Genomic DNA, 72,089 nt, shown 5'->3' with positions numbered 1-72,089 from the left:
AGATAGAAACCAGTCAAGACTGCAAGATCAGTATGGTGATTAGATCATTCATCTCAGTTCTAAGAAGTTTCCTAGGGGTCTCATTACCTTGGAGAGTGTCTTTAGTCCTGATGATCAAAAAAGAGGCAAAGGAATGAATCTAGCTGCAGAAAAGGATGATTATGCCCCAGTTACAATAGCTGATGGAAAATCTCTGAATATGGGGAAGATATGTTCTGAAACTGAGCAAGAAAACTTCATTCATTTATGTCAATAATTTAATGATGTATTTGCTTGGACATATGATGACTTAAAAGGGTTTGACCCTAGTTTGTTTCAGCATACCATAGATTTAATTGATAAGACCAAACCAATAAGGAAAAAATAGAGGCCAGTGAATCCTAAGATTGAGCCCCTAATGAGAAAAGAGCTATCCAAGTTGATAGAAGCTAATATAATATTTCCTATCAAACACTCATCATGGGTAGCTAACCTTGTCCTTGTAAGGAAGAAAAATGGAGAAATCAGACTGTGTGTGGATTTAGAGACCTCAACCAGGCTTCTCTTAAAGATCACCATCCTCTCCCTTCCATGGAGAAAATTCTGTCCAAGATCAGTGGTTCAAGGAGATTCTCTTTTCTTGATGGATTCTCTGGTTATAATCAAGTGTTGGTTAAAGAATCTAACAGATATAAGACTGCATTTACTACTAAGTGGGGCACCTATGCTTATTGCAAGATGCCATTTGGACTAACAAATGCATGTGCCACATTTCAGAAGGCAATGGAGATGGCCTTCAAAAAATTAATTGACAAGTTTGTCTTGGTATACCTTGATGATATAACTGTATATTCAAAAAATGTAGAAGATCATTTTAATCATCTAAGGTAGGTATTTCTAAGATGTAGAGAGTTTGGGGTTTCCCTTAACCTTGCCAAGTGTGTCTTTGCTACAAGCCAAGGAAAATTATTGGGACACATTGTATCTAAGGATGGGTTGACCATTGATCCAGAAAGGACAAAGGCAATACTTGCCCTTACTCTTCCTAAACACAAGAAGGGGCTGCAAAGTTTCCTTGGTAGGATAAATTTTGTAAGAAGGTTTATTCCTAACCTTGCTACCATGGTGAAACCTCTTACAGCTATGCTTAAGAAAGGTATGGTCTTCTCATGGACCAAGGAAGGGAAGGAGAGTTTTGAAGAGATCAAGGAAGCCATAGTCTCGGCCCCTACTCTCATGAACCCAAATTTTGAGAAAGATTTCATCCTCTACACTCTAGGTGGTGAGTCAAGTATCTCTGTTGTCTTGACTCAAACAAATGACAAGGATGAGGAGTAGCCCATAGCCTTCTTTAGTGAAGGGCTCAAGGAATATGAGGATAAGTATAGCTTTGTAGAGAAGCAAGCCCTTGCAGTCATCAGAGCCTTGAAGAAATTCAAGCACCTCTTATCCCACAATAGGATCCATTTGTTGGTGCCCCATGCCAGTGTAAAAGACTTCCTGTTAAGCAAGGATATCAGTGAAAAGAGAGCTAGATGAATCACTAAGGTAATGGAGTATGATGTTGATATTTAGATTACCAAGCTGGTAAGAGGGAGAGGATTGTGCAAAGAAATGTTATCAAGCCAGGATTCAGATGAAAAGGCTGCTATGGTAATAATAGAGCAGCAGGGGGAAGGGAGTGCTAATGGTCCAAGGAGCTGGATAAATGATATCAAGAGCTTCTTATCAGGGGATGGATACCCTCAGGGATTAGACAGAACCAAAAGGAGACAATATAGACTCCAATCCATTCCCTATGTTGTAATTGATGGTATCCTATTCAGGAGGGATTTTAATGGGATCCTATTGAGATGCATTGAGGAGGATCAGGCTGAGAGGATGATTAAGGAACTTCATTATGGCCCTGATGGTGGCCATTTCTCTGCAAGAACAACTGCATGAAGATCATGAGGGCTGGTTATTATTGGCCATCTCTATTCCATGATTTTTATAGATATGTGAGAAAATGTGATAAATGTGCTTTCTTTTTAGGCAAACAAAGGCTTGCAGCTCTCCCCCTTCATCCTATTCAAGTGGATCAACCCTTTACCCAATGGGGGTTGGATTTTATAGGCCCCATTAATCCTCCATCTAGTGCAGTTTATAAATGGATTTTGGCTGCTATGGATTATTTCACTAGATGGACAGAGGCAGTTGCCTTGAAGGATGCCACAGAACCATCAGTTGTTGAATTCCTTGATGGAATTGTATCTAGATTTGGTGTTTCTTCGAGTATCATTTCGAACAATGCCAAGTCTTTTGTTGGAACCTAGATTTGTGCATGGGAAATGAATCACAATATCTACCTAAGCACATCATCAAATTACTATCCCCAGGGTAATGGTTTGGCTGAGTCTTCCAACAAGAATCGGATCAGAATCATGAAGAGGACAATAGAAGACAATTAGAGGGTCTGGCATAAGAAATTAAGAACTACTCTGTGGGCTAATAGGATAACAACCAAGAGATCTATTGGGAATTCACCTTTTGTGCTGGTATATGGTAGGGAGGCCAGACTCCCAATTTCATTGGAATTCCCATCCTTGGAGTTGGCTCATCAGCTAGAATTGATTGAAGATAATGCCATGTTAGTAAGAATGGCAGAGCTGATTGAACTAGAAGAAAAGAGAAATAAGGCTATGAAAACCCTAGAGATACATCAGTAGCAGACAAAGAGGAGTTTTGAAAAGAAGGCTAGGGTTAGGACCTTCAGAGAAGGAGATTTAGTTCTAAAGTGGGATTCTAACAGAGCAAAACTAGGAAGACATTCCAAGTTTGACCCACTATGGAGTGGCCCCTATCTGATTACCAGTTGCAAACAGGCCAATCCATTTCAATTGAGCAGGCCCAATGGAGAGATTTTTCCCATTCTAGTCAATGGGATCTATCTGAAGCTCTGTTTCTAAAGATTTGAGAATCCATGTACACAAGTAGTTTAGTTCTTTCTGTTGTTTCCTTCTTTTCAATAAGTGTGCGTGCACATGGTTCTCTCTTTGAGTTGCCAGCTTTTGAAGGTTTGACAGTTTTGAGGTTATAAAGGCAGAGCTAGGGTTTTTCAATGTTTTGTTTTCCTCACAAAAGGTTAGGGTTTTTTGCAGTTCTCAGATTTGTACCTTCCAAATCCATTTTTTGACTCCATAGCCCAATGGATTTTTTCACAGGCACTGGTCTGATGCATAGCAGGCTTGCATCCCCTGTGAGTCACCAGAATGTTACCACATTTTGTTTGCCCCGCCAAATTTCAAAATTCAAATGTTACCCCACCCAATGGTCACCTCCCCAATTAGTAATATTTTAATGCCCATGGAAATATTGAAAAATACCAAGTTCCAAACCTTATAACATATTTTTTGCAACCTGTAAGCTCTCTTCCGTCAGATCAAAGGAGATCAACAGATGGTGCCATCGCGCTATGGAAAAGATGCATGATATTTATGATAGCAAGATGGCGCCCTGATGACATATTGCCATGGTGGGTCCACATTCAGCGAATAGGTTACAATGAAGGGCGGGTCAAAAAAGTTATACAGCACCATAGGCACTATGTCGCTATCATGTGTTGGCTGGGAAATCTTCATAACGACATAGCACTCGATGGAAAGTCCAAACGGTGGGCAGGTTACGTCATCGAAAAAGTTTTGCGATAGGTGGTTAGTTTTATGGTGGGCTGGAAAGTCCAAACGATGGGTAGGTCACGTTGTCGAAAAAGTTTTGCAGCAGGTAGTTAGTTTTATGGTGGGCCGAAAAGTCCAAAAGGAAGCAAGGCACCATGTTGCCATCGGAAAAATCACAAGTTTTTTGATAGTGACATAGCACCCGGTCGGCCAGAGGTTATTTCTACGGTGAGTCCTAGTGTTGGCTGCAACGGAAGAGATCAACAGTGAGAGCTTCAGGCAAGTGGTTGGGTCCCATTTCATACCTCATCTGCCTAATTGGCAGAGTTCGGTGCCATGGTGGTGAATCAGAGGGAGCCACATGCAATAGAGAGGACATGTCATCAGTTGGGCGCTATGGTGCTATGGGAATTTGACCTTGATTTTCTCATAGCGACATGGCACCTAGTCGACACGTGGCCGCTTCGTGGGGTCAAGTCTTGAGTCTACCAAGGTGGTGCTTCATTGGACCAATGAGGAACCACCACCTATGCCAAGTCAAAACACAGATGTGTCATGGGATCAGATCTTCAACGCGGCCAGCATAGTCAAGGGTTAAGTCCTTCACTGTCAGATCTACAGAGATCAAGGGTAGGCGCCATCGCGCTATGAGAAACTGCTCGAGAGATAACATTGGCGACATAGTGCTCGAGTGGCACATGTCTTGATGGGACCATATTTTCATGCATCCAGTGCAGTAAAGAGGGGCAGATCATTCATGGCCATCAGATCAAGTCAGATCGATGGCAGGCACCATTGCGCTATGGAGAAGTTGCACGAGATTTACAATAGTGAGTTGGCACCTGTGGACACGTGTCCTCGTGGGACCAGGTCTTGCCAAAGAATGTACGCTAAAGATGGCTAGGTGTCATTTGAGCATGGTGCAGTTGCTAAGGTGGCGCCAGGTATGAGGGGCCCAGGGTAAGAAGCAAGTATGACACATGACGAGTCTTCATGATTGTCAGATCTGCAGAGATCAACGGACGGCACTGTATCACTATGAAGAAGCTACATGATGTATATGTTGGTGACATAGTGCCTTGATGACACATGTCTCACTAGCCTAGTCAAGATTGACGATCGACAACTGGCAGTTAGTGTAACCGTCACAGTTAGTATTAATATTTGAAGGGTGGCACTGTTAGTTCAATAACGGTGGTCAACCGTCGGAGGACTTCTAGGGTGACAAAAAAAAAAAAAAGAGTATCATTGGCCTGCATGGCCCAGCTGGCTTGTATAGCCTAGTTGACTATTTAACTTCGATGGATTCATGAGACTAGGAATGATAAGAGATCAAAGTTTTTCCGTAAATCTGATCATGTGATTAATTGCCACCAACTCAGAATGAATACCAGGTGTAGAAAGACACTCCATCCATCCAATTGATCTATTTACTATGTCAGGAATGTTGGGGCATCGTTTCTGTCTTCTCCAGGCTCTTTCTCAGAGAAATATCAAATTTTTTGGTACGCAAACCATTTTTCAAATCAGATCTTTGATTGGATTCCCAGGGTGAGAAGTTAATGCTAGTAGGTGAGAAGTAAATGTAATGCAAAAATCCTCAGTTATGCCTGAACTATAAAGGCAATTTTGTGATCTTTTTCTAGGGTCGACTCCTTTCCTGATTTCTCTGCTACTACTCGCAGGTTTGTAGTGTAAAATTCCCTTTGTCTCTGAGCTGTATAACATTCTGTATCATCTCCTTCAGCCATTAATGTGTATGTGCATTCATCTTGCCTCTCATTGGTGTATTGTCCAGATTTGTGACTGGCATAGTGTATCTATTTTTGGCCTACTGGATAATATATAAGTGAAATCCTTTCCTTGTGTTATTCAGTGTGGTTTCCTGATCTGTATGTGGTTACTGATTGATATAAGTCTGGGTGTGTATGTCTTTTGAATGTTATCTTGGTTCAGTAGTGCATATATGGGCAGAAATAAGTCTGAACACTCTATTTTGGTGCATCACCTCCTTAGATTAGACTAGGTAGATTTTCTTTCATGCTCTTCTTCTCCCTTTTCCTCTCCAAGAATAGATAGGTGCACCCTAATAGTAAGAGGAAGCCGACCTTCTTTGGAGACTCAACCTCGCAGTTCAAGTCCCACAGCTTGGAGGTTGTTTCCATGTTTCACTAGGTTATCCTTGTGCATAGGCCTTGGACAAGGGTGCAAACCTAAGTGACAACAGAAACAAGAAATTTCACTTAGATCTAAGTAGAATAGATTACCTTTTGTTTAATTGCTAGATGCAATTAGATTTCATTTTCCTTTCGATAGCTTGGCCTTCCCATTCATGAATTCTACTTTGAAATCAATGTTATTCAACTAAGCCACACTTAGTAGATTATCCTTTAGTCCTTCATCCCAATAGGATTTGTCACATCTGAGTTCAATGTTTAGTGCAATACAACCTTTTCCTTCTTTACAACATGGTTCATTATTTCTAAATCTGACATTCCCACCATTATAGTGTTCCATGGGTTCAAACTTTTTTTTTTATCACCAGTCATATGGTGAGACCAACCATTATCAACAATCCATGTATCTTTTCTACTAACATGATAAATAAGTGTCATTTTATCATCTTATTATCTTCACCATCTTTAATAGTAATATAAATCATTTCATCATTATCACTACTATCTAAATCTCAAGCCATGTAACATGACTTCTTGCATTTATTCTTGTAGTCCTTGTAGTTTTTGAAATCCTTCTTGTGTTTGTACTTGATGTTATTTTCTTCTTCTTTTCCTTCTTTGTTTGGACACCTTGTAGTAATGTGACCAACTTCTTCACAAGAAAAATAGATTAGAGGAATTTTACCTATTTATTTTCCTTTTCCTTAAGGGTATTTTTTGTAAGAAGGGCTTCAATGACTTCAAGATCACTATCAAAACTACTATCTTCCATTTCAAATTGTTTTCCTTTATATATTCCATCTTTCTTTTTGAGTCAAATATTGGCTTGAAATGTAGATGCAATTCTTGTGGAATTAGGAATATAGTTGTCATAGTTATCTTACTCAAAGGTTGTCAACCTTCTCACTAGTGCATCCAAATTTATATCATTCTTGGGATGACATCTCATTTATTGAATAGATGAAACTTTAATTCAATAGATAGGAAGAAGAGTTTTGAGTACCTTGCTGACCACTATTACATCATCAATTTTTCCTCTAGAGGCTGTGATTGCACTAACACTTGCTTTGATTCTTTCATGGTAGTTTGGTATGTTTTCATCATCTCTCTTCTTCGTCTAATCAAAATGACCTCTAAGACTTTCTACCTTGGCTCTCCTCATATTGTCATCTCCTCCATATATATCCTTCCACTTGACCCACATTTCATGAGAAGTTCCACAATTTTTGACTTCATCAAATTTAGCAGAATTAAGAGTAGAAGAAATGTCAATCATCATTATGTTATGATTCTTCTTTTTAGCTATTTCTTCCACAAAAAAATTTCTAGAAGGTGCCTTATACTGGTTGTTCAAATATTTTAGGCTTGAGTCACTTATAGTTACCGAATACAATTTCATAAGTTCCTTCCATGCCTCGAAGTTATCTTTCTTCAATTTGAGAATCTCGCTTCTATAAGACATCTTGATCTTTAGCTCAGGTCCTTGAAACCTTCTCTACAAGTACCAAAAGCTCTGATACCAATTGTTGGAAATATAAGAGTAGTAACAAAGAGGGGAGGAGTTAATTAGTTACTATAAAGATAAATCATAGATCCCTTCGATGTTAATACAAATCAAAATCAAAACACTCCTAAAATTAAAATACTATTGAAACTCAATTAACACAAACTAACTTAGTTAATACTAATAATTTATTCTCACTCGGCAAGTACTAAAATATCAACTTTTACTTGGTTAATACTAAACATATAGATCTTAAGATATTAATTATTATTAACCTTAAATATCTTAGTTGCATACACATAAAGAAAATAACATGAACACAAGAGACACCAAGATTTACCATGCAAACCCAATTTGGGAAAACCACCAATTGCAACTAGTTACTGTTTTTCACTCTTTTGAAGTGAGCACTATTATGAGAAAATCCTATTAAAGGTTACAAAATATACTCTTAGGTGTGACCTTGTCAAAGGATTTAATCACCCTGTTTGGAGTGGCATTGTTAGAGGCCTTTAGATACTTCAATCCAAAAATTCCACTTTGTTAGAGGTTTTACAAAATAGCTATTAGGCTAATTTTGTTAAGATATTTGATTCACTACTACAATGGTTAAAGAGTAACAGTGACTTGACCTAATTACTAATACAACTCTTTGTTGATTTAGATCTCAATTCTGGCTTGAATACTCTATCCTTATAATTGATCAATTATTATCAACACATTTCTTAACTCAACATTGAGTATGATAAAAAAGTGATCATTTGTTTGTATTTGTTATAATCATGATTAAAATTTAATCAATAAATTACTAGTGTAAAATAGTGTAAAGGTTCGCATTGGATTTCAATATAAATATGTAGTTTTTTGTGCAACCTTAATTGTTTATTCATAAAATTTTGATTTATCAAGTGATTGATTAGTTTGCTTCATATGTTTCTTAATAAACTAATTTGTTCAATTTTTACATTTGGCTAGGGAGAAAAGTGAAAATGGTGTTTCAATTATTTGGTTATTGATTTAAGTTATTTCTAAACTAAGAAAACTTAATATGTATGAAAGATGTTATTTCAGATATTTGAGGCAAAATGATGGACAATTTAAGTCTATTTCACTTTGCAGTAAAAAGTCAAAATAAAAATATTGTGTTAACTATGAATGTTTGTTTATTTTGTCTAGTATTAGCATCTATATTTAGTTTAAATTTTAAAGGAATGTCCCCTTCTAATTTAAATATTTTTTTATAGCACATCAAGTTACATTTTGTGGCCTCTTGCAAGAGACTGATTAAAATAATTCTTAGTTTTTGGCACCCATCATTGGGTAGGTGAAGAGAATTAAGTAGTTTCTCAAATACAACCATAGATCATTGTGGTCCTTATTATATTTTACTACAACTTAACTCAAAATTAATTGCATGAGATTAGAATGATATACTTCTTTTAAATGTATAATAATAAGTTATTTAATAGAAAAGTAAAGAAATTAAAATTACAACAAGAAAGTCAAGTTTTACTTCCATTGTGTCAAAGTTAGCCTAGCAAGAGAAACTTACACACTTTCTTTGGAAGCATGAATGCTGATGATATTCCTAAGGGGGACTATTGTAGACATTTCATCATGATGATATGTTACATTCATGACTGCATTTGTCATTGATGTCAACATAGTAGTTTTATGTGGTATTTGACAAAAGAACAATAGAAAGATCAAGTTAGTATGGACAGATTGTTGAGTACTTTTAGTAGAAAGGTTAAATAGAGATACTACTAAGTTTCTAGTATATGTAGGTAACCTTGAAAGCATAAGATATTAAGTCTAGAAGAAGTTATGCAAGTTTCAGTGAAGACTATTCTGAGATAGAGTTTACAGAGACATGTTCAGGTAATCTTGTTATATCTCTTAGCAGAGTCGTTATTCTCAGAAGCTAAAGTTAAAGATGTAAAGAAGACATGTTGGTGATGATGTGGTTAATTTTTCTCATCATAATGTTATGTGTATGGAATTTTATTGAAGTTGCAAGGAGAAATATTAATGTTATCACTAAGTGTAACATATTCTTAATGTTGTCCTATAATGATTAATTGAGGAGGTGTAATAGCCAACTCAAGGAATTTTTTTATGGATTTGGTATAAAGGAAGGACATTTTCCATTACCATGTATATAGAAGAGAAGTGATTACAATTAGCACAAAGAGATGAATGTGAAGTTAAGTAATGAAAAGTAGAAGTGAAGGAAACTTTATTGCTGAGGTTTTATTATGTGATCTAAAGTTGTATAATTGGATATGAGGTTCATGACTAGTCTAGAAGGTTTGACAGTAATTGATCCAATTGAAAGGATGGAGAAAATAAGTTACATTATAGTAAGTGCATAATTATTCTGTAAGGAATAGTTGAGAGATTAGTTGGACAGTGAGTTCATTGGTCTTCTCCTAGAAATTGTTTGGACAATGGGTTCTTCTATCTTCTAGAACACCTAACAGGGTTGGCACAACTCCTAATAGGGATTCAAAGTCTCCTAATATGGACTCATATGTACTAATTTTTGTAATAGACTCCTAAAAAAGTCCATCCTCTAACAAGGAATATTTATATTAGTACATCATCTTATGGACATCATTCCCACTAGGGTTTTTCCTCTAATCAAGGGTTTCCCTAATTAACATATCTGGTGTAATTATATATGTGCATCTTATTATTGTTGTTGTTTACTTTTGTTGAATGGGTAAGATTGTTTAAGGTTGATAAATGTTTTAATTATTGGATAACTGATTCAACCTCCCACCCCTCTCAATTATCTTGGTGAACTATTGTTTTTAACAATTGGTATTAGAGTGTCAATTCCTTGAAGATAAAGTTTAACAACTTTAGGATATCCATGGAAAGCATATTTAGGAAAGATAGTTCTACATCTAACAGAAGAAATTTTGACACCCGAATGGTGGAAATTCTTGGTGAGTTATCAAATTTGTGTAAAGAACAAAACATTGAGTTTTCAGATGTAGAATCCTTCTATTGTATACAAAAAAATAGAAGCTCAAGAAAAGATAGATCTAGATCCAAAGAATACATAACGATAGAGGAAGGTATTGATCTACTTATGAAAAGAGACCTAGAAGGTATGAAAAATTTTGTTTGTCAAACATGTAAAGAATTTGGTCATTTTTCATCTAGATGTCCCAAGAGAGTAACGAAAACTAGAAAGTGTTTACTTTTTTATCAAGTTGATGAATTTAAAGAAAGTATGGAAAGATTCTTGAATGACTATGATAATAAGCCTAGATTGGTTAATGAAGATGAAAAATTTAGGATAAAAGAAAGAGTAGTTTATTACAATTCAAATGATGATGTTGTTAATAAACCAAGGAATGATGAAGTATTCCTTGAAACTAACAATGATTTGTAGAATAAAGGAGATTCAAGGCAAGAGTAAAGCTCAGAACCTTCAACAAAACCAAGAGTTGAGATAATAACCCATACTTTGGGTAAGAATATGACAAATAATTATCCACCCAAAGAGATCATTGGAAGTAGAGGTAAAGGTGTGATGACAAGAAGCAAATTCAATGAAGAACTATTTTTGATATCGCCAGTTAAACCTAAGAATGTGAATTTATAATGTAAAGATGACTATTGAAAACAAGCTATAAAAGTGTAATTGGATCATATAGTTAATAATGAGACATGGGAATTAGTCCCTATATTACCAGACAACAATGTGATAGGAACTAAATGGGTATTCAAAAACAAGATGAATGATCAAGGGAAAGTTGTAAGGAATAAGGAAATATTGGTATGTAAAGGTTACTCATAGCAAGAAGGAATAGACTATGATGAGATCTATACTCATGTGGCTAGAATTGAAGTAGTAAGGTTAGTCTTAGCATATGCAGCATATAAGAAATTCAAAGTGTATCAAATGAATGTCTACAAATCAACATTTCTGAATGGAGAACTTGAAGAAGAGGTGTACATAGAGCAGCCTGAAGGTTGTCCTTTGATAGATGACAAGGAAATAGTATGCAAACTGAAGAAACCATTGTATGGCTTGAAGCAAGCACCCAAAACCTAGTATGCAAGGTTGGACAAGCATTTGACAAAGCTTGGATATAGAAAAGGTATAATAGATAGTAATCTATATTAGAAAGAAATTGATGATGGATTAATGATCTTGCTAATATTTGTTGATGATATCATATTTGGAGGAAATGATGATAAAAGTGAAAAGTTTGTAGAAGAAATGAAGAAAGAATTTGAAATTACTATGATAGGAGAAATGAAATATTTTCTAGGATTACAAATTGTACAAGATAAAGAATGAAACATTATTTCTCAGATTTGCAGGATTTACTAAAAAGGTTTGGTTTGAAAAAATGTAAACCTTTTGGAACACCTATGGTAACTAGACACAAGTTATCTAAAAAGGATGAGACACCTACTATTGAGTAGAAAAAGTACAGATCTATGATTGGAGGATTGCAATATATGACTCACACAAGGTCAACTATAGCAAATGTAGTTGGAATTTTTGCAAGATTCCAAGATGATACCAAAGAAGCACATTATACAATAGTTTAAAGGATATATAGATACCTAAAAGGAACACCAGAGTTTGGATTGTGGTATGATAACTCTAATAACTTTACTTTATGTGCTTATACTGATATTTATTGGGTAGGCAATATGGATGATAGAGAGAGCAGTAGTGGTGGAGCCTTCTTTCTTGGAGGTAGATTGGTTTCTTGGCTAAGCAAGAAGCAAGATTGTACCTCACAATGTACAACAAAAGAAGAATTAGTTACAGCAACAAAAAATTGTAATCAAGTTGTTTGGATGAAGCAGATACTAAAATATATAAGGATAGAATTTAGTGAAGCTATTGTCATACATTATGACAACACAACCATAGTAAATATGTTTAAGAATTCAATGTTGCATTCTAAGACCAAGCACATTTCTATCAAGTAACACATGTTGAGAGAGAAATTTGTAGATAAGGAAATTAGATTAGAGTATGTGAGCACTAAAGAGAAGATTGTAGATATTTTTACTAAGCCTCTTCCCAAAGAGGCTTTGAGTATTTGCAAGGTATCCTAGGAATTATGCCCCTTCCTACATTAGAGTAGATAATGCAAGAGTGCATCAGTCTAATGTAACAGAGCAGTATTGTTTTTCTGGATTAAATGTTGATGCTTCTTGTATGGGGGGGTATCTTTTATGGATAGAGTCATCTAGGACTCTTATTGGATGTTGTTTTTGAACAATATAATTGGACACTTGAGCTAAGTAAGGATCATTTGTTGTAGAGTTTTGATGGTGTCTGAAACCTTTAACATTGATGTCAATGGGGGAAAAGTTGCATGAAAAACAAGTATAGGTTGGAAAGCATGGAAAAAAAGTTTGATGTAAAGCACATTGAGGTATATAAATGGGGGATAAGTACGTCATGGGATAATGATTGATGAAAGGGATTTGAAAAGAAAGATCAACAATCTTTTGCAATTGGTATTCTTGGAACTAGAAGTTTTGCATCTACATTGCCATCAATGCTAAAGGGGGATATTGTTGGAAGCATCAATGGTGATGATATTTCTATGTGGGAGTATTGTAGATATGTTATCATGATGATATGTTATATTCATGATTGTCTTTTTCATTGATTTCAACATAGTAGTTTTCTGTGGTATCTACTAGAAGAATTTTAGAAAGACCAAGTTAGTATGGACAAATCATTGAGTAATTTCAATAGAAAGGTTAAATGGAGATACTACTAAGTGCCCAATATATGTAGGTAACCTTAGAATCATAAGATATTAAGTTTGGAAGAAGTTCTGCAAGTTTTGATGAAAACTATTTTGAGATAGAGTTTACAACTTGACATGTTCTAGTAAACTTGTTATCTCTTAGAAAAGTTGTTATTTTGAGAAGCCAAAGTTAAAGATGTGAATAAGACATGTTGATGATGATGTGGTTAAATTTTCTATCCTAATGTTATGTGTACATAAATTTATTCAAATTGCAAGGTGAAAGATTAATGTTATCACTAAGTGTAACTTGTTAATGCGGTCCTATAATAATTAATTGAAAAGGTGTAGTAGTCACTCAGGGAATTATTTTATGGATTTAGTATAAAGGAAGGAATTTATCCTTTATCATGTATATTGAAGGGAAGTGATTACAAGAAACATAAAGAGCTGAATGCAAAGTTAAGCAATGCAAAGTGGAAGTGAAGGAAACTTCATTGTCGAGGTTTTATTATGTGATCCAAAGTTATGTACTTGGATTCGAGGTTGGTGACTTAGTCTACAAGGTTTGAAAATGATTGGTTTGGTTGAAAGAATAGAGGAAATAAATTATAGTATAGTACACACAATTATTTTACAAATAATAGTTAAGAGATCAATTGGCTAGTGAATTTAGTGGTCTTTCCTCAAAAGCTATTTGGACAGTGGATCCTTCTATCTTCTACAACTCCTAATAGGGTTGGTACAACTCCTAATAGTGTTAGAATCTTCTAACAAGGATCCAAATTCTCCTAATAGGGACTCATATGTACTAAATATTGTAATAGACCCTAACATGGTCCATCCTCTAACAAGAAATATTTATATCAGTACATCAACTTGTGAGCATCATTCCCACCGGGGTTTTCCCTTTGATCAAGGATTTCCCTAGTTAACATATCTAGTGTAATTGTCTATGTGCATCTTGTTAAGTTTTTTGTTTACATTGGTTGAATGGATAAGATTTTTTAAGGTGTTGGAATTTACAAGTGGGAAGATTTACTTTTGAGAGGGGGGGTGAATTAGAAGTAACTAACTTTAACCTCTTTAAAATCTTTTAGCTAATACCATTCACATGCATCTAATTCATTTAATGAACGTAAAAGTAAAGACATGCATGAAAATAGATAACACAAGATTTGGTAACCTAGAAACCCTCCAAAATGAAAAGCCAAAACTGGGGTGGGGATGACAGCCACAAAATATCACTACAACAATATTTAACTTGTTCAAGGTTACAAAGTTTGACCACTTCCAATGGTTTTCCCTATGAAAGGCCTATCCTATTAAAGACTTTTACACCCTATTAAAAGTGACCTGGTTAGAGGATTTACAAATGTTCACTTGGAATGCTACCCTCCTAAAGGATTTACAATCCTATTAAGGATCTACAATATGGCTATTAAACCAATATGTCTGCTAGACCAACCTATCATCATAGGATTTTCATTCTCACAATACAATGGTTAGAAAGCATAGAAGAATGTCTTGACCTGATGAATTGGAATCCTCAATTGTTGATTCCAGATCCTTGTTCTACTCTAACTACTCTGATCCTTTCTTGATCTAATATGTCACTCTTCAAAGTTTTGATACTCTATTATTGATCAACTAGATTCTACAATGTTGCTTTGTTCTTCACTAAGTCTTTTCACCCTTTTACACTTCACTATAATTCACCCATACACTTGTCTCACATGTATACACAACAGAGTTTCATTCTCCTTTGAAAGATTTCAAAGACTTAGGGTTAGGTATGAATCTACGATCCACATTCACTCTTCATTTCTTGCTTAATTCTTGCACTTTTCCTATTGGTTGAATGCCTTCTCCATTTTTCTTATTGGTTGCATGCTGATTACATAGGTAATGCAAAAGATTCAATCCTATCTTCAAGATCCTCCAAGATTCATCCTATGTTAGCTCCAAAAATGGTTTACATTTGAGTTTGTGAAGATACAAATTCATATACTGATTCTATGTTACTCAACAATTACTAATTGCTGATGCTCGACACATATAGGAATTTTGTCTCACTTGGCTCCTATAGTATTTTTTCTCACTTGGCATCTATACTCTTCTTGGCACCTATAGTAACTCGGCATCACTTATCACTCAACACTTGAACTTCACTCAGCACTTGAAAATCACTCAGCACCTGAAGTTCACTTGGCACCTATTGAATTCTCTGGCTTGACACACACTATAGCTTGGGTTCTATATTATACTTGGCATCATCTTGAGAATTTGGTTATACACTATAGCTTGGGTTCTATATTATACTTGGCATCATCTTGAGAATTTGGTTAAGTGTGTTAACACTCAAATATCAAAACCAATCTGAGACCAACAATCTCCCCATTTGACATGACTGGCAAAAACACTTAACTAAACATTACAAATTTGATCTGTATGAGTTTACTATATATTTTATTCGGCATATTTACAAGACTTCAAAAACTTGTTCAAAATTCTATATACCTTAAAATCTTGTAACTCCTCGTAAGCTGATGTGCCATTTTTGTAACCAAAACTCTTGTGTTGAATTTGTCTCATGCTGTTGTAACTGATACTCTTTTCCTTGCCTGCCTTATCATTCTTTTGCCTTTGTTTCTGTGTACTCTATTTCTGCTTTGATTGGACTCTGCCTATGTTTTTGCTCCCCTTTTCACATCTTCTTGAAATTTTTCATCCATTTGGCTTTATTCCCTTATTACTTCCACTTCCTCAAAATTTGAATTTGAATATCTCCCCCTTTGGATATTCATCATTACTTCCATCAAAGAATGTATTATCTCCCATTCTTATTCACATCTCCCCCAGAACATTATATCTCCCCCTTTCTATTTACACATTATATCTCCCCCTTTTTGACACTTATGTCAAAGGGTCCTAAGAATGAATAGAATATTTAGCCAAAAATGTTTTATTTACCTCCAAAATCATCTTTAGAGAAGCAGCCCATTTGTCTAAGTAAATTTCCAATGATTTGTGTTGGATGGCTATCTCAGCTACAAGATGTACAAGACCTTCTAAAGTAGAAATATTAGGATCTTTCTTTAGAACATTTTCTACATAAGCATGCTCCTTATGGAGTACTTCCAGATGTGGGGTAATGGAGGATTGAATTTGTATCAATTTGGCCCTGATATTGGGCTCTTCTACTATCAATACAACTAACTCTTTCTATGTGTGAAGCATAGTTGCAAAATGCTTCTCACTCAAAGCTGGATCTTTGGGTAGCTATGTGCTAAAAATCTTGAGGTTTTGTTCCAAGCTTAGTATCCTTTGGCTAGTTTCTTGTGTGAAATATGATGAATCACACAACTTGGAGTATAATGAGAATACATTCCCAAGTACTATTTTTTCCTTTTCAATCTTCTTAGCCAATTCAACTTGTGAAAGTGCTATTTCACTAGATATCTTTTCATTGAATTTCATCTAAAACTTCTTTTCTGATCATTTTAATAATTTAACATTAGTGTCAAGGTCTTCATTCTATACCTAGTCCACTATGTTGGACAATTTCTCCATGATGGGTTGGGTTTCATCATGTACTTGCAAGCTGAATGAGTCAAGAAATATGTCTTTTATTTCCCCAAGTGCTTGATTTTTTCTATACTATTTCTAAGTATCTCTTATTTCTTCCTTCTCTCAAGTTCCTCTTGCACTTCATTTATCTATGCTAAATTCATTTTTTTGGAGTCATAACTAGCTATAACTATTTCATCATCAAGTCTAGGGTCTCCATAGTGAAGTACCCTTGCAACCTTGGTGGAGCTCGAGCCTGGTGCTAAAATTTGCAATGGTACTACATCAGTGTTTGGCTTCTTAGTAGGAGTCCCCGAGGTAGAAAAGTTCACCAATGTCTATATTGCCTCCTACTCCTTAAGGGTTTTATCCTCCTCCTTCTCCTCTTCTCTACTATCCTAATCAATCATGATGATTTGAGGAGGTGCACCTTGGCTTTGTGTAGTAGGAACATCTTGTCCTATTTGTTCCTTTGCTAGCTCCTTGGTAGTAGTTGTTGTTGTGACTACATGATCAACCTTAGAAATTATATATTATGCCTCTTGTTCTTTAGGTTGATCTATTGTAGTTGTGGGAGGTTGTGAATGTGGTTCTTATGTGTTCACCTTATCCTTTTTAATTTCTACTATAGCCCTCTACAACTCATCCACACTCACCAAAATAGGATTTGTGCATAACTGTGATTGCAATGCTATTTGGTGAAGAATCTTTTTGAGATTCTCTACAATGAGTGGATTGATGTTTTGAGCTAAAGTGTTAGGAACATCCTTAAAAATTATAGTCTCTATAGGTGTTGTATGTGGAGGACTTGGTGGTGGTAGTTGGGTGTCTTGGACACTCTATTTTGGTTGCTGCTCTTCAACTATTGCCTCTTCACCATGTGTCTTCTCCACTATTTCTTTTTCTTTTTCTTTTTCTACCTCTTCATCTTTCTCATTTTCCTCTTCTTATTCATCATTTCTCCCTTCAAAGGGGTCTTCCTACCCTTCATTTACTATTTTCAATCCATAGATTAGTTTCTACATTTATGTGGACTTTTGCACAACATCTTCAATCTGATTTTGTAGAATTCTAAAGGCTTTATATTTGAGTGTGAATTTGATCCCACATTTCTTGTTATCCTTAGTTATTTGACCTTTTCTAAGGTCTGGCATTACATGAGCCAATGTAGACTCTCTTATTTATTTCTCCATTTTGAGATAGTAATGCCATTTATTTTCAACTAATGAGCTAGCTCCTTAGGCATTGAATTGTCTAGTTCAAGTGGGGTGGTCTTGAACTTAGCCATCATAGTGTAGATGGACTCTTCCACTATGTTCTATTGTTCTTTTGACAACTTATTAAAATCAATGGTCTTCAACCCAGTTAAATCAACAATATCTCTAATATTATTGCAACTATTTTTGAATTTAGATGTGGTAGAATGTCTTACCAATCTAAATTGCTCTTCATCAAACTCTATCCTTTCTTCATCTGATTCAAGAGATGCAACATACTTTTTTCTCTTCTTCTGCTCTACAAGCCCTCCTTGTTCTATTGCCTTCTTCTTCTCTTGTTCCTTAACCACCTGAGTTGTAGCCCTAGTATTTGCCCTTGTAGTTGGCTTGGCTAGGCTTACCTTTGTTGCCTTCTTCTTCCCTTTGGTTGTGCTACTGGCTATTTTTGAGCTTTTCTTTTCTTGGGTTCTAGATTTGGTGCTTCCTACCTGGCTCCTTCATTCTCTTTAGCATCTGCCCCCATTCCTTGGGTTAAGGTGAGTGGCCCTGACCTTGTTCCTCCTCATCATCCTCGGCTTCTTCACCTTCTTCTTCTTCTACTTCTGTAGTGTCCTCACCAAATTTGGCCTTTAGCTTCTTAACAAGTTTATCCTTCTTTTTCAGAGTGGAGGTAACCTTTAATTCCACATCCACTTTTGATCTCATCATGTTGTAGGTTCCAAAATGTGGTGCATCCTTGTCTATATCCTCTACTAATAATGCAGTTATTGTTGTTGATGCTTTATCTATGTTAATTTCATAGCCAAGAGGTCTTAACCATCTCACTCTTGGTATGGAAGCTTGAATATATGTATAGTCAATATCTACAAGAAAACATACATCATTTACATGTTTCCCTACTAAAGAAATTGGAATTATTAGCCTTTGCTTCATTGACTTCTTGAAGTCTTCAAAATAGCTAGTCATTAATGTCTCAAAATTAGCTCCCATCTACTCTATGTATTCATTAACTTGAGCTATTATTGACCTATTGGTTCTCCATGCAACTTTGTCAAAAGAAGGGAACTCATTCTACACATAAAATAATATACAAATCAAAATAGCACCAAATTTGCATTAGGCTCCCTTGGTTCTCCTGATAGCTGCTAAATTCTCATTAATCTATTGTAGTTGTAGTTCTACAAAATCATAGGTATGATCCTTTTTCACCAATTTATAGCCTACATCCACTACAATGCATGGCACACTATTAAGTCTACTAGATTGGTAGAATTTGTGTGAAATAACTCTGACAGTAAAATCAACAAGAGGGTCTTGAATGGTATCAATTGTCATCTCTCTCTTATTCCACTTAGCACCAATATTTTTTTCAATTGCTTCCTTTGTATCACTCCTAAGTGTTTTCAGTCGATCTAGGGTTGGCTACCTTGTCACTCTATGTACAATTCTCTTTGTGATTTTTATTGGGCCATCCTCCAACCATAACCTTCCATCATGAATTCGGCTTAGCACTAGTCTGATCCATTCAGTTTTGAAAATGGTGGGGAATTCTAGGGCACATGTTAAACCCTTATTTTCAACAATCTGATATTCATCCTTCAACACTCTATTTTTACACAAGTTCTCATAGGCTTCCCTCATTTCCATGTCACCTATGGCTCCAATCTTGCAATTGTAGCATCTCCTAATATCTTGAAGCATAAATACTTTATGGGGTATGATGGATGGAGCTCTAGCTAGGTCATTCTTATATGCTACCTCTGGTATTAGGTGGAAATCAAGTTGTTTGACTTTATTGGACACTAGCTCGACCTCAAAAAGTTCTTTCTCTTGAGTTTTCCTAGAGCTAGAAGCCATTTTTGCAATCTAGGGTTTGTACACAAAAAAATATGAAAGTGTGTAGCTTAGTATAGATGTAAATACCTTGAAATCAATGAAATCATGCTAAAATGTTGTTGAAATTTTCTTAGACATTGGATTCTCTACATTGGACTCGCTCTGCACTCTTTCCCATCTTTTCTCTTTTTTGACAATGAGGAAAAATGATTCAAAACTTGATAATATACCCTATTGTCATTGCATTTAATACTTAGTGCAGTTACAGCTATCCACTCGGCTTCTAAAGGATTTCTACATTACTTGGCTTCCATTGGCTTTTCACTGCTCAACATCCTTAGGAGTATTACTTACTCGGCCTCAATTAAATTTTCCTCTTTACTCAGCTTCCATTACCAACTCAACTCCAACTATTCATTCAGCTTCTATTATTTTCATCAATCAACTCAGCATGTATTGGGATTTTCCTCGGCATCTAAGGGAAACTTGGCAACACTGATGAAAATTTGAAATTTAGCTTTGCATCTCTGTTCATGTTGATCTCTTCTTTTTAGTACTTTCTTTTTTAGGAACTAATGTATGATAAAGCTTTGTAAATTAGTCCCTTATGCTTTCTCTTTTCTTAGTTTGATGAAGTGTAATCACTTGACCTGTCAAGTGAAGTGATCCCTTCATTTGATGAGTTGCTCCCATCTTTCTTCTATCATGTCTTCTTCATTTCTCCTTTGATGTGTTCAACATCTACCTTATCTTTTCCTTTATTGTTCTTTGAATTGGGTGCCTTTGACCTTGTCAGGCAATTCTTGCTAATATGACCAACCCTCAAGCAACTGAAACATGTGGTTTGGCTCAACCATCTACTATAGTTTCCTTTAAAATGTGTCCTTATGCAATTTTTAGGAATGTGCCCATATTCTTGACAGTAATGAGAGCGATACCTAGTGTTTTAGTCCCAATTTTAGTGATGTCCATGGTTATTTTCCCTTGCTAGCTAATTGGGTGTCCACATAGGCTTTGATTTGAACTCAAAAGCTCTATGTCCATACTTCTTGAAATTGTAGTAGTGACCTTCAAATCTTGGTGTTCTAATAGTCCTAGTCCTATAGTCATGTGCTTGATGTCCTTGCTTTTTGCAGTTATGACAATAACTTGAATTCTTAGGTTTTTCATGTTGATTGACTTTCTTGCTCCTAAACACATTAGAGGCATGTCCCTTTTTTACCACAAAAATGACAAGTAGGTTTAGTGTTCTTACCTTTGTTACTCATTTCTTCTGTGGTCTTGGATGACTCTCCTTGTTCAGTGCTAGTGTATCCTAGTCCTGAAGTATCATTGCTAGTCCTTGGTGATTTCAATTGTTGCTCAAAGTACTTGATGGACTCATTTGGTTTGTTGAAGCTCTCTACAATATATTTTTCTCTTTTCAAGTCATTTTGTAGTTGTTCATTTTGCATCTTCAATGTGTAGATCTCAATATCCTTAATATTTAGTTCATGATGTGCATTCATCATCTGACTCAAGGTGTCTAGCTGCATGTTTGAGATTCTTACAAGCTCAGTTGACTTTTTTTCTAGTCTATTGGCAAGGTTTTTCTTGTCTATTTCTAGCATAGCCTTGTCTTCAATGACTCTTTTCTTCTATTTAGTCACCTCACAAAGCATCATAGCTTGTGATTCTTGTTCAAGCTTGAGTATTTTGATTTTTTCTATTTGAGCTCTATTCTTTCCAATTAGGTCTACTATTATTGCATCAAACTCTTTAGAATCTCCATTTGTAAAGAGATTTGAGGTTTCAATCTCCTTGTATTGTGTATCATTCTCAACTATGGAAATTTCTCTTCTTCTCTTAAAAGATTTTCTCAGTTCTTCTCTAGGTTCTTCAAAAACATGTAAAGAAAATTGTATATCAATTGCTTGATTCTCTATGATTTAACCAAGTTTTTAGACTTCCATTTCTAGATCTTTCCTCCAAGCTGTAAGGCTTCACCTTGTGAGAACTTGGCTCTGATACCAATTGTTGGAATTTACAAGTGGGAAGATTTACTTTTGAGAGGGGGGGGTGAATCAGAAGTAACTAACTTTAACCTCTTTAAATTATTTTAGCTGATACCATTCACATGCATCTAATTCATCTAATGAACATAAAAATAAAGACATGCATGAAAATAGATAACACAAGATTTAGTAACCTAGAAACCCTCCAAAATGAGAAACTAAAACTAGGGTGGGGATGCCACCCACAAAGTATCACTATAGAAATATGTAACTTGTTCAAGGTTACAAAGTCTGACCACTTCTAATGGTCTACCTTGTGAAAGGCTTTTCCTATTAAAGACTTTTACACCCTATTAAAAGTGACCTAGTTAAAGGATTTACAAACATTCACTTGGAATGCTACCCTACTAAAGGATTTACAATCCTGTTAAGGATCTGCAATATGGCTATTAAACCAGTATGTCTACTATACCAACCTATCATCATAGGATTTTCATTCTCACAATACAATGGTTAGAAAGTATAGAAGAATGTCTTGACCTGATGACTTGCAACTCTTAATTGTTGATTCCAAATTCTTCTTCTGCTTTGACTACTCTATTCCTTGCTTGATCTAATATGTCACTCTTCAAAGTTTTGAAACTCTATTCTTGATCAACTAGATTTTGCAATGCTACTCTGTTCTTTACTAAGTATTTTCACCCTTCTACAATTCACTATAATTCACCCTTACACTTCTCTCATGCACATACACAATGGGGTTTCATCCTCCTTTTAAAGATTTTGAAGACTTAGGGTTAGGTATGAATCTACAATCCATATTCACTCTTCATTTCCCACTTCATTCTTGCACTTTTCCTATTGGTTTCATGCCTTCTCCATTTTTCTTATTGGTTGCATGTTGATTACATAGGTAATGCAAAAAAATTGATCTTATCTTCAAGATCCTTCGAGATTCAGCCTATGTCGGCTCCAAAAATGGTTTACATCTAAGTTTGTGAAGATACAAACTCATATGTTGATTATTTGTCACTTGGCACTTACTAATTACTAATGCTCGGCACATATAGGAATTATGTCTCACTCAGCTCCTATAACAATTCTATCTTGCTTGGCATCTATACTCTTCTTGGCACCTATAGTAACTCGACATCACTTATCACTCGGCACCTAAAGATCACTCAGCACCTGAAGTTCACTTGGCACCTATTGAATTATCTGGCTTGACACACACTATAGCTTGGGTTCTATATTATAATTGGTATCATCTTGAGAATTTGGTTAAGTGTGTTGACACTCAAATGTCAAAACCAATTTGAGACCAACATAAGGTTGATAAAGGTTTTAATTATTAGATAACTGAGTTCACTATTTCGCTAGTCTAGGCGTATCTCAAATGAAAGAGCTATCTGCTTTCTTTAATCACTACCCTTGAGAAGCAAGCATATCACCACTCCCAAATTTGAACCAAAAATTGGCCTTTTACATGTAGAGGAAGTGGAATTGTGCAAAAGTTAATAAAAAAATATAATGGTAGAATTTTTCTTCATTTGTTGGGGCAAGAAGGATAACTTCAAGTGGTAGAAAAATAGAAGGATTTATAGGAATTTCATTCATCTCTCGTACTTCTTGGATTTAATCTTCAAGTGAGTGATTTTTTTCCCTCCCTTTCCTCAAGAATTGATTGTTAATTTTATGATATACACTATCATTTTTACCATGAGATTATGTCTTTTACATTTCTTATTTATCATTGTATCGTGATGGTAGAATAGTGTTCAATTTCAAACTAGATGATGGTTGAAACTATAGGGTTAAGCACAACATGTGAAGGGGATTATATTTGAAATGGGGGAGTCTACATTGAATCATCCATAGGTAGATATTGAAAATGTTAAAAACAACTTGAGAAAGGTTTCAAATTTGATGTTTGAATTACAATAGATCCACCCAAGATTGAGGCTGAAAAGGTTAAATGGAACTTAACAAAGGTATAAAATCAAATAATGCATGTTGTATCATAAAATTATCTTGATGTAGAAGTTGAGATACCCAAGAACATCTTTAGAAAGGTTCCACCTCCAACATTGAATGCTACATTATTTAAAACTAGCATATAGACTACATTGCTTAACTCAACATTGAGTATGATAAAAAGTGATCATTTTCTTCTATGTTTATGATCATCATGTTTAACATTTACTCAATGAATTACAAGTGTATAATAGTGTAAATGTTTGTATTGGATTTTATAAAGTTGTTTTCTATACAACCTTAATTCTATATTCATAAATTGTTGATTTATCATGTGATTGATTAGTTTTCCTCATATGTGTTGTAAATTAAAAGTTTAGATTACAATACTTGGTGTAGAACCTATGGTAATGTGATTTAATTGAAAGCCAGTAAAATGCCACAACAGATGTTTTGCAAGCCAAAAGTGATCAATTCCATTCGAAAAATAAAGTTTGTACAAGTATGATAGATCCCAAGGATCATTACTATCCCTTGGGAATGAAATTGAAGAGTCCACAAGATAATTAATTACAAACTAAATTCTAACAACTATAAAAACCAGTAAAATCTATATTAAAAATCATGTCTACTTATAGAAGTCATAACTTTCTACCCATAGTTCAAAATCATGAATCATCACAATTTATAGAAAGATATTCTAAATTTCTCCATTTAGTGTTTGAAGTATTACGCATAGCCACGTCTTCTTTTCCTTGTTGAAGCCCAAAAATGCCCTCGAGGCCTCTGAAAATCCAAAATAGTAAAACATAGAAAATATTGAAAAAATAGATTTTGGTATTTTCTCATTTTTGCTTGTGCCAACATCCTCTGCATCTTCCAAGACTATGTTTAGGGAAAGGCCTAAATATTTGTAGGGTAGAGTGCCCTTTTTAAAATCAAGTGTAGTACATATTAGTTGTTCTATGTTAGGATTAGTATTAAAGAAGAAGATTTCTAATTTTTCTTTGTTAATTGTCTACCCTAATGCCTCATTGTAATTATTTAAGATGCTTTTAAAAGCTAAAGCCTCATTTACCAAGCTTTTCCCATAAAAAGCCTCATGGTATCATCTTTATTTTATTGTATGTAGTAGAGTAAGCTTATGATGAAATTTGTCTTATAAATTTATAAAACTGGTTTTCTTGTGTTCTATTTATTGTTTTTTTGTGATGGACACCATGGAATGGGAATTCACATTTTTCTTTTGTTCCTTAGATGAATCATCGATAACACAAATGTACCAATTTGGGCTATTAATTTTCTACATTGTTTTTCACTAATCAAAGATGTAGTGTGTAGGAGTCACCTTTGGAATCCAATACTTTTGTCCACCTAAATTGATTGTTACATTTTGTGGCCTAGACTCATACACCCCATGACATTGATACATGTATGGGTTCCCTAAAAAAGTATCATACACATCAAGAGGAGCTACATTATAGATCAAATCATATTTGAATGGTTTAATAGAATATGACAAATGACATTGCTTATTTACTTGAATATCTCTCCCTTGACTCACCTATGAAATAGAATATGGTTGCAAGTGTGATGTTGTCTTTAGATTCAATCTTTTCATAGTCTTAGCAGATATCCAATTCTTTTTACTACCCCTATCAACAATAAAATGCAAATTTTTTCCTCCTACATACATTTGTGAATGGAATGGTCTCTCTTCGTCATCTTGAGAAAATACATTTGCAGTGGCCACTATGTCATATGGATCAGCCTCAATGATTTGTTCATCCTCCTTTTGTTTTCCAAAATCTGTCACCTCAGGTGCAATATCTTCTTCATGGATTTCCATCATTAAATTATTTAGTGTTGAGGCCATGAATAGAGCTAAATGTTCTCTAGACCATTTGGTCTATATTTAGACCAAAGATTCTTATGACTTACCAATATATATATATATATATATATATATATATATATATATATATATATATATATATATATATATATATATATATACTAGATGAAATAGAGACTCTTATTACCTACAACTATGTATATACCATATGTAATAGAGATTCTTATGACCTACAAGTATATATATCAGATGTAATAGACTTGTCACCATGGGGCTCTGTTAAGAGCCTTTTTGTTTTTATGTACGTGCATTAAGTCATTGGAATTCATCATACATCACTAGTAAATTTTCATCTAATTTTTGACGAATTTTGGTCAAAATTTTGACTCATGTTGGTTGAAAGTGCAACCAAGCAGTACGTCACAATTTTTCATGTCAAAATTTCAACCAATGCTTTGGTTGAAAATTTTTTATTTCTTCTAAGCCTATTTTGTCATTATTGGTCAAAATTTTGACCAAATCTTGGTGGAAAATTTTGAAGAATTGGTTAAAATTTTGACCAATTCTAGCCCATCCCATGCCTAGGATGCCATGGCCATGACCAAAGGATTGGTTGAAATTTTGACCAATTCTTGGTGGAAAACTTTCAAGAATTGGTCAAAATTTCAACCAGTTTTGGCCCATCCCATGACTAGGATGCCATTGTCATGACCAAAGGATTGGTCAAAATTTTGACCAATTCTTGGTGGAAAAAATTTAAGAATTGGTCAAATTTTTGACCAATTCTGGCCAATCCCATGACCAAATCTTGGTGGAAAATCTTGATGAGTTGATCAAAATTTTGACCAGACTAATTTTTTTATTTTAAAAATAAATTGGGTTGCAATGATATTGATTACCATCAATATGCTATGTAGCTACTATAAAAATTTTCTATGTGCATGAATCCCCTAATGAATGCCTACGCATGGACTCTCTCTTAGATCATCTTCTTCAATCATTGGACCAACACAATATCAAAAGAGACTTAGTAGCAGTTGATATTCTATAGCACATATGTTCAACAATTTTGAAGTTGATCTAACAATGAGCCCCAATCTAGCATTAGGTGGTTGCTTGGTGCTCTAGCAATTTTTTATGAACCTATCATGGCTAATGGGGGATTTGATAATGAAAGCTCCCAATGACCCTCTAATAGAATCAATGTCAGTGTTCAAGAAAGACATTTTTAGATTTCAAATATTGGCATTAGCATCCTTTCTATTTGAGGGCCGCAAAACATCCCAATTGCTATGGGAGGGCTCCCCAATGTTGTCTCTATGCAACTTCATTGGCACAATTTGAAAAATGGTTTGGCAATAGTTATCATTCCAACATGTCATTGTGGTTTCTTGGAAAGCAATCTAAAGGGCAAGTCATTGTCTAGTAGTTGTGCTACTTATCATGAGTCACGAGGGAGCTTTTTTTATTGGAAGCTCCTTGTGGCTATCAAATGGATCCATTTCCAAGAATGAGCAAAGGATAAATGTAGTACTAGATTCCAAATGAAATTATTGACATCAGATCTATAAGAGCATAATGAAGTAGCAACCCATTTTCATTGTGTGGCCTCTTGAAGATGTTTTTTTTTCTCACTCCATTGGCACAAATTTGAGATTGTGGTTCAATAGTAATTGTTGTTCCAATTTATCATTGTGGTATTTTGGAAAGTGTTGCTAAGGGTGAATCTTGCATCTAGCACTTGGGATGTTTGTGAAAGCAAGTAGGGGAGCTTATATTTTGCAAGCTTCGTCAAATGGAGTAGAGCTATTGGTACCATCACCAACCACAAATGAATCATCAAGAGCATAGTCTAAATCCATGAGCCATTAGGGGCATCAAGTTTGATATTCTCAAGGAGGCCCTTCAAAGAATCAACCACCATGAGGGTGCACATGAAGATCTTCCATGAAAACAAGGTTTTAGCATAAATGGAATCATTGTTGTGACAATTGCCAAAATTCAAACTCTCATTGGATCACTGCATCCATAAGTCAAGTGTATTCATTGGATTGATGTATTTGCAAGGCATGTCTCTTCATGGGACTATTGTGCTCATAGGTTGTAGGATTTCACTTGATTGTGATAAGATCTCATCTTGTTGACATTTAAGGTGCATTATAATGGTAATAATTTATCATGCTAGTATTTAAGAAGTTCATTACAATGATTTACAATAAAGCATTTTCTTCCTATTCATAGATGCTTCCTAATTACTTCCCTAAGGCATTGCAAATGAACATAATAGAACCTTACCTCTTTCCTACTGGAAAAGAATGGAAACAACTAATAAGGAATCATATGAATAGAACTTGGAACGAGACTAAATAAAACTTTCCTAAACTAGATATGCCCAACTAATATCAGACGAATGCTACCAATGAAATCCAAAAAATGCAATAAAAAAATAATGATACTATCAACATCTATTATTTTCCCATACTACCATAGTCCAAATGATTTTTCACCAAGAAAAGCTTCTTCAAAAGAATGAGTCCCAGCTGAGATTAAAATACCCTTCTCAAAAAATTATATATAACAAAATCTAATAATATTATAAGAAGTTTATAAAGTGCTATCTAGAACAATGTGAACTGAATGTCATTGTCTTTCTAGTAACCCAACAAAATCAAATTCAGAATAATAAGGACTACAAGGCATAAATATTAAGGACTATTGTATAGACCATGAGATAGAATCTAAGATATAACATAATTGATAATACCATTGAAGCCAAGAAACTTAATGTTTATATCTACACATATGGTTTTGAAAGAAAAATTTGGTGCAACTAATGTGAACATTTGCAAAAAAATTGGACATGTACTTAATGTTTATATCTACACATATGGTTTTGAAAGAAAATTTTGGTGTAACTAAGATGTATATCTGCAAAAAAAAATGGACATGTTGTACTTAATGTTTATATCTACACATATCATTTTGAAAGAAAGATTTGGTGTAACTAATGTGTATATATGAAATAAAATTATACATGTTGTACTTAATGTTTATATCTCCACATATGGTTTTAAAAGAAAAAATTGGTGTAACTAATGTGTATATCTACAAAAAAATTGGCATTTTATACTTAATGTTTATATCTACACATATGGTTTTGAAAGAAAAATTTGGTGTCATCAAGAGTTGAATTGTTCTATGAAAGTCCTATTTTATTCCTACTTGTCCAAAAATTGTAAACTTTCTATTATATGTTTTGATGGATTGGTGCTTACATTAAAACTCAACCCTTTCCCTCTACATGATTTAGTTTGTAACATAGATCTTTTGGACTAAAGTTTATTCTTGGAGTGAGAACTTTTATCCATCCATAAATAGCACCATCAACCTCCTCTATGTTATATCAGTGGCCAATATTGATAACTTTGAAAATCAGCAATGTAGGTGTCCACTAAACAACATTATTCAAACCAAGCTAACTTCTTAAAATGATGTTTAGGGTAAAAAATTTCAATATGCCTCTTAGTGAACTCTTCATAAGATGTACTCTAATCACACTAGTACATTTGATCCCATTTTTAGACCAAAATTTTTGACCATCTAATAGAATGAGGTTAAATTGGTTGTTTTATGCAAGGAAACGTATATAATTTTTTTAACTAGAAGCCCGTGTTGGTCAAAATTTTGACCAACATGAACATACACTATGTCAAAATCCAAAAAAAGCTCTTTGCCGCACCCTAATTTCAATCTTGCCGCACGATCGAAAGAAAGGAGGTGGATGTGCGGTTAATATTTATCGTTTACTACATTTTGTGGTGCCAGCAGAGCAAGGGTTTGAAGATTACGTGCCAACAGCATTTTACTGCCAGTGCCAACAATGTTTGACAACTTCAGTGCAACCTCCGCCGGAACAGTAAGGAAACTTTCAGTACTCAAAACTATATTTGCATTGCTTAATGTGTATGTTTCATATTGCTTCTGCATTGTATACTATAGCGTTGTATAAACTTTTAAGGAAAAAAATAGTTATAACTTAATAGATTAATTTCTGTCGGCTGCCTAAGAGAGGTGTCACAATAGCTGGATCATAGTGTTGCTTAGTTTCAATACATTATGTGCAAATATGAACAGTGACGTGCTTATCAAGAAGATATAGTGTAAATTCTTCCTCATAAATTTTGAGTCAATGTGAATCAATAATCATAAGAAAAGTGTTGATTGAAGTGATAACCGAGTGTAGATCATACTATGCTAAGCTACTTCAGAAAATGATATCTTTTTCAATATGTAGCTAGAGAAGCTTCATAAATGAAGGGAAGAGAATAGTAGAATGTACATTTATTTGGGTATTCTCATTATCTTCAAGGTGATATTCATGCATAATCCATTCTGCTTTCTGGCCATGAGGGGCTCTCCTAGTGTAGAAGAATAAGGTCTTTCTCATTCCAATCCTCTTAAAGTTCATATAAATGGCCTTATCATGGCCAGTTGCCTTCCAAAACCCTATAGTTGTTGCTCTATTTGTGCAGGTGCCTGTTGGGTACTTCTTGTCTTTATGACTGAAAAAGTACCACTCATTTTGTGGAGAAGAACCTATCTTGCATCTCTCTGGTTCATTTCAAAATAACAATTAGGGGAAAAAGTCACAAAGATAACAAGTCTTAAAGAAAATTCTATTAAGAAGAAATCAATCCATACCATGGAGGTCCCAAGGTTCAAGCTCGTTAAGATCAACATCAAGGTCAATGATCTCATAGGACACATTTTTCTTCAAATAATAGTGTAAAAGTTCTTCATTCATTGGATGAAACCTGAACCCTAGTGGTACGCATGAGGATTGCCCATTGTTGATAAACCCATCCTTGTAGTACAAGAAAACATACATATGTGCATCAATCATACACTTTATTTCACCTCCAAGAGTCATAACAATTAGCAATACCAAGAAGGAAAAGAGAAGAATCAATAAGTCCATTCAAACGGCAGAAGAACATATATATCATCTTCTCAAACTACTTAGTGTGCTTTTTTCAAAAGTCCTACAATGAAATTTTTTTTTTCTCAGAACTATTTTGAAATGAACAATATAAATTCATCTTTCTTATCTTGGTCTGATGGAGTATGATACAAAATATCCTGAAATATAATTCAAGATATCAAAAGTATCATGAAATATAATCCAAAAGATATTGAAATATATTCTAAATATCATGAAATATGATCCAAAATCCTCAATATTATGAGGAATTATCTAACTATATATACCAATTGAAGTTATCATGGATAGTATAAATGTCATATTAGGGTCTACTATGTTTGGTGGTGCCTACACCCATCTCTACTACAAGAGTTAGGTAGCTCACATACTAGTAGACCACCAGACACACCAGGATGTTGCAACATAATACATATATATAGCAATAGCAAACTCTACACTTTGCTATATGTTTTCTTCTTGGAAGAGGAAATAAACTACTACGATCTTTTTAGAAAGACAAAAGAATGATACATCAAGCAAACAGAGCTTGATTGCATGATAAGCTTATAGTTCTAAAGCAGTCCCCAGAAGGACAAGCCTCTTCCAAGCCAACATGAAGACCCTGGAACATGTGTTATACAAAAATTGGCTGCTCAAAGAAACACAACCATTTGGCCCAAAAATGAAAAACTAAAATCAATTCCCAAACACAAAATTATACAAGTTTGAATCTTTCTTCTACATAATTCCATGCCCATGTTTCTGATCCTACAAATTAATATCAAAACCAATTCCACTAACCCAAAATTTAGGCTCATATCTAATCAAAACTTAAACCCAAACCCAACCCCTAAAAATACAATCATCTCAACTCTACAAAACATGAAATCTACTTATAAATCTTGATGACTACCTACAAAGTTTTAGTTTTCTCAACTCTGTACACTTTGAATAGATCAGATCAGCATGTGGGTATCAGCCAAAAGTGGTGAATTTGAGCTCCTCCCTTTGGATTCTCTATATCAAGAAACCTAATCAATATGAATCCACCTAGTCAACAATAGAGTGGAGTCTTTTAGACCTTTCTGAAGAAGAAAAAAGGCCAAAAGACTACAAGATTAGCACATGAAGGTTGCAAGGTGTTGCAGATTGTATAGAAAAAATGAATGTTATAAAAAGCTAGCACATCTGAAAATGAAAATAGAGCTATTAAAATTGACGGTTGCAAGATTTAGATTTTAAGAAGATGAATGATTGAGATAATAAAATTACTGTTAGGCTACCATAGCTACTTTAGGACTTGCTGAATCAATATTTTAGATCACTTTGTAACATCGCTCACAAAGTGTGGATGATCCACAAATGAGCCAACTACCTGAGAGTAGATCCAACATCTTTTGCATTTGGCACCATCTACATGAGATACCCCAATCCACAATTCACCAACTCTTGGTGAAGAATAGACTCTAGTGTAAGCTACACCAGTACTAGATGCGTGTTCCATTGAAGCTAGAACTTCAACCTGAGAAGTTATAAAAATCCTATGTAACTTGTCTGTGTCATCACCTTGCATAGACATCTCATGGAATCTTTGAAGCAGGTTTACATTAGAGCTACATAAATAAACCTTAGCATCTAAACTTGGACCTATTAGCCTTGCACCTCTGGCCATCTCCAAGACTTTGTTTACTTCTGTTCTCATCTCAAGGACTTTTTCCCAGTACTCAACATTAGGTTTCATCAGCATTAGCCATTCATCATTAATCCTTGGCCATTGTGCTTCAAAAATAAACTCTGATGTTGAGCCATCTTCCTTGAAATGTGTATATGGCATATGCTGCCATGCATCCTTGGCCATGTGAGGTAGACTTGGAGCTATAGCCCACACAATGCAAAGTAGATGAGCTGCACGAATAGTTTGACAACCCCTCCTTGTTTGGCTCACTACTACATTTGACCTTATTTTTTGACCAAAATTTTTGACCATCAATTAAAAAGGTTTACATTGGTCGGATTGGAGAAGGAAAAAACCCTCTTTTTTAAAATCTAAGCCCGTGTTGGTCAAAATTTTGACCAACACAGCCTTAACTTCAATATGAAAAAACATTTTTGATTTCATTGATGTTTGAGTGTGTGAAGGAGCTAGAGCTGTGTAAGGGTTTTCTTCTGGATTGTTTTCTTTTGTGTAACACTTGAATCCTTAGTCAGTGCTTGGGATAATGATTTCTCTAAGAATAAAAATGCTTTGTGGATTGAAATTTTCTTTCCCTCTCTCCTCACACTGATTTTGGGAGGTTCCTTTACTTGGATTGCATGGGTGGTGTTCGACAGTGACAAGTTAAAGGAGTGGGGAAAAGCTAAAGTCAGCAATGGGCATTTCAAATCCTATAAGTACTCAACTAATGCAATACGTGACATTCTCAGGTCATATAGAAAAATATATCTAGGTTTCCATGTTGAAGGGAAGAGAAAATATTGCTGGTGGCACACCAAGTAGGTATTATGGTAATCATAACTTTGATGCAATTATATTGGAGTTTAGGTTATGAGAAGACTTCTGAGTCTTGATAGTAAGATTCAGCTAGGAAAAATGAGCAGGAGACAGGAAAAAAATTAAAAAACTAAAGCCAAAAGGCTAAGACACTAAAAGACACCTTTACAACTCTAATCTGCCATTTAAGGATACTTCTTCTTTTTGTTTTAATGCCATGGATTTTATACTCCACAAGCTTTTATACCTGAACACTCGCGAGAGTATATATAGGAAAATGTTGTTTCCCGAAACTCAAATCTTCTTTGGTACTGATTCAATGTAGCTTCTATTTGATTATTTTATTATGTCTTTAAAGTTGGTTAAATGAGGGTTGCATAGTAAAAGACTCAATTTCTTATAAAATATTTTTATTTCATTGTTTTATCAATATTTTGAGTTTGAGTGCCAAGCCCGAGTCTTGTAACTAAGCTTTGATGCTTTTTTTGTAGAAAAAAAGACAAGGAAAAATGGAAATACATTACTAAAAGACCAGGTTACAATATATGATGACCCACTAGGCCAATTCAATAGTTAAAAGACTAATTTTCCAAAAGTTCAATACAAAGAGAAGAGCTTATGCTAGAAAGAATCCACCACGGGAATCACCACAAAAGGCCCAGGGGATAAAGAGACAGCAAAAAAAATCTACATCGTTGACTGTCCATGTTCACAAAGTTTTAATTTAAGCTGCATACAAATTAACTTCTATGTGCCTAAGCTGATATTGCTAAATGATTATAAATATTCTAGTCCACCCTGTAGTTCTGATCCATTCTGAATGTGTCCTCCAAACCTAATGCCAACCCTGGAATGGAGTGATGCCACCCTGGACGAGGTACGGCTAGCCATGGAAGCTAAGGGAAAGTCTAAAAATTTCTCCTTTGATCACTGATCTGCATACTGGAGTACTCATCCTGCCTGATACAATCCAACTCAATGATTGACCCATTTGAACTTCCTATTTGGGCTCATGCACTTGTGATTGTTGTCCACTATGGTCCATGCAACCATTATCAAACATTGATTTATTTTCTATCCGGTTGGAGGCATTGTCCTAGGTTACTGAAGTGTTGTAGAGGATAAAAGTGCATGCTTAGCACTTCTCTCAACTTCTCTTATACACCCTTCAACCATTTCATTAAATGTGCCATTCTATTTGATTCAATGGATTTTAGCATTTAATTGTATTCAACCTCTTCCTAATCCTTTTATTTATTTTTCCACTGTGGTCGGAAATGTGGATATGATTAATATTGTAGACACAAATTTGTGCAACTAATCCACATTCTAGTTGAACTTTTCTTGAGTTGGCTTTCCTCCAAAATTGGTTTGTTGCTTGTTTTCTTACCTGTATAATCTGAGAGGACCACTTTTTTTAATAGATCTAGTTGAAGAAAATGGGGAACATGTTAATGAGGAACAACCTTCAATCTTTCAAGTAAATACTGATTTGGTTTTTGCAAGTGTCCATGTTTTTCTTATGTATGGAAATTGACATAGTTTCTTTCTCTTTTTTTTTTAGGAGGCACTATTTGGAGGCTCTGATTGGAGCACATCTGGTGGGAGGTGGTGTAAATGTAGCTATTGAGTTAATGCAGTGGATGAATGTGGAAGTTGGCATTGAAGTCAAATCAGTAGACATTGCATCCCAATTCACTTTCAACTATCCGAGTGTCTTGGACACAAATTTGGATGAATTGGAATCGTACCTAAATTACCACTTTGTTAATTGATGTCTTTTAGTAGAAGCACTCACACATGGTTCACTTACTGAAGCTGAGGGACCTTCCTATCAGGTACATTTTGTTTCACCTTACCTTGAAAAATCCATATATTACTTTGGTAGTAGTTAATTTAAAATTCTTTTAGTGTGCTGATTTTAAATGTGTAAATTATAATTATGAGGTTCAAATCTTACCTACACCACCACTCACACCTTTGCAATATGAAAACATCAAAAAAATGGGTACCATTTGCAATCAGACATTAAATCTCTCCTTACAATAGGGTTGTCTAGATTGTTATTGAAGAAGACAATAAAAAGTTTGTGTGGTGCTCAATTTATGCTCCCATTGCACATTACGAGAGAAATGAGCTATGGAAATGGATATATGGGCTTCAATACATCCCTTGGATTGTAGGAGCTGACTTTAACATGGTTGAGAGTAGGGAGGACAAATCTATAGGAAGTTAACAATAATTGACTTAACAATGGCGATAAGAGTTCAAAACTCTTCTTCAGATGTATGAAAGTTAAGAATGTCTGAGAATAAGTTGACTATATATGAGCTGATAATAAATTGCTAAGTGATCTTAAAGAGATAGAGAAGAACTTTCACTATTCTATAAGATAATTTTCTCATTTCAAGGACATAGTGCAAGACATCTAAGCAAAAATATAATTCATAGTAAGATTATAGATGATATTGCAAAAATAATTAATATTTAAATTGTATCAGAATAAGAAACAGTAAATGCAATTCAAAACCTAAATGATGAAAAGACCCCAGCAGCAGATAGTCTCCCAATTGAATTCTATAAAGAGAACTTAGATTGGTTTGGAGATGACCTGCTTCAAGTCTCTACTGAAGCCATTAGATAAAGGTTGTAATTTATTTATTTTCCTGATGTTTTCATATTTCTAATCATTTCCTTGTTTTCTTCTACAAGGTTGATGAACTATATGAATGAATGTAATCTTTTATGACTGAAGTGTGTGTGGTGTGTGTGTGGATGCAAGCCATACATCAATGATCTTGTAAACAAGAATGAGTGGAATCCAATGAGCTTCAATGAAATTGAACATGTATGAAGAGGATGATATCAAGCACTTTGTGAACTATGAGTTGTTGTCCATATATGTAAGGTAGTAAGACATTTTTTTAATTCAGCAGTGAGCTCTAGGCATTGTGCCTAAATGCAAGTGCATCCCTATTTGTAATAAGTTAATACTTTTAATAGAGTATAATTTATCGTAGGTTTCAGCCCCATCGTCATCCCTTGTCCCCTCCTAACATGGTTTCCATTATATACTAGAATATTTTTTGAGTCACTAGAACATGATATTAGATCTTACTAGGCTCCCATGTCAAATGATTTTCTTTTGGACGAGGCCACTACTAGTTTTGAGGCTATTGTGATATGTAATGATATAACCAAAGATAATTAGAAGACTTCTATCATTTTTAGTAACTCTCATCCTTAGACATTTGATGTGTGCCATATAAGAGTAGGTTGATTGGGGTGGAATGTCATGAAATCTGATCTAAAGTACTTTGATTATAGTTCCAAGGATGTTTGTGGGGTGCTTGTTCAGTACCCTAGGATAGAGAGGGAAGTTATTGATTACTCTTATTTTGTTAAGAATGTTCATGCTAATGGTGTGAAGGTTGTCATGGCCTCTGATTTTTCTACACTAACAATACTGAAGCCTCCTGAGGAATTTGGGGTGGATATCATCTTTGGGTCTTCTCAAAGATTTGGTGTGCCCTTGGACTATTGGGGCCCCTCATTTATATTGCTTGGTTACATCTTAAGAGTAAAAATGAATGATGCCTGGTAGGATTATTGGAGTTAATGTGGATTCCCATAGGAATCCTATGCTAAGGATGGAAATGTAGACAAGGGAGCAACACATCAGGCAAGATAATGCCACTAGAAATATATACATGATACAGGCATTAATTACAATATATCTTCTATGTATGCAATCTATCATGGTCTGGCAGGATTGAAAAAAAATGTAGAATGTGTACATGGTTTGGCGGGAGCATTTATTAGTGGATTAAAGAAATTAGGCACTATTAATGTTGAGGATGCTCCATTCCTTGATATTGTAAAGGTTATATGCTTATCGTTAAGCAAGGGGAGATGGGCATCAAAACTTCTATCATTACTGTCTCAACTCATGGAATAAATCCTACAAGTGCTACAATGTGTGGAATGAAAATTGTTGTTGTTTGAACTGTTGCTAAAGAAAATGAAGGATGTAGAGGAAAATAAGGAAACCTTGTAGCACTTATGATTACCTATCCTTCAATGCATGGTGTGTATGAGGAGGGTATTAAATAAGATATGCTAAATCATTCATGACAATGATAGTCAAGTGTACATGGATGCTGCAAACATGAATGTGCAGGTTGGACTAACTAGCTCGAGTTGAATTGGAGTGGATGTATGCCATCTCAATCTTTAGAAGACATTCTACATTCTACATTCTGGTATAGGGCTTATAGGAGTAAAGAAGCATTTGGCACCATTTTTATCATCACAACCTCTGGTACCAATAAATGGAATTACTACTCCTGAAGGGAATCCACAACCACTTGATATGATATCAACAGCACCATGGGGCTCAACCATGATTCTACCAATATTAATAAAAAGGGAGATTACGGAAATTGAGAATGGGAAAATGGACATTAAACATACTAGTTTGATGGCAAATAATGTGTATAGAGAAAAAATTATAAATCCTTATGTTTTGGAATGACAAGCAGGGTAGATAGAGTTGAATGAAGGCTCTGATAGGAATAAAAAGAAACACAAGGCAATCAATAGTTGTAGATAGTTCAAGAATTGAATTATTCCTAATATAGAAAATAGTGCAAAACTTAAAGAGAGATTAACATTTATCAAGTGGATTTGATCATCTCAGGGTCAGATAAACTTCTATTAGTCAAGAATAAAATAGAAGATACAACTCCATTGTAAAATAAACAATTTGTAAGACAATATTATCAGACCCCAATTCTTGAGTAAATTAGGAACCAAATCTTGACAAAATATCCTCACAACCCTATTCAAGAGAAAATTTTGACTAACAACCATTGATATGATCCCACAACTTAATTTTGGAGTTACCTACAAATATTTCAAATGCACTGTCAGGGGAGCTTCCACAAATTAGAGTGGACAATCCATTTCATGTCTGTCTCTTTCTTTTATTGGAAAATATCTAGAATCATAGAATGACTTGTCTGTCTTGGGTTTAACTGTAGCACTAATTATATTTTTATTAAAAAAATAATTTTTTCTTTCAAATGATTTCATCCCTTTGAATTGAAGAAAATAATAGCCTAGTTCCAAACACTACATGGTTTTCTTAGCCTTTGATGATTAGTTGCTGATGCACAATGAATTATGGAAAATAGATGTCTAACACCAACCACAATTTCATTCTGAAAAGTGAAAATTATTAGTTGGGCTTGTATAATAAAGTTTCTTGTCTATTCATTTACTCTTTTATTTTTGATTAATAACTTACTCATTAAAAATTATGCAGATCTTTCACCTCCACATTTTAGCCCTCTTGTGATCTGTCTTGCAAAAGTGCCTTCGAGTTGTCGAGTCAAGTTCCAAAAGTCAAAAGTTTTCCCACCGGACAATGATTTCATTCTATGTGGCCAGTGTGATGAAATTTCTTTTGCAGGCTCAAGTGTGTATCTATTCTTCCTCATATAGTTCATTCTGAGTTTGAAGTCAGATCCTTATGTTGACAAGTGGATATTTCCTCTCACAGGCTAATTCAAGGTCATTATCTTTCACAATTGTGACTACTTTGCTTCCAAAAATCAATCAAGTATATCAATCCAATCATGGTTCAGAAGATTTTCTTTGTGAGGAGTCCATTGAGAAGTTTGCTTCATTTTTCCCAAGGCATATTATCCAAAGAGCAAGTGAGATCTAGTTTGGAATGAATAGATACTCACTTTTTGGGAAAAGGCAATCCTACTGTTCAACGATCTCTTTCCCAAGTGTTGTCACTTGTAGAGAATACAAATTGTGAGAGGAAATCTGGTGCAACAACTGCATTTGCATCCTCCATAGTATCTGCAATGCCAGAGGAAATAGTGGAAAACTTTCCTTCCCTTGTTACATTATGCCATAAAGTGTTTGGAAAGAACTTTTCTATCTTGTTGGCTTTTTTGTGTGCGCACAGAGATCTTTTTGGTAGAATTATTGAGGCCTAGGATGATTATTTCTTATTGGGTCTGAAGCTTGCCAGATATTTTTATCAGACAAGTAGAGATAATGGTAATCTCCAAGTACATCATGTTGATAAGCAAGACTCTTCTTTGGATGATGGGTTCAAATTTTATCAAATTTTATCAAATTTTATTAAATTTAGAGAAATAGATCAAGACTTGCTCCAGATATTATTTAATCATTTGTGCTTGGTGAATGCATTTTATGCCCAACCTGAAATTAAAATGGAATTTATCCTTGGCTTAGACTGTGCGAGTTTTCCTTTTTCACATATATGCCAAAATGATTTTTTTTCGTTAATTGTAATTTTAATTCTATGAACCTCCTCTTCTCTTCCCTTCAAGATCTCGTGTCTTACTGTCTGATGTTTCTAAATAGTGGGCATATTCTTATGTATCTTTCCTATGTTTGTGGTAGCAGTAACACTATAAACAGAAAAATTGTCATTGATTTTGGAGCTGTAGTTTTATTTTAGACTTGCAGAACCTCTTCATCTAGAAGTAGAACATCCCTTATCCAAACTTGGCAGAAAGTGTACGTTTCATTTTACATGTGTTCTGGAAGGTTACTTTTCAAACAATTTTATCTCAAGTTGCACTTTGCTTAATGGATAGAATGCACTATGAACCTTTTAAATTGGTAGTTTCATGAATCTTGATTTTGTTTTAAAATAGGATAACAATTCAGTGGATGTCTTGTTTGAGATTAAAATGGTGGGTATATGTTTAATCTAGTTCTATACCATATTGCCTACTAGCTTTCTTCAGCACACTAAAAAAGTTCTTTAAATGGCATTCTCTACTTTTTGTTTTCTACATGTTTTGAGTTTTTTATTTTTGGTGAATTGCTGTGAAAGGAGATTCCTCCCATTATATTGAAAGAAAGTAATTTGATTACAATGATTTCCTATAATTTGGCTAAGATCATGATGTGAATGCCTTGAGTGATGTCTTGCAGTCTTTTGATCTGATCACGAGAAAATATATTTCATTGAAGTTTATAAAATAAGCATATGTTTGCATTTTATTCGTTGCCAATCTTTTCATCAGAGTGATGCATGCATCATGTCTTCCCTCTTGCTTGTTGTTGAAATGCATCCTCAACCAGGACTCCTTTTGAATCTCTTCTCAAACCAGCAAGTTTCGTCAATGCCACAAACCTATAGACTCGATTCACTATGTTGTTGATCACTCTTCTACCACATTAAAATTTGTTGAGTGATTTGTATTTTGTTTAGTAGATGTATTCCTATTTTAAGCTGTAAACAACGAATCAAAAATAGACTTGGTGAATGTACTTCAATTGTTAGCTTGGTGAGTTGACTTGGGGAGCCAACTTGGCGATCTAACATGGTGAGTGGGCTTAAAGTGGCAACTTGGTGGGGCAAGTTGGCAAGCCGACTTAGTGAGGCCACTTAGAGACGCGACATGGTGAGCTGACTTGGTGAGCAAGCTCAATGAGAGGACCTAAAGACTGACCTTGATGAGGCACTTTGGTGGGGTGACTTGATGACCAAACTCAAAGAGTCAACTTGGCAAGCATACTTGAATAGTCGACTTGGTGGGCAAGTTGGTGAGCCGACTTAGCGAGTCCACTTGGTGAGGCGAGAGGTGAGTCAACTTGGTGCGGCAACTTGGTGAGCTGACTTGGTGAGCAAACTTAAAGACTGACCTTGATGATGTGCTTTGGTGGGGTGACTTGATGAGTGAACTTAAAGAGTCAACTTTGTGAGCGTACTCGAATAATCAACTTGGTGACATGACTTGGTGGGCTGGCTTGGCGAGCTAACCTGGCATGCATACTTGAACAGTAGACTTGGTGAGCTGACTGAAAGAGTCAACTCATTGAGGTGACTGGGTGAGAGTGACTTGGTGAGCTGACCTAGAGAGTTGACCTAGGGGATGGGCTTGGTGAGAAAACTTAAAGAGTTGACTTGGTGAGCACACTTGAATTGTGGGCTTGCGAGCAGACTTGGGGACTTGGTGGGACATGTGGGCGAGCCGACTTGGTGAGGCAACTTGGTGACATGAATTGGTGGGCTAGCTTGGTGAAATGACCTTAAAGAGTCAACTTTGTGAGTGTACTTGAACAATCGACTTGGTGACATGACTTGGTGGGCTTGGCGAGCCGACCTGGCATGCGTACTTGAACAGTAGACTTGGTGAGCTGACTTAAAGAGTCAACTCATTAAGGTGACTCAGTGGGGGTGACTTGGTGGGCTAACCTAGAGAGTTGACCTAGGGGGCAGACTTGGTGAGTGAACTTAAAGAGTTGACTTGGTGAGCGTACTTGAATTGTCAGCTTGGCGAGCTGACTATGGGAGTCAGCCTGGCAAGCTGATATGGCAAGTCAACTTAAAGTGGTGACTTGGTGGTGCAAGTTAGTGAGCTAACTTATCGAGGCCACTTGGTGAGGTGACTTTGCGAAGTGACTTGGTGAGCTGACCTACTAAGTGTACTTAAAGACTAGAGCTTGATGAGGCACTTTGGTTGGGTAACTTGATGAGAAAAATTAAAGTGTCAACTTGTTGTGCCGACCAAGTGAGTTTACATGGTGAGCGAGCTTAAAGAAGAAACTCTATGGAGCAACTTCGTAAGTACACTGAGTGAGCCCACTTGCTGGGGCAAGGTGGTAAAACCACTAGGTGAGTCAACTTTGTGAGCTAACTTAATGAGTCAACTCATTGAGGTGACTGGGTGGGGGTGACTTGGTGAGCTGACCTAGAGACTTGGCCTAGGGGGCAGACTTGGTGAGAAAACTTAGAGAGTCAACTTGGTGAGTGTACTTCAATTGTTAGCTTGGCGAGCTGACTTGGGGAGTCGGCCTGGCGATCTAACATGGTGAGTGGGCTTAAAGTGGCAACTTGGTGGGGCAAGTTGGCGAGCCGACTTAGCGAGGCCACTTAGAGACATGACATGGCGAGTTGACTTGGTGAGCAAGCTCGATGAGCGGACCTAAAGACTGACCTTGATGAGGCACTTTGGTGGGGTGACTTGATGACCGAACTCAAAGAGTCAACTTGGTGAGCATACTTGCACTAGTGCATTTGGGTTCATTTTTTGACCTTCATTGATCAAATTTTTGACCCAATTTTTGACCAAATTTGACCAACCCATTGGTCAAAATTTATCTAGTCAAAATTTTGACCAACTCACTGGTACATGATTTGTCTCAATCATATAACTAATTATATATTTTTCATATTAGTTACTGTCAGTGTTTTTCAGGCATTCTATAAAATAGTTCACATGGCTTGCGTATGATATGAAATTTTGCATGCATCCTGCACTCTCTCTCATCCGGCTAATGATGGATTACGTAGAGTGATCTGAAATAATGATGCTAAAAAACACACAATCATATCCAAAATGAACTTGCACTACAAATGGATTGTGGAAATCTGATATTGGTAAAATTGCATGCATGTCTACCAAGACAATCACAACTTAAACATATATTTGTCCTGGTAGACATGCATGCAAAATTAACAATATCAGATTTCCACAATCCATTTGTAATGAAAGTTCATTTTGGATTTGATTGTGTGTGTTTTTTAGCATCATGGTTTCAGATCACTCTCTATAATCCATCATCAGCTGGATGAGAGAGTGCAGGATGCATGCAAAATGTCATATCATATGCAAGGCATGTGACTGTTTTATAGAATGCCTGAAAAAAATTTTAATTTCTACCTTCATTGGTCAAAATTTTTGACCTTCATTGGTCAAAATTTCTACCTTTATTGGTCAAAATTTTTGACCTTCATTGGTCGAAATTTTGACCAATTCCTGGCAAAACTTGCACCATGGCTATGGAGGTTTTTCAACCAACGTATTGGTCAAAATTTTGACCAACCAGAAGGTTGGTCAAAATTTCGACCAAAAAAATTCCAACCAATGGGTTGGTCGAAGTTGGTCAAAGTTTGGTCAAAAATTGGGTCAAATTTTTGACCAATAATGGTCGAAAAATGGTCTCAAATGTACTAGTGTCATGTCCCATTATGATCATTTTGTGGTGCCACCAATCATGAGCAATAACAACCAAGTGAATAGAAGTGCATATTTAAATGGCCTTACCTTCTAGCATGGGGATAAACCAAAAATAGGTATATATTTTAGAACCCATGTTCTTGGCATTGTCTTGCTAGACACATCATAGTAGAAGAGGATCAATTTTCCAACCTTTTTTTGCAAGTCATTTTCATAAGGTCTTCAACTCTATAAATTAGTCAATGGTCCTTATAATCTCTTAAAGATGTCTCAGATTAGACCTACACTTGACTAATTTATTTTAGTCTTGCATGAATTGATCCTGCAAACCATTTTATGTAGATTCATTTTCAGCTTGTGGTTGGATTCTAGGAGAAATATACCTACATGAGAGGTCTACTATTAGTTATTCTAGAGTATTGATTTGCAGTGTTTTTATTTAGTGAATTGGTCCCCTTGGCCATTATTGGTAGCACTATTATTTTTATTATTACTATTGCTATTCTCCCCCAATGAGCCACCATATCCATGTACAAAAACTAGATTCCAAATTAGCAACTTAGATGAAAATTTAAGCATAATTTAAATACTCCATTTGAGTTGCAAAAAGTAGCATAAAGGCTTCAAGATCAAAAATTAATCACCAATATGTAACTAAAGTAAAAGGATGATGAAAAGTTCCAACTCACAAGCTTACAAAACATTAACATTCTCTCCAAGAAGTTTTTCGAACACCCCAAAGGTCAAGAAGTTTGTCGAGCAACCATTAAGACTGGCAACCAAAATGTTGTGCACAATCCATATAGTAATTTCTCCAATTTTCCAACCCATTGAAAAGGTTTTCCTCATAATTTTAAAGGTTCCCCATTGGTTTAATAATTTTTCTAAATAGTTAGAGCATTACAAACACAAATTTGCAAAATCTTGTAAAAAAGTTTCTCTCAACAAGAAAATGTTGTCATGACAATATTTTAGCAACTTTTTTCCAAATTGGAGTTAGACCTCCAAACTTGTTACAAAGACCAAGTGGGCACATAATATGCATTAAAGGACCTCAAATAGCATATCCAAGGCCATGGGAATCTTAGTATACCATTTTACCATTTCTAGAACCTAAGTCATCTAGTTGACAACATTTTGCAGTTTCTAGCAACTTGGCCATTTTGGGTCTTCCCAACTGTCCTAAACAAAACTAAGAACCAAATAGGACCTCTTATTAGAATATTGATGTGGATAATCATCACTAAAAACCAAAAAATAAGGAAGCCCTAGGTTTCATACTAGCCTACCTAAGTGCTCCTGCACCACCTATTTATATTGGTTATGCCTGCATTGTTAACCTTTTCTATGTTTTCAGCAATAAATTACAATTGACAATTATTATGATTCTTCCTCTATCTACCCACTATTATTGAAGAGAAAAAAAAAATTATAACAACAAATAGACAAGATTTACAATAACACAAAAGATAATGCAGCCAGTTCCAAATATGAATTGTTCATATTGATATCCTTATTGATAAAAGCATCTTAATTTTTCTTATCTTCCCCCAACTCCTTGTAATCCACTACATCTTTCAAAATTTTATATATTATCAAGACATAGTTCAAAATGTGAAGTTAGGTCTAATTACCCTTAAGGGTCCTTTCCTTGTTGCAATTCCTAGAAGAGTGATTTACCTTATGTTCCTCAGACAAAAGTTGTTTGTATAAAGTAATGTGTGTTTAGAAAACATGTGATTCAAATAAAGACAACACATTATGCTTTTCTATGCTACTCTTTATCTAATAATCCACCACAAGGGATTGGCAATCACCCATTTTCAATGTTGCTGATCTGAAATTATAAAAAGGGGACAATAACATCATAGATTCTTATGATAGTAGCAAGGCAAATACTAAAGTTGATTGGATAAAGGATCTTCCAAAAAAAAAAACCATTAAAGCTAGAATGCATTTTAGATACCAAGATAGTCAAGAAGACTAGGAACAAGACATACAAAGTGTATTTGGTGAAATAGCAGGGTTTGCCTAAAGTAGGAGCATCATGGATGATCGAAGAAGACATCATCAAGCATGGCACAAACCTTTAGCAAATAGGAACTCAAGGGACTTGAGTTTCTCAAATGAGAGGAGTATGATGTAGGGGGCCTAGGTCCTCATTAAGATAGTTAAACACAAAGGAGAAGAGTGTGAAGGTCAATAAATTTCCAAGTTGACACAAGTTAGTTTTGATTTTCTTTTTGTGGATTGTTTACATCTATATTGTATAATTTCTAAATTTTATAGCAAAGTTAATGGGTGGTCAATGGGTGGTCAAAAATGGGAGTTGACCAAAAATCATCAATTTTATGTTTCATAAACTTTTTTCATGTTTTGGGTGTAGTTAGATGACCTTGGTAAAGTTCTTGTGTTATGTTTTTGAAAAAAATGTAAATTTACACAAAATTGAAAAAAAGGTTGCCATGCAACTTTTTTACAACTTTTCTTGCAAAATATGGAGGCTCAACTATTAGAGACTTATCTGATGAGATTTGTGGTAGCTGAAGTTGAAAAGAGAGGGGAAGAATTTAAATATTTCTTTATCTCCTACCTTAAAACATTAATGACATCTTGTATAGATTTGTGAACGGAAAATGGAATTTTTTTTATAGAAACATTATGCACAGTCAGCAATATTATTTCTAAACTTGGAGTATTGTGTCAGTAAGTAATTGTTTTCATGTTTTAGAAAGTTGAATATATATATTGTGAAGAGTTAATATGATGTTGGTTCAAATAAGGAATGTTACTTTTTTAAGTTTAAGATTTGTTCATACTTGTTGTTTACCCTAAGTCTGGATTGAGGGTTTAGAGGCAAAAAAAAAATCTTTGATTCTCGCAATCAAAATTTCTTGGTACCTAGTGGATAGTTGGATTGGAAGGTGGAGATAGTATATAGGATGAGGATATTGGGATTTTTCATTAGATGGAGATGCAACACTAAATTCCATGACTGTGACTACAAGTTTAACATGTTGATTGCTATGAATCATAACACAAAAGGTGTTCTAGGACATAAAGGAAAAAGCTTCCATGGAAAGGATGAAAATTCCATGCCAATGATTTTTGTGGAAGAATTTTCTTCATGGGTTTCGTGGGAATGAGCCTATATGGCCAAACAACATTTTTAAGCCTAAAAGGCCTAGGAACTAGGGCTCAATGGAAAAGAGCTGAAAACTTGTGATCTTAAACCAATATTAGAGATTTAGATATGGTTTTACACCTACTAAGAGAATATGTAAATATTTTTGTTGGTTGTGTATAATTTTATGAAGTATAGAGTAAATTTGGCAAAAATAAGGCTACTAGGAATGAGCCCCTTTAGGCCTTAGTACAACTTTTGAATTTGGAATATTTAGAAGGGCTAGACCTGTCAGTTGGCCAGTAAACCCTGTAGAAGGTTAGAGAATGAGATGTTAAGGTGTATGGTGACTTAATATCCTAGAGGATGTAGGTGAAGAGAGGTGACTCAATTACACAGTATTTATTGTATTAAAGAAGGAGGTGGGTTATTAAATCTATTAGAGATTTGTAGCTTTATTCGGATTACTCTAACCGATGCAATCAAATGTATAAGTGGCATGTTGGCCTTTAACATTTGATCTCTATCCTTTACCTTATCATAATTAATCTCTATGATACATATGATTAATAATCAATGAATTAATAATCACCAATTTTGTATATGTATTTAATAGGAGTATTGCAGCATATATAATCAATCACGATTGTGATAATGATATCACTAAGGGTAATCAAATAGTTGTTAACGGTAACAAATAATAAGTTCATAAATGACATTTCTCACGTAGAGACATGTCTGTATGTGAGATGTGGCTCTATGTTACCTTATTTATTGAAGTCATTCTAATACTTAGAAATTACACAAATCATTTTAAGTGCAAAGAAAAACAAGTAGACAACCATTCAACTAATTATATCTTAGTAACATTAGAGTTACAACAAATCAATAATGATAAACTTATCTTGGTAAGATTATCATGAATTGAAAATAATAGTCATTGGCGATTATAGAGCTGTATAAGGCTTGATATATATCTCATTTCTTATTACCTATTCATTCGGCCAAAATAACCATTGTATATTGGTATGATTCAATATCTTCAACATAAGCCAGTATCTTATGAATTGCTTATAAACTACACTTTCAACAATGATAAGTTGTGTTGAAAGTTGTGAGCTTCTTATCTAAGAAGTATTAATTTTGATTCTATTCAAACTTAACAAATGATAATAATTAATATAAGCTTTGTTAATAGTGAGGGCACTTGGGATACTTTGAACATCAACCCAATTTCAATAATTTCTAATAATAATTTCCTCAGTCCAATTTAGCATCTTGGGTGTATCCTAATTTTCTTCCATAGCCAATAGGGCTCCCAGCTTGTTCATTTCTATGAAATTCCTTTTCCTCCATGAAAAGATTGAAAAAGTATTTTCCCAATTCTTGTATTTCAGAATTCAAAGAGTGTGGGATTCTATGATTGATGATCTGAAAGAGACCCTAGTTTTGTGTGGCTTTAGAGATTGTTGCAATGATCTCCATTTGAAGATGTGGAGAGCCCAAGTCATGCCAATCAATGACTAGAATCTAGGTGTTATGTGTGGCTTGGAGGGGAACTATTTTAATCCCACTCTATGATAATGTCTGAGCTCTTGGTAGACTACCCAATTCATCAATTATCAATGCATTCAGTCTTCACAAATTGAGAGAGTTTGTGTGTACAATAAAAAACTTTTATCTTATCAATGAGGGAATTCTTTTTTCTTCTAATTCTTTTTGAGATTTAGAGGACATTTTAGAAATTTAAATCCTATTATATTAATGAGGGAGTAATATTTTTCTTCAACTCTTTTTGAACAGATTTAGAGGACTTCTAGAAACTTAAATCTTATCTAGGTTAGTTTGTTTTTTCTCCAAACTTTCCTTGAACAAATTTAAAGGATTTCTAGAAACTTAATTCTTACTATATTAAGGAGGAGTAAGTTTCTTCTTCAAACTCCCTTTGAGTAGATTTAGAGGATGTCTAGAAACTTAAATCTCTAAACTCTTCTTAAGTAGATCTATGTCTAGAAACCTTTATCTTATGAAAAGGGGAGTTTTTTTTGGTTTTCAAATTCTCCTTGGTAAGATTTAGAATTTTTGATGGCTGGATAGACATTAGCTTTAGTTGATATCAATAAGGAAATGTTATAAGTAGGAGATAATTTCCATAGCAAGTCAAATTGTGATATTGCTATCTGGATCCAATTGTGTGATTTTGACTCAAATTCATTGACCAATGTTTCATGAGTAGTGATTCAACATGAATCCATCTCTCATGAGAATAAATGGAAAACTTAGCACTCATTGGTTCTAGGTTATGGTCATAGGGATGAAGCACTAGGACTTCCTAGGAGGTCATCCATCCTAGTACTACTCCAGCTTGAGTGTACTTAACTATGGAGTTTCCTCCATGGTTAAACCCAAAGCTTGCAACCTCATTTGCAAAAATTTCACCAATTTTTGTGCCTTATGAACCATTTATTAGAAAGCCCCTTAAGCTCATCAATTGGTAAGTAGGAGATTATTTCTATAGCAAGTCAAATTGTGTTATTGCTACTAGGATTTAACTATGTGATTTTGAGTCAAACTCATTGACACTTGGTGAAGGTTTTGCAAATGGGGTTGCAAGATTTTGGTTCAACCATGGAGGAAACTCCATAATTAAGCGTGCTTAGGCTAGAGTAGTACTGGGATGGGAGACCTCTTGGGAGTCTCAACGCTTCACTTGTATGAGCATCACCTAGATGTAATGAGTGCTAAGTGTTCCATTTATTCTCATGAGAGATGGATTCATATTGAATTTATACTCATGAAACATGGGTCAATGATTTTGACTCAAAATCACACAGTTAAATCCGAATAGTAGTATCACAATTTGACTTGCTATGGAAATTATCTCCTACTTATCAATTGATGAGCTTAAGGGGCTTTCTAATCAATGGTTCATAAGGCACAACACTTGGTGAAGGTTTTGCAAATGGGATTGTAAGTTTTGGGTTTAACCATGGAGGAAACTTTGTAGCTAAGCATGCTCAAGATGGAGTAGTACTGGGATGGGTGACCTCCTGGGACATCTTGATGCTTCACCCTTGTGAGCATCACCTAGATCCAATGAGTACTAAGTGTTCCATTTATTCTCATGAGAGATAGATTCATTTTGAATCACTGCTCATCAAACATGGGTCAATGAGTTTGACTCAAAACCACACAATTAAATCCTGATAGCAATATCACAAGGAAATATTATGTTAATAATACTAATCATTTTTACAACTTACTATTTATACACAAGACAGTAGAAAGATAGATCTTCAAAGTCTAAGAAGAATAAAAACAAGGGATAAAGTTTACAAAATGTTAGATCATTTATCTATTACCAATAGAAGGTGGATTTTAACCATTGTATTTTCTCAAGCTCTAAGGGTAGCACCATATTCTTCTTTAGAATTATCCTTAGTATGTGGCTAAACATGAAGGAAAGAATGATAAGTTGTAGACAAGAGAACTTTCTAGAAACTATCAAGACTCTCACTAAGTGCTCCTTCTTATTAAAGTTTCATGAAATCTTCAAAAAAAAGATCTTAATTGAAATTATGTTTCTATAATCTTTTATCTAGCAACTATCTTAACTCAATAATATAAGAAGAATGGTATACTAAAGATAAAGATAAAAATATTACTATATAGAATCTCTATAAGAGAATTGGAATGTATATAATCATTCACATGAGACAAGCAAAATCAATGCAGATTAACTATGAAATAATTATTTAAGGTAGAGGAGCATGTGTTATGAAAAATCTCCTAAGGGCCAAATGGATAATATGCCAAGCACTTTTAGCCTTGTAGCTAATCATCCAAAAATCTCCCAACATACTCATTGCCAAGACATAGGAGCAACAAAGAGTAAATAAAATTCATAATGAAGCAAAACCCATGGCAAGTGAGTTGTGGACAGTCTCCAAAACCTATAATTAACTTCTTTTTAGCACTTGATAAAATGCATGAAGGATCTATGATGTCCTCCTTGGCCAATCTCACAACTATTCCTTGATGATTCATACAAACACAGAGCTGTGTTCTTGAACTATATCCTTGCGAACCATACAAGTTGGTAATGCCTTTTCCACTAAACCCTCCATAGTATGTTGCAAACAATAAACAAAACATAATGATATTATTTTCATCAAAATATATGTTTTGATTTTACATTATATTATATTGGTTTGTAAAGCTTTGTTTCCATCACTAAAACTCCTTACTTAACTAACCACAATGTAGTTAATATTTCTAATATTTCTATACTAAAATTTGTTTTAACTTATTATATTTAATTACCTAATCTATGCCATACTAAAATGTAGCAATGCAATATTCTCCTCATTATTTTACTAGAAACAATAAGAACTATATGTTGATTAAAAACTTCTATTCTGAAACAATTCTTGGACCAAATAAATTTCCATCAAGCTACATCATGACCATCACAAAGGTGATAGTGTCTAAGTTGAATTCTAAATTCTTGGATTACACATCTCCAAACTTCCAAATTGCAAATATTTCAAATTATTAAACAACCATTCATGTTGAGCTATATTCATTGTTCCATCAAGTTGTCTCAATATCGTTGCAAGGGTATAATTCTCAAGATTCAAAAACTATTGAACTATCTAAGAAACCATCCAAATTGAGCTTCATGTATATTAGATATTTTCATATATTGAAATAGTGGAGTTATATTTATAATTACAAAACTTCCTAGTCCACTCTTGTTCCATGAAGGGACACAAATGAGGAACTAGTGCTTTGTATAAGTACGATCTCTGAGCAAGAAGCTATCATGAGATGAAAAATTTCTCCAATATCTAGTGTCACCAACCTCTTATGTCTTTGTTACACTCTACTCATTAAATATTGTACTAGAATCCTAAAAGCTTTTTCAAATTAATTTTGTACTACTAAATGAAAAAAATGACTTCATTTTCCTATAAATGTTTGTTAGCAACATTCTAGTTATATTTACAAAATATCTAGGACACCCCAAATTATTAAAAGTAGTTTAAATAGAAAACAAATAGAATCTGTGTTGGAATTACTTTAGAATAACTGGGGGGGTGAATCAGTTATCCAAGGTTTAGATGTATAAATAACGCTTTTCACAACTTAGTGAACCCATAAAGCATTCATACCCATGCATGCATCCATTATGTATTTACTAAAACTTGTATGTTACTATAAAATCAATTTGTGGAAATGTAAAGCATGAAACACAACACATTCATTAGCACACTTCACACAATGATTCATATGGAAACCCAATTTGGGAAAAACTACTAGTAACATGCTACTCTTTTTCACTCTTCTGAAGCGATGCCCTATGAAAGGCCAATCATGTTGAAGGTTACAATACACACTATTAAATATGACCCAGTTAAGGGATTTTAATCACCTTGTTAGAAATAAGCCTTATTAGAGGACTTTAGGTCATTCACTTGGAATGCCACCCAGTTAAAGAATTTTCCAATGACTATTAGGTCAACCTTAATCTAAAGGATTTACCCTAGACTAATACAATAGCTAGAGAATAACAGTAGAGCTTTGATCTGATACAACTTATAACTTCTCTTGTAGATTATAGATCTCTATCTAGTCCTCAATTCTACTTAGCCTTCATACTTTGTAGCTTTGACAATGTGTTCACCCTTCAAGCATTCATCTTCTTAAGCCTTCTTGCTTAATATGCCATTGCAAACTCTTCTCTTGGGTCACTTGGTGAAGAAAAACCCTTAATTCCTTCTCTTCCTTAGGTTCTCACACATGACACCAAACTCCTTCACTCCATAACTAGACATCCCTATAAATAGGAAATTAGGATATTTTTCTTCTCATTTTCCATCATCCAAAATAGTTTTTTGGATGGATTAGGTAGGATACAATGTATCTACCCCATATCGTATCTTTTCTAGAAACTTCTCCTAGAATCCATTAGAATTTTCCCAAAAATAGTTTACATCAAATTCTATGTCACCAGCTCATTAGTCTCATCTTCCTCTTGATTTACAAGTTTCAAGAAAAAAAACTTGTCGGCTTAGATTCAGTGAATCTTTGATCTTTAACATAATGTAGTAGCTTGGCATTATCAATCTTCTAATGTTCAACACATACTACATTGCTCAACATCAACTAAAGTTTACTAATGCTTGATATCAACTAAAATTTACTTAGCATCCACTAGAATTTTCTTTCACTTAGCTCCAATTGATTTTCTACTCAAATTGCACTGACTTTGCTCGGCACCTACTATCCACTCAGTCAAACTTGGTAGACAAACTTTGTTTAACTTGTTCTTCTAAACTTTCTAAGTGTAGCTAGCCATTTTGTAACCTTAAGTAGGTCATTAGTACATAATGTCATCATTTTCTTAATTGATCCTTGTACTTCATTACATAATCATAACTCAACCTTTTTTGTAGGTGTTATTGTTACCTCTTATTGATCAAATCCTCTTCATCAATCAACTAAGTGATAGTACTTGAATCTTATAAGTAGTTGTCTTACTAGAAAAGAGCAGTTCTAACATCAGTGACAAAACACTAATTGAAATGCATAGTCTTCTTCAATAATCTCCCTCTTAGCAATCTCTCTTATCAATGATCTTTTCAATCAGATTTCAACATCTCCCTCTTTGGTATTGATGGAAAACCAAACTAATCAACCAAGTTAATCAAGTGATGAACATCTTGTTCAACCAAAAACCATTTTGACTGAGTTAAAATAGTAAGGGAATACCAAAAAGAAAATATGTATTTAACTTTCTTCCTTTATTAGCAACTTCCATCTTGTAATTAGGTTACAAAACTCTTTCTTAAAACTCCTTCTTACTAGGTAGATTAGGATTTCTCCCTCTAATATTAGTCTTTTTCAGCTTCTTTAACAACACTCTCTCAACAAATCTTTCCTTTTGATAATGATTATTTAAATATGCTTTCTCCTTCCTTGTTTTTTTTTGGTAGTTCTTGATCAGTAAATCAGTCCCTATTTGACAACAATGCCAAAGATATATACCAAAACTTTGTCATCTTAAAGAATGCAAATATAAGATTTTACAATTTCTCTAGTTTCTCCCTCTGTTAACTTTCTTGTGACTAATTTGATGTTTTATCTCTATAATTACTTTAGGTAGCTCCTAAAGTAAGATCATCTACATCAATGTGTATTATATGAACTCCTTATGTTTCTTAAATAACCTTTGATAGTGGTATCATCCCTAGTTTATCTCTTAGATAATCATAAGCATCCTTGGGTAATGGTTTTGTGAAGATATCAGCAATTTTCTCCTTTGAGTTAACATATCCCATCTTCACCTCTTTGTCTTGAACTAACTCTCTTACGTAATGATACTTGATTGCAATGTGCTTTGTCTTTGTGTACATCACTGGATTCTTTGATATATTGATAGCACTTGTATTATTACAATAGAGTATTACTAGTTCTATGATTTCTTCCTTCATTTTTTTGAATAGTTGTTTGATCCATACAATGTTTGTCCAGTTTCTAGTAGCAGCATCATATTTTTCTTTAGTAGTAGATTGTGAGGTACAACTCTATTTCTTGCTTGTAAATGTAACTAGTCTCTTGCCTAAGAAAAATGCTCCTCCACTGGTGCTCTTTCTATCATCAATGTTTCTAGCCCAATCAGCATTAGTGTAGGCTCTCAATTCAAACTTTTCATTTTTCTTATAGTATAAACCAAACTTTTCTATTCCTTTCAGATATCTCATTATCCCTTTCACAGCCATTAAGTGATTCTCCCTGGGATTAGCAAAGAATGTTGCAACTATCCCTATAGATAATGCAATATATTAGGTCTACTATGTACTACATATTGCAATTTTCCAATCATAGATGTGTACAAGGTTTGATTTTACCTTAGTTGAATTATCATTCTTTGACAACTTGTGTCCTGTCACCATAGTTGTACTTGCAAGTTTGGAATCTTCTAATCCAAATGTTTTCAATATCTCTTTGACATAATTTGACTAAGTGATGTATATACCATACTTTATCTAATATACTTGTAGTCCCACAAAAAATTTGATTTCTCAAAATATAGACATTCCAAATTCTTGCTTCATCTGATTTACAACATCCTTACATAAAGCATCTTGTTCTCCAAATATGATATCATCTAAAGATATTTCACATAGAAAAATACCCTTTCCTTTTTTTGTCTTTATGTACAAATTATTGTTATCATCAATCCTTTAAAATCCAATCTTCATAAGATAAGTATGAAGTCTCTCATACCATTCTTTTGGTGCTTGCTTCAATCCATATAGGGCTTTGTCCAATCTATATACCATTTTCTTATTGTTATCATTAATAAATCCTTCTAGCTATTCTGTGTAGACTTCCTCTTCTAGTATGTCATTTAGAAATATAGATTTAAAATCCATCTGATAAATTTTGAAACCTGTGTATGTAGCATAAGCAAGTAGATTTCTTACTCCTTCCAATATAGCAATAGGAGAAAATGTCTCCCCATAGTCGATTCCTTCTTCTTGTGCATATCCCTTGCAAACTAATCTTGCTTTATTTTTTGTGACTTTGCCATTTTCATCTAGCTTGTTTTTGAATACCCAGTTGGTGCTAATCACATCTTTGTCTTCTAGTCTAGGAACTAGACTCCATTTATTTTCTCTATTTGTTCAATCTCTTCTTCCGTGGTTTTGTACCAATCTTCATTTTCTAATGCATCTTTTACTATTTTGGACTCCTTCATACTTAGCAAATATGATTCATTTCTCAATCTATTTATTTTCATTGGCCTAGCATTTTCATCTCCAATGATTTGATCAGCAAGATGATGTCTTTTGACATATTTAGGCAATCTTGGCTTAGCTCTTGTTTCTACATTTTATCTTATAGCTTTAGAATCATTGTGTACATCTTTTTCAGGTATCTCAACATCTCTTTCATGTGTACTAATCTTAGAGTTAGAAAGTGAATCTTCTTCATTCTATAACTCCGCATCTAAATGCAGCTTGTTTCCTAAATGTAACTCAGCATTTACAAAATGTCACTTAGCAGTTACTAATACTTGTTGTTGATTTGTAACTTGATTTGCAACATCTTCTTTAGTAGGCATTCCTTCATAAAAGTATACAAATGATTTGTATTCTTTTGGTTCTTTCATAGGTTTAGCCTTATGTATCTCCATAAATTCATCAAAATTCACATTTTCACTTTCCACAATTTTGTTAGTGTTAGTATTTAAACACTTATAAGCTTTACTTTTTGTGGAATATCCAAGGAATATACCTTCTTCACTTTTTGCATCAAGCTTTCCATTCCTAACATCTTTAAGAATATAGCACTTACTTTCAAATACCTTAAAGTATTTTACATTTGGTGGATATCCATACCATAGTTCAAAAGGTGTTGAATGAGTACCTTTCTTGATTTGTACACGATTCAAGATAAATACAGAAATACTTACAACTTCTCTCTAGTATTTCAAAGCAACATTCTTCTCCATTATAAGTGTTCTAGCACAGTCTATTATAGACTTGTTTCTATTTATAGCAATCCCATTTTGTGGAGGGGTCCTAGGAGCAAATGTCTATCTTTTGATTCCTTTATCATTACAAAACATCTCAAACTCATTTGAAGTGAATTCTCCTCCTTTATCTGATCTCAAGCATTTTAAACTTTTACGTATTTCTTTCTCAACTCTTTCCAAGTACCACTTAAATATTTGAAAAGCATCAGATTTCTATTTCAAAAACATAACTATCATCATCCTAGAGTAATCATCAAGAAATAGCATTATGTACTTATCTCCTCTATACCTTTTTAATTCAATTGGTCCACACAAGAGAGTATGAACAATCTCTAATATTTCTTTAGATGTATAAGCTTTACTCTTAAAGCTTGACTTTGTCATTTTCCCTAGCTAACATTGTTTACACATTACATTGTCAGGTTTCTTCAACTTTGGAAAACCTCTAACTTTCTTCATGTTACTGATACTGATCAAGTTATCAAAATTAACATGAGATAATCTCTTGTGCCAAAGCCATACATCATCAAATTTTACAAAAAAAAAAAGCAGCATCCTCTATGTCAAGATAGAATAGATTGCTTCTAAATTGATCACCTTTTCCAATCAATTTCCCATTTATGTCATATATCTTGGCAATTTTGTTTCCAAATTCAACCTTGCATCCCAGATTATTCAATTGTGACACACATAACAAGTTATAATTTAGTCCTTCAACATAGTAAGCATTGTCAAATAAAATCTTATCTGTGAGTTTGATAGAACCATTTCCTTTTATCAAGCATGGTGCATCATTACCAAATATTACACTATTTCCATCATAACACATTAAGGTAATGAACTTACTTCTATCTCTACTCATGTGATGTGAGAATCCACTATCAATGATCCATCCATCATTTTTTTTCACACAAGTCATAAGTGCATTTGCCTCATCTTCATCAGATTCATCTTTCATTGCAACATATACCACTTCATCATCATGGTCGTCAAAATCATCCTTGCTTCCTTCTCTAGCAATGTAGCATGACATCTTGCCTTTGTCTTTGTAATCTCTACTGTCATCTTGTCTTTTGTTTTGTATTTGTTTCCATCTCTACAGTTCTTCTTCTATGTGCATCTTGTAGCAATATTACCAACCTCATTACAATTGAAACAAATGATGGGTAACTTACCTTTGAACTTGCCTTTACCTCTGTGAAATCTTCTCACCAATAGTGCTTCAAATTGTTCAACATCTTCCTCATATATATCACTATCACTGGATACATATCTTATCTTTCTTTTCTTCATCTTCTTCTTCACTTTATTAGAGTCCTTCAATAATAGCTTGGCTTTGAATGTAGATTCAAGACTCTTAAGTTTGTAATTATCAAAATTAGATAGCTCCAAAGTAGTGAGTCTACCTATCAATCCTTCAAGGATTAGATCATTCCCTAGAATACATCTCAATTCTTGAATTGTAGAAACTCTAATAACATAAACAAGTACTAATGTTCTCAAGACTTTACTTAACACAGTATCATCATCAATATGACCAGTAGCTCCTCTTATTGCACTAACAACTTATTTTATCCTAGCAACATTTTGAGCAATATTTTCACCTTCTTCAATTCTAATATCATCAAACTTACCTTTGAGGCTCTCAAATTTGGCTCTTTGAACATTTTTCTCTTCTCCATAGATGGTGTGTACGGCATCCCACATTTTCTTTGCAGTGTCACAACCTTTGATATCATCAAATTTGACATAGCTCAAGGTTGAGCCAATCTCCAACATCACTTGATTGTGCTATTTCTTCTTCTTCATATCTTTAGTAATTAGGGCTCCAACTAGATCAACATGTTCCACTATAATGGTAGATTGTACATGATCTCCAAGTCCTCAAGGGTGTAGCCTCATCAAAATTTTCCATCTATAAAAGTTATCTCTATTGAGCTTGGGTACTTCTCTTTTAGACATCTCAATCTTTGTGCTTCTAGTCCCTTAAAACTAGTCCTCTTAAGCAGATGGCTTTGATACCAATTGTTAGAATTACTTTAGAACAAATGAGAGGGGGGGGGGGGGCAGGGGGGGAGTGAATCAGTTATCCAAGGTCCAAATAGATAAATACAACTTTTCACAACTCAATGAGCCCATAAAACATTCATACCCATGCATGCATCCATTATGTATTTACTAAAACTTGTATGTTACTGTCAAATCAACTTGCATAAATGTAAAGCACGAAGCACAACATATTCATTAGCACAATTGACACAATGATTTATGTAAAAGCCTAATTTTGGAAAAAATACTAGTAACATGCTACTCCTTTTCACTCTTCTGAAGTGATGCCCTATGAAAGGCCAACCCTATTAAAGGTTATAATAAACACTGTTAAATGTGATCCGGTTAAGGAATTTTAATCACCCTATTAGAAGTGATCCTTATTAGAGGATATTAGGCCATTCACTTGGACTACCACCCAATTAAAGGATTTTTAAATGACTATTAGGTCAACCTTAATCCAAAAGATTTACCCTAGACTGATACAATTGTTAGAGAGTAATAGTAGAGCTTTGATCTGATACAACTTACAACTTCTCTTGCAGATTATAGATCTCTATTTAGTCCTCAATTATGCTTGGTCTTCATACTTTGCAACTATGATAGCTTGTTCACCCTTTAAGAATTCATCTTCTTAAGCCTTCTTGCTTAATATACCATTTCATACTCTTCTCTTGGGTCACTTGATGAAGCAAAGCCCTTAATTCCTTCTCCTCCTTAAGTTCTTACATATGACACAAACATCCTTTGATCCATGACCATACATTCTTATAAATAGGAAATTAGGATATTTTGTCGCTCATTTTCCATCGTCCAAATTAAGGTTTTTGGATGGATTAGGTAGGATACAATGTATCTACCCCATATCTTGTCTTTTTTGGAAACTTCTCCTAGAATCCATTAGAATTCACCTAAAAATAGTTTACATCAAATTCGGTGGCACTAGCTCATCAATCTTATCCTCCTCCTGATTCACAAGTTTCAAGAAAACAAACTTGTTGGATTAGATTTGGTGAATCTTTGATCTTTAACATAATGCAACAGCTTGGCATTATCAATCTTCTGATGCTTGGCACATATTGTGTTCCTTGGCATCAACTAAATTTTATTGATGCTGGGCATCAACTAAACTTTACTTTGCATCAACTATTTTCCTTGGCATCCACTAGAATTTGATTTAACTTGGCTCCAACTAATTTTTTTCTTTCATTGCACTAACTTTTCTCGGCACCTATTGTCCACTTGGTTAAGCTTGGTAGACAAACTTTGTTTAACTTGTTCTTCTAAAATTTATGAGTGTAGCCAACCATTTTGTAACCTTAAGTAGATCATCAATACATCACGTCATCACTATCTTAATTGATCCTTGTACTTCATTACATAATCATAACTCAACCTTTCTTCTAGGTGCTATTGTTACCTCTTATTGATCAAAACCACTTCATCAATCAACTAAGTGATAGTACTTGAATCTTATAAGTATTTTTCTTACCAACAAATAGTAGGTTTGACATTAGTGAAAAAGCAATTATTGAAACACATAGTCTTCTTCAACAATCTCCCTCTTAGAAATCTCTCTTATCAATGATCTTTTCAATTAGATTTCAACAATCTACTTAACTCACATCCATACACATGTAAGTTATACTAGCCAATCTACAACACTTAATGACCAAGAAACTCATAGCCTCCACTATTCAATACAACCATTCCAGACTTCAATGTAGGTTGTAAAGACTTCTTTGAATCAGCAACAAAAAAAGAAAACAAATATACAAGTTCAAACTACTATTTTATGAGATGATATATATGCATTTCATTCTCTATACAGTAAATGAATTTAAATTGACATTGTACATGGTGGTGTATAGGCACCACAAGCTCTACTCAAAGAAGATTGAGTGGTCAAAGTTGGAGAAATTTTTTCTAATGTTTGGTTGAACTTGCTGAAAGTGCTTCATTTTATAATTACACTATATTTTCTTATAAAAGCCTTGTTTTCCTGTACAAAACTTTTACACCAAATTGACATTATAATAGTTATGTTTTTCATACACATAATTATTTGTTATATTAACTATATAATTTACATTTACTATGGTAAGATGTAGTATTCCAATATCCACCACTTATTAAGATAGGTGAAACACTATTGTATTCCTGATTTGACTATGGAAAGCTTTTGTGACATACACAAATACTTTTTATATTGTTTAACTGCCAAAGCACTCTAATAAAGACATGATGTGTAGTTAATCTATAAAGGAAGTTTTGAGAAATGATTTTGTAGAGTTTTCTATTATCAATTTTATTAGTTGTAGTTAAGACTCGAGCCCTATTTACATCATGTTAAATATATTGTCATTGAAGTTCCTAATTATGCTTATCGTAGCAACAAAATAATCCATTCCTTGGAAAAATCTTTCTTGTAAGAAATAACCCAATCACTACATGGATATTAAAATTACCAATAAAGTAGGGATGGGACTTCTTGCCAGGCTATCTATATTATTCCAAGGGATGAAGACCTATGGCTATTAAGCATATCATCTTTAGCACTACCAATAACTATGCAACTAAAATAGGCATTTGATCCTTTCAGATATAAAAGAAGAAACTAGTGATGACTACTCTATAATTCATAGACTTTCTAAAGCCATCAAGTTGAAGAGAGAATTGTTGCATCTTTAACTTGGTTTTGGAGTGCTTTGAATTATGCATCTTTGCATACTTGTGTGGTGAGCACCAGAGGATGCATTAAGAGTTATATATATATATATATATATATATATATCTTGACCATTAAAGATGCCAAATATGTAGAAAATAACATGTAGTAACAACATCCAACCAATTTAGCTCCAAATTTTAATCTTGAAAAATTGTGTTTGTGCTCTATGTTGAAATGACTGTGTACATGTTTTTCTATTGAATTATTGCTCAAATAAAGCTCTAATTTGCATATGAATACATTGCTTCTTTATTTGAATATCTGGATCGGACAACTTATTTAATCATCAAATGAATCAATCTAGGAATGCATCAATTTAATTGTGATTAGAAGGGCAAGGATTTATCAAGTGCCTTGATGGTTTATAATCTAGTAATATTGTTTGTGTTTTTATCATGTTTTGCACTAACATTTTTTGGACTTCACAAAAGCTATATATAGAGCCCAGACATTGGCTTGACATCATAGGTAATCATCATCATTTATGTCATTCATTTTTTCCTCTACTTGTTAATAAAAGACATTTATTAGATATTCATCATAAATTTTCTTGGCAAAATATCCACAAGGGGCTTGACTAAAGAAAGCTCATTTACAATATAGTGGCTAAGATATTGAAGGTTGGGAGAAAGCTACCATATTCAACAAGGAAACCCACATTATCAAAAGGGTAGCTTTAGTAAAATATCATGGAATTTAGGTTGTTTTGATTAGGTTCACTTATCATCTAAATTATTTTATCTAACTATATTACTACCAATGAAAGAAAATCCAACAATGCATACATTCAACTATGCGTAACTTGAATATCTTTGAAGTGAGTGGAAAGTGATATGACAAAGGCTTCATACATTACACTTAGTTAGATTTTGTAGGCATATTTCTAGAAATGGGAGGACAATAAACTAGAAAGATTATTGTGCAATTATTAACAAGACAACTAGTTATAAATGGCATAATATCATTTTGATTAAACCCTTACCAAATACACCCTTTGAAAAAAATTATTTATCAATTTGATGAAACCCTCGCCAAATACATTATGTGATAAGAAAAGATGTATATTTCTACCACTTAGCAAATGCAACTTGAAACCTTTCAATCATCTGCAATGACAACTCAAAACCTATCAAACATCTGTAATGGAAATTAAAACTTGTCAAACATCTATAATGGCAACTTGATCAACCTACGAACCATATGAGAAATGCAAAAATAAATAGCAAAGGTACCTAAGGCAACTCAAAATACAATAAATAGCAAAAGCATGAAAGGCAACTCGATGGAAAATGGTTGTTTCTTGCCTAAAATGGCACCTGTGCTTGATGTAATCATTCCTTGCCAGACATAGTTCATTGATTGATCCCTCCCAACAATCAACTATTTATTATCTTCAAGAACAAAAAGGAATCACTAAGTAAGAGCCCTTCCAAAATAATATTAGCTATTGAAAATCCCTACCTGAACAAAGTGGTAAACACTAAAATAAATTAAAAATAATCAGTTATATTTTAAAAATGCTACTAATATGTAAAGCACAATCAATGACTAAATAGAAATTAGGTTGGCCAAAATCAAGTTGAATTATATATATATATATATATATATATATATACATATGTATGTATATATATATATATATGTATGTATATATATATATATACATATGTATGTATATATATATATATACATATGTATGTATATATATATATATACATATGTATGTATATATATATATATACATATGTATGTATATATATATATATACATATGTATGTATATATATATATATACATATGTATGTATATATATATATATACATATGTATGTATATATATATATATACATATGTATGTATATATATATATATATATGTATGTATATATATATATATATATACATACACACACACACACATATATATATGTGTGTGTATGTATATATATACATACACACACATATATATATCTGTATATATATACATACATATGTATAGATATACATATATGTATGTATATATATGTATATATACATACATAGATATATGTGTGTGTGTGTGTGTGTGTGTGTGTGTGTGTGTACATACACACACACAAATTGTGATTCACTCTAGCCACTAAGAGCTATAAGGAATAGACAAGATCAATAAAAGAAATAGTTGAATCACTCATTTACCAACTTCACTTTTAACTAAGAGTTAGAAAGAATTCTTGCCAAAGGAAATAGAATCATAGAAATAGTTATCTAATACCGAGAATTGATATACAATATAAAAAACATTTGGTATTATTAGAAAACCTCAAGCTCACATAAACAAAAAAACATAAATATTGTTCCTTTCTACATACACATTTAATATCAAAGATAGAAAACCCAATCAAGTAGTACATGCTTGAAACAATAATAAGAAAATAGAACAATACATCTTAAAGATAATACAATCAACTAAGGCATCCTTTCATAGCCTATTAGTGTGCACAAAAACTTATGGTATTAACATAATGGTTAGTATGACATTTATGCTTGTGCCTTATGGTTCTCCTTCAGCTTGGAATGACTTATTATTTTGGTCAAAAATCTACTCCCTATGGTATTGATTCTTTCCATTTTATCATAAATTCATAATCAACAAAAAAATATCTTTTTTTTATTTTAAAAAAAAAAACAATAATAACAACAGTTCTCTAATACAAGCAACGGTTCTATAAGATAAAAGAAATTAATTCAACAAAACACAAGCTGATCCAACTGACAAGTTAAGGATGCATATAAATTCTTAAACAATGAAAGAAAATGTTTGGACTGTGGTATGTGCATTTTACCCTCTTCATGAGTATTAGAAAACATTTGGAATGGCTCCAAAAGAAGTGATAGCTAAATCAGTGCAAGTAGAAATGTAGTCATTTTTCATCCTGGGAACATTTCCCACGCAAAATTGAAACTCCTACACCAAATTCAAGATTGCCACACTTTTACCTATGAAAAAACTATGTTTAAAACTCAAAATGTAGTCATTTCTCATCTTGGGAACATTGCCCACTCAAAATGCAAACTCCTTTGCCAAGAACAAGATTGTTGTACTTTTGTTCTTTTCCTCTATTGACCTGATTTGGACAAATTTTTGACCAAATCAGGCAAACAATGAAAATAAAAAAGCATTCATAGGCCAATATGGCCTTTGGTTGAAAATTTAGGTAAAAAATTAAGGGGAAATGTACTAATGGATTACTATATAATATGAAAACTCTGTAAAAATGTCATGAGCTACAATTCTTAGATATAGACAATACCTGATGAATGCTCCATTCTTTGTGCCTACCATGTGTAGTTTCCTACACAAAATTATTTATTTAGTATGTGAACTTCTTTTTGATGATTTACAAGACACTGGTTGTGTGTCAAATCTTGTTTCATCATGAACCTCATGTTGATGAATGGGAAAATGGAGGAAGGAATAAAATATTTTGTTGTCAACAACCATTCAAGCAAGCACAAATAGAGCACTCTGTTAAAGCTATTGTGGATTACTCTAAGACACCTACCATCCCTTTAAATCCTTTTTAAATTGAGGAATTATGATGTAGGAGCATTCTAGGAAAGTTAGCAATCCTATATGTAGGGAATTTGTGCTTGTGTTTGTGGAGTTATGATTTGCATGGTTGGTGATTTGTTCAAGGCATATTGGGGAATATTTTCTTAAGTGTGCCTAATGTTTGGGGTCATCATCTTGGAATTAGAGCCATTTTAGTGGTTATTGTTAATGTATTTCTATTTACTAGCTGATCTTTGGAGATTCTATTCGCAAGCTTTGATCCAAGGGATTTGGTGTGTGAGCTCTTGGATTTGGATAGTTGGTTAGCACATGGACCTATTTCTAAGTGTGTGTACTCTTATATTGTCATATGAGTTAATTCTCCTTTGTAAACTTGTAACTTATCCTAAGTATTTAATTTATGTTATGTATTTAATATTTGCATTCAAGCTAACTTGTGGCTCAAGGGTATGTTTAATGTGAGTGTTTATTTAATGTAAGGGTTGCAAGACTAACTTCTAGTTTGGTTTGCTATAAGTAGAGGGTATTGTTGAGTCTAGAGTCATTATGGTCATTCAACATCCATGGAGAAGATGAGTAGTTAAGAGGAGCAAAGTCTAAGTAGAGCTAGTAACTAAGTGTGGCTTGGGAAACAAGAAGGTTGTTTAGTGGGTAGGGCATCCCACATTTTCTGTGTAGTGTCATGGCCTTTTATATCATCAAATTTGACATAGCTCAAGGCTGAGGCAATCTCCAACATTGATTAATTGTGCTATTTCTTCTTCTTCATATCATTAGTACTTAGGGCTCCAACTAGATCATCATGTTCCACTATAATGGTAGATTTTACATGATCTCCAAGTCCTCAAAGGTGTAGCTTCATCAAACTTTTCCATCTAGAAAAGTTATCTCTATTGAGCTTGGGTACTTCTCTTTTAGACATCTCGATCTTTGTGCTTCTAGTCCCTTAAAACTAGTCCTCTTAAGCAGACGACTCTGATAACAATTGTTGGAATTACTTTAGAATAACTGAGAGGGGAGGTGGGGGGGGGAGTGAATTAGTTATCCAAGGTCCAAATATATAAATAACACTTTTCACGACTCAGTGAACCCATAAAACATTCATACCCATGCATGCATCCATTATGTATTTACTAGAACTTGTATGTTGCTATCAAATCAACTTGCATAAATGTAAAGCATGAAGCACAACATATTCATTAGAACAATTGACACAATGATTTATGTAAAAGCCCAATTTGGGAAAAAAAACACTAGTAACATGCTACTCCATTTCACTCTTTTGAAGTGATGCCCTATGAAAGGCCAACCCTGTTAAAGGTTACAATACACATTGTTAAATGTGACCTGGTTAAGTAATTTCAATCATCCTATTAGAAGTGATCCTTATTAGTTGACTTTAGGCTATTCACTTGGAATGCCACCCGATTAAAGGATTTTCAAATGACTATTAGGTCAACCTTAATCCAAAGGATTTACCCTAGACTGATACAATTATTAGAGAGTAATAGTAGAGCTTTGATCTTATACAACTGCTCTTGCAGATTACATATCTCTATTTAGTCCTCAATTCTACTTGGTCTTCATACTTTACAACTCTGATAGCTTGTTCACCCTTCTGGCATTCATCTTCTTAAGCCTTCTTGCTTAATATACCATTTCATACTCTTCTCTTGGGTCACTAGATGAAGCAAAACCCTTAATTCCTTCTCCTCCTTAGGTTCTTACATATGACACCAACCTCCTTTAATTCATGACCAGACATTCTTATAAATAGGAAATTAGGATATTTCATTGCTCATTTTCCATCATCCAAATTAGGGTTTTTGGATGGATTAGGTAGGATACAATGTATCTACCCCATATCTTGTCTTTTTTGGAAACTTCTCCTAGAATCCATTAGAATTCACCTAAAAATAGTTTACATCAAATTCTGTGCCACTAGCTCATCAATCTTATCCTCCTCTTGATTCACAAGTTTCAAAAAAATAAACTTGTTGGATTAGATTTGGTGAATCTTCGACCTTTAACATAATGCAATAGCTCGACATTATCAATCTTCTGATGTTTGGCACATATTGTGTTGCTTGGCATCAACTAAAGTTTACTGATGCTCGGCATCAACTAAACTTTACTTTGGATCAACTATTTTCCTCGGCATCCACTAGAATTTGATTTAACTTGGCTCCAACTAATTTTTTTCTTTCATTGCACTAACTTTTCTCGGCACCTATTGTCCACTTGGTTAAGCTTGGTAGACAAACTTTGTTTAACTTGTTCTTCTAAAATTTATAAGTGTAGCCAACCATTTTGTAACCTTAAGTAGATCATCAATACATCACGTCATCACTATCTTAATTGATCCTTGTACTTCATTACATAATCATAACTCAACCTTTCTTCTAGGTGCTATTGTTACCTCTTATTGATCAAAACCACTTCATCAATCAACTAAGTGATAGTACTTGAATCTTATAAGTATTTTTCTTACCAACAAATAGTATGTTTGACATCAATGAAAAAGAAATGATTGAAACACATAGTCTTCTTCAACAATCTCCCTCTTATCAATGATCTTTTCAATCAGATTTCAACAATCTACTTGACTCACATCCATACAAATGCACTTTTTACTAGCCAATCTACAACACTTAATGACCAAGAAACTCATAGGCTCCACTATTCAATACAACCATTCTAGACTTTAATGTAGCTCGTAAAAACTTCTTTGAATCATCAACAATAAAAGCAAACAAATATACAAGTTCAAACTACTATTTTATGAGATGACATATATGCATTTCATTCTCTCTACAGCAAATGAATTTAATGACATTGTACATGGTGGTTTATAGGCACCTCAAGCTCTACTCAAAGAACATTGAGTGGTGAAAGTCGAAGAAAGTTTTTCTAATGTTTGGTTGAACTTACTAAAAGTGCTTCATTTTATAATTACACTATATTTTCTCATAAAGGCCTTGTTTTCCTGTACAAAACTTTTACACCAAATTGACATTATAATAGTTATGTTTTTCATACTCATAATTATTTGTTATATTAACTATATAATTTACATTTACTATGGTAAGATGTAGTATTCTAACATCCACCACTTATTAAGATAGGTGAAATGCTATTGTATTCCTAATTTGACTATGGAAAGCTTTTGTGACATACACAAATACTTTTTCTATTATTTAACTGCCAAAGCACTCTAATAAAGACCTCATGTGTAGCTAATCTATAAAGGAAATGTTGAGAAATGATTTTGTAGAGTTTTCTATTATCAATTTTATTAGTTGTAGTCAAGACTTGAGCCCTATTTATATCATGTTAAATATATTGTCATTGAAGTTCCTAATTATGCTTATTGTAGCAACAAAATAATCCATTCCTTGGAGAAATATTTCTTGTAAGCAATAACCCAATCACTACATGGATATTGAAATTACCAATAAAGCAGGGATGGAACTTCTTGCCAAGCTATCTATATTATTCTAAGGTGATGAAGACCTATGGCTATTAAGCATATCATCTTTAGCACTACCAATAACTATGCAACTAAAATAGGCATTTGATCCTTCCAAATATAAAAGAAGAAACTGGTGATGACTGCTTTATAATTCACAGACTTTCTAAAGCCAACAAGTTGAACAAAGCATTGTTGCATCTTTGACTTGGTTTTGCAATGCTTTGAATTATGCATCTTTGCATACTTGTGTGGTGAGCACCAGAGGATTCATTAAGAGTTATATATATAAATATATATATACATATATATATATATATATGTATATATATATATATATGTATATATATAAATATATATATATATATGTATACATGTATATATATATATGTATATATGTATATATATATATGTATATATATATATATATATGTATATATATGTATATATATATATATACATATATATATATACATATATATACATATATATACATATATATATATATATACATATATATATATATGTATACATATATATATATATATACATATATATATATATATATGTATATATATATATATATGTATATATATATATATGTATATATATGTATATATATATATATATATATATATATATATATATATATATATATATATATATATCTTGACCATTAAAGATGCCAAATATGGTAGACAATAACATGTAGTAACAACATCCAACCAGTTTAGCTCCAAATTTTAAGCTTGAAAAAATATTTTTGTGCTCCATGTTGACCTGACTATGTACATGTTTTTCTATTGAATTATTGCTCAAATAAAGCTCTAATTTACATATGAATACATTGCTTCTTTATTTGAATATCTTGATCGGACAACTTATTTAATCTTCAAATGAAATCTAGGAATGAATCAATTTCATTGTGATTAGAAGGGAAAGGATTTATCAAGTGCCTTGATGGTTTATAATCTACTAATATTGTTTGTGTTTTTATCATGTTTTGCACTAACATTTTTTGGACTTCACAAAAGCTATATACAGAGCCCAAACATGGGCTTGACATCATAGGTAATCATCATCATTTATGTCATTCATTTTTTCCTCTACTTGTTAATAAAAGACATTTATTAGATATTCATCATAACTTTTCTTGGCAAAATATCCACAAGGGGCTTGACTAAAGAAAGCCCATTTACAATATAGTGGCTAAAATATTGAAGGTTGGGAGGAAGCTACCATATTCAGCAAGGAAACCCACATTATCACATGGGTAGCTTTACTAAAATATCATGGAATTTAAATTTTTTTGATGAGGTTCACTTATCATCTAAATTATTTTATCTAACTATATTACTACCAATGAAAGAACATCCAACAATGCATACATTCAACTATGCGTGACTTGAATATCTTTCAAATGAGTGGATAGTGATATGAGAAAGGCTTCATACATTACGCTTAGTTATATTTTGTAGGCATATTTCTAGAAATGGGAGGAAAGTAAACTACATATATTATTGTGCAATTATTAACAAGAAAACTAGTTATAAATGGCATAATATATTTTGATTAAACCCTTACCAAATACACCCTTTGAAAAAAAATTACTTATCAATTTGATGAAACCCTTGCCAAATACATTATGTGATCAGAAAAGTTGTCAATTTTTACCACTTAGCAAATGCAACTTGAAACCTTTCAATCATCTGCAATGGAAACTCAAAACCTATCAAACATCTGTAATGGAAACCAAAACTTGTCAAACATGTAAAGCACAATCAATGACTAAATAGAAATTAGGTTGGCCAAAATCAAGTTGAATTTTATGTGTGTGTGTGTGTGTGTGTGTGTGTGTGTGTGTGTACATACATATGTATATATATATATATATATATATATATATATATATATATATATATATATACATATATATACACATATATATATGTGTATGTACACACACACACACACACACACACACACACACACATAGGCAATAACCTAGAAAACACCAAAGATAATTTATCAAAATTATGACTTTCTCTAGCCACTAAGAGCTATAAGGAATAGACAAGATCAATAAAAGAAATAGTTGAATCACTAATTTACCAACTTCACTTTTAACTAAGAGTTAGAAAGAATTCTTGCCAAAGGAAATAGAATCATAGAAATAGTTATTTAATACTAAGAATTGATATAAAAAAAAAAAAAAAATTGGTATTATTAGAAAACCTCAAGCTCACATAAACAAAAAAACATGAGCATTGTTCCTTTCTACATACACATTTAATATCAAAGATAGAAAACCCAACCAAGTAGTACACGCTTGAAAAAACAATAAGAAAATAGAACAATACATCTTAAAGATAGTGCAGTAAACTAAAGCATCCTTTCATAGCCTATCAGTGTGCACAAAAAATTATGGGATTAACATAATGGTTAGTATGACATTTCTGCTTGTGCCTTATGGTTATCCTTCTTTTTGGAATGACTTATTGTTTTGGTCAGAAATCTACTCCCTATGGTATTGATTCTTTCCATTTTATCATAAATTCATAATCAACAAAAAAAAATCTTTTTTTATTTAAAAAAAAAAAAGAATAATAACAACAGTTCTCCAATACAAGCAATGGTTCTAGAAGATAAAAGAAATTAATTCAACAAAACACTTGATCCAACTGACAAGTTAAGGATGCATATAAATTCTAAAATAATGAAAGAAAATGTTTGGACTTTGGTATGTGCATCTTACCCTCTTCATGAGTATCAGAAAGCATTTGGAATGACTCCAAAAGAAGTGGTAGCTAAATCGGTGCAAGTAGAAATGTAGTCATTTCTCATTCTGGGAACATTGCCCACGCAAAATTGAAACTCCTCCACCAAATTCAAGATTGCCACACTTTTACCTATGAAAAAACTATGTTTAAAACTCAAAATTTAGTCATTTCTCATCTTGGGAACATTGCCCACTCAAAATGCAAACTCCTTTGCCAAGAACAAGATTGTTGTGCTTTTGTTCTTTTCCTCTATTGACCCGATTTGGTCAAAATTTTGACCAAATCAAGCAAAAAATAAAAAATAAAAAAGCATTCATAGGCCAATATGGCCTTTGGTTGAAAATTTAGGTAAAAAATTAAGGGGAAATGTACTAATGGATTACTATATAATATGAAAACTCTGTAAAAATTTCATGAGCTACAATTCTTAGATATAGACAATACCTGATGAATACTCCATTCTTTATGCCTACCATGTGTAGTTTCCTACACAAAATTAATTATTTAGCATGTGAACTTCTTTTTGATGATTTACAAGAAACTGGTTGTGTGTCAAATCTTGTTTCATCATGAACCTAATGTTGATGAATGGGAAAATGGAGGAAGGAATAAAATATTTTATTTTCAGCAACCATTCAAGCAAGCACAAATAGAACACTCTATTAAAGCTATCATGGATTACTCTAAGACACCTACCATCCCTTTAAAGCCTTTTTAAATTGGGGAATTATGATGCAGGAGCATTCTAAGAAAGTCAGCAATCATATATGTAGGGACTTTGTGCTCATGTTTGTGGAGTTATGATTTGCATGGTTGGTGATTTGTTCAAGGCATATTGGGGAATATTTCCTTAAGTGTACCTAATGTTTAGAGTGACCATCTTGGAATTAGATCCATTTTAGTGGTTGTTGTTAATGTATTTCTATTTACTGGTTGATCTTTGGAGATTGTATTTGCAAGCTTTGATCCAAGGGATTTTGTGTGTGAGCTCTTGGATTTGGGTAGTTGGTTGGCATGTGGACCTATGTCTAAGTGTGTGTACTCTTATGTTGTCCTATGAGTTAATTCTACTATGTAAACTTACAACTCATCCTAAGTATTTAATTTATGTTATGTATTTAAAATTTGCATTCAAGCTGACTTGTGGCTCAAGGGTATGTTTAATGTGAGTGTTTATTTAATGTAAGGGTTTCTAGGCTAACTTCTAGTTTGGTTTGCTATAAGTAGAGGGTATTGTTGAGTCTAGAGTCATTATGGTCATTCAACATGGAGAAGATAAGTAGTTAAGAGGAGAAAAGTCTAAGTAGAGCTAGTAACTAAGTGTGGCTTGGGAAACAAGAAGGTTGTTTAGTGGCTTGTGAGAACAAGTTTAGATTCTTCTTGGAGTTCTCTACCAAGTTGTAGATTTGGGCCAACTAGTGGTTTCGATCTTATAAGATCTTTACTAAAATTTTATTATAATTGTTGATGTATTTGGCTATAACCTAGAAGGCCTTATAGCTGGACATGTTGGATAAAATCTTATTATGAGAATTGGCATTGTGTGGATCTAAATATTTGTGTTATTATTTATTTTATGATGTATGGTTATTTGTTGGGGGATAGAACATCTCCTTTGGGGACTCTTCTCTATTACACTGCATCAAGTGGTATTAGAGAGAAGGTTGGATTTGGTTGATTTGCATATTTGTGCAGAGGGTTTACAAAAATCTTGGAAGATACCTCTGAGACAATTCAACCCTAGGATGATTGAAGATCTTTGTGATGCTATAGAAGCTAAGATCTTAGAGAAGATTAAAGAAAAATTTAGATCTAAGATGGTGCTGATGAAGAGTGATA

General features: G+C 33.7%; 2 pseudogenes; both read left to right on the top strand.

Annotated features, from left to right (window-relative positions):
- The first annotated feature begins 36,105 nt into the window (after nt 1-36,105).
- LOC149536415 (glycine dehydrogenase (decarboxylating), mitochondrial pseudogene) lies at nt 36,106-36,882 on the top strand (annotated as a pseudogene).
- Nucleotide 36,883: 1 nt separating this feature from the next.
- On the top strand, nt 36,884-37,512 carry LOC149536414 (glycine dehydrogenase (decarboxylating), mitochondrial pseudogene; annotated as a pseudogene).
- Nucleotides 37,513-72,089: the final 34,577 nt, after the last annotated feature.

Source organism: Cupressus sempervirens, chromosome 10 (genome assembly GCF_028749045.1).
Source record: "Cupressus sempervirens isolate cs-2001-9-10 chromosome 10, ASM2874904v1, whole genome shotgun sequence".
Classification (NCBI taxonomy): Eukaryota; Viridiplantae; Streptophyta; class Pinopsida; order Cupressales; family Cupressaceae; genus Cupressus; species Cupressus sempervirens.
This window is presented reverse-complemented; position numbering and strand designations above follow the sequence as displayed.